Consider the following 72,089-nt stretch of genomic DNA (forward strand, 5'->3'; position numbering starts at 1 on the left):
GTTACATGCACAAGCCTTGGCGTCCCATTCCACCAAGACTACAATCGATTCCGTGAGAATTTGATGTCCCATACCATCAAATTACCACCAAACCAATTGATGTGACATATAAAAAGGCTCTTTCCCCCCTCGAAAGATCACCACAAACTCTCGAGCAGTGGGATGTCGACGCACGACAATAAAAAGAAGAGAAAACCATGCTAGTAAGTTTAAGAACGGTTCTCTTCGTCGATCAACTTCTATAAGGGCATTGAGCATTACATCTCAAGACTATACCCCTTCAGATTTACCTTTGATTTCTACAAATCAATCCTAAATCTGCTATTATTATCTAGGCGTATGCTAATCCCTCAGATTAGTACTCCTAGATAAACCATTCAATTGAGTACTGCTAGCAGCACTGCTAGCCCCTTTATCCCAAGTAATACACACCTTAGGGATTACTTTTACAAGGCAATCTACGTGACTAAATCAAACTAGTCACTACTCTCTAGGCCCAAGTAATGACACTATTTTGTTACTACAAACAAAGGCCAGCTTGCCTCTACGGGCCAAGGCTCTCTTGTTGCTACAAACAGTAAGCAACTTGTTTGGACACAAGGCATAACCACATCAAGACTACGCTTGTATATGGTTCTCATTTGCCAAAGTTTATCACAATCTTCTAGCAACTGTTAAAAGATTGTGAAGGGTTATGAGCACTACGGCTCAATTAGGCTTACCTTGATTTCTCGTGATAAGCGCTTCGTCTAATTTGGGCACAACTGATGCCATTGCCGGTCCTCTTAGCCCAAGTAAAACACACCGCAGTTTTAGATTTACACTATAGCCAAACTACGTGACTTTGATGGTCAATACTAAGTCTATGCTCAGCTTAAATTTAGTCTCTCTGAACCAAATGTGTGATCACCACACGTGCTACCCTCAATTCACTTCGAACTAGGACCAAGTCACTCCGGACTAGACCTGAGTGGTGACACTGAAGGTGTGTCTACAAAAGAACACATTTGTTTGTCACTACAAAACAAACACAAATTTGTCCGAACAAAAACTTTAACTCTAGCAAGACGACGTTCGCAAAAGTGTAAATTGAAATCTGGCGAGGCTACGCTCCCAGAGTCTTCATAACAAAAATAAAAATGATCGAGAGGCTGTGCCTTGCCGGGATTATCCCTTGCGGGGATTATCTTTCCTCCCCTTCCGAGAGAGGATTCGTTTGAAATTTTCTCATTTTTAATTTCATAAAAATGAATAATGAAAATATATTAAAAAAATAAATGGTTTTTTAACCCTTTTCTTTTTTTCTTTTTTTTCTTTCTCTGGCCCCCTGCAGCGCTGGTGGCTGGCCGTCGCCGCCCCTGGCTGGCCGGCGTTGTGGCTGCTTTGGCCGCCGCCGCCACTGGCTGGCCGCCTAGGCCTGGCTGGCCAGGCAATCGACATAGCAGCAGCATTGTCGTTCACCTCCACACGTTTGCCGTAGTCGCCTGGCCTTGCTGGTCATTACATTTGTGTGGCTACGCCACTTTCATTCAAGCAATTTCACGCAGACCCAAACGTTGCATTGCTACAGCCAAGCGTGGGGATGTTGTTCGTGTCTTCGCCTGCTGCCTCCCCCAAACGTTGCAAACGGGCCGGTGCTCTTACGTGAGGTAGGGGGCTGCTGTTCACCCCCCCACACACAGTAGACGGAGCTTTAACGCATTTGTTGGGCTGGCCTTCGCCGTGGGACTAACTCTTCGCCCCCCCACCCCCATACACAGTAGAGAGATAGGCGACCTTTCTCTACGCAGACAAACTTCAATTTCGAAAGGAAAAAAAAAACGAAATAGCTTACCTGCGTTTTTTTTGCTTGCTGTGTGTGACGGGGAGAGAGAGAGAGAGAGAGAGAGAGAGAGAGAGAGAGAGAGAGAGAGAGAGAGAGAGAGAGAGAGAGTTCTTCCCTTCCATTCTGTCTTGGCCGCCTCCCTCCACACACTCCATTGGAGAGAGAGAGAGAGAGAGAGAGAGAGAGAGAGAGTTCTTCCCTTCCATTCTGTCTTGGCCGCCTCCCTCCACACACTCCATTGGAGATAAGGATGAGAAGATGAATGGTTGAAAACCATCGAGTGGGCTCCGGTCCCCCGGTCACGCGCGGGCTCTGACAATCCCATCGAACCACACTCTGATACCAGTGTTAGATACTCGTAACGCGTTACGGGCGTTACCACAAGAGGGGATGGCCTCTGGCTCACCACCCACCAACCATAGAGGAAGAATAAGGATTGCCCCTCATCCCCCAGGCTATATAGTGTGTGGCCTGCCGTCCACACTAGCCTGGCCGCCCATGACTCCGCATGGGCGTCCTCTCCCACTGAACCCCGGACATGGCCATCCGATCTGCCGTCGGTCACAGGCATTACAGCCTACGTGACACAAAAGGTCTCATGAGAGTGAGCAATATGCTCCATGGAGTGTTGTAACTCAAAAGAGTGCTCTTTGGCTCCTAGCCCTTCATTTTTTTGTCTTTTAGGATGCTTTTGTAATTCTTCTTTCCAACCTCCTTAACCTCCTCCTCCTCTTCCTTAACCTACTATTCCTTTATATAATATAGAGATATAGAGATATCTATTACATATTAACAATGGACAACCAAGGCACAAGGAGAGGAGAGAAAAAAGAAATCATGAATTTCTAAAATATAAGAGGAAAAAATCCCTTTCAATTTGACCCTTTGTATTCCGGCTTCCATTCCTGCGTTTTGCTTCTTAATGTATTTTACATATGGCAACAATGCACGGGTTTGAGTACTAGTATAGATAATATAGAGAAGATGTATATTTTCCACAAACTAGAATGCTTGGGTAGCCTTATTTGCCTGTACAAGTGCACGAGTGTGTTCGAACAAACATGAAGTCCTAATTTTTGCAGCATGTCTTCTTCCTTAGGTGGATTTGCACAAATTCAATAGCGCCTCAGTCGCCCATTTAGCCTGCTGATGAGTCTGATAGGGAATCTGTAGCATTAGTTGCACAAATTCAACATTAGCATCATGCGAACGGAAAAACGTTCGTGGCCAGCGTTGTTTTTAGTGTTTAGCGTTGCCTCTATGTTTTTACCTTCGCAGCGTCTTTACCTAGTTATCCAGTTTTGGCGCTTTTTTACCTTGTTTGACTTTGGCGCTTTTTTTGGTTACCGCTTCTACGCTTTTTTGGCCCGACACTTTTTTGGTTGCCACTTGGCCTGCTTCGGTGCCTGCCACATGGCGTACCGGAGTGACTTGCTTTTGTGCAAGCTTCTTAGGCTAAAAGGGAAAAACTTAGAAATTAAGAGAAACTAGGAATTATATTATATTTATATTCAAATTTTCTTTTGGCCGATTAATATTAAGCGAAAATTTACTCTGCCAATGTATCCCTTCTTTAGTGTCAACTTTTCTGGCGTCTGTTTTTGGCAGTGTTTTCAAGTCTGCGATCCTGCAGTGAATTCTCTGCAGAGCAAGAGAGTGTGGATGCCAGGCTTGGATGTAAGGATCGAGGTAGCAGAAGACGGGGGCGAGGGCGAGGGCGAGGGCTGGCAGGAGAAAGAGCAGATAGTCGACAGGAGTATGGATAACAGAAGAGGCCCTCGCTTCGTAATCGACCCTAAGGTCCGCCAGGTAGGCTTCGTCACGCCAGGCTCTGAATCGGCAAACCCTAATCTTAACCCTTCTTCTGCGATCCCTTCAAACCCTAACCTTATTCCTAATTCTGACTCGCCCTCTCCTGTTATCATCCCTCCCCGCCTTCCGGATCCTCCTTCCAAAGCTTCGCCCCTCCCGGTCCCCTCGCCCCCCCCTCGCAAGCACCCCTCTGTGGAAGTACCCCTGCAGGGAAGCTACAACCCTGCAGACTCTGTCCTTGGCAACTCGCCTGTCTCGTCTCCCTTGAGCAATGGCAGATACACTGGCGTGCACTCTTCCGAGGGGCCCGACCTGTCGCCTACTTATGTTAGCAAGGTTAGCTCTGCAGTCGAGGGCCTGAGCTTGAAGGATGACCACATTGAATCACCTTCTACTAGTCGGTTTGCAGCAGCAGGAGAGTTTTCTTCATTCAAGCCGCAGCGGCCACCTCCTCCTCCTCCTAGGTTTTCTGCTTCTTTAGGAAGCTTGGCGCAGCCCCCTTCACAGACATTGCCTCCTGCAGGTATGCTTTAGAGTGTTTACTTCCTCGATCCAGTAGTGTAAAATTATTGAGAACCGGTGATTTCTTACTCATCTGAGAATCTTGCTTGGCCAGACGAGCAAGCTCCCTCTAAACCACTGAAAGAGAGGACTACAAAAGCTGAAAGGCGTGCGAAACAGGAGGCTGATCGTGAGGCGAAGCGGGCTGCACGAGAGAATGGTAATATTTGTTTTAACTTGCCGTTGTTTTTATCATGGACCAAAGATAAGCATCAGCTTCAGTTGTGGTCTGTATTATGGGCATTGGCATCTTGTTATGCTCTAGTGGATCATTGCAGGAGTTTATGACTGGCAAGGCAGGTGACAAGGCTTGTTACATTTGGCAGCCTCTTTCATGCTTTCATCAATATATCCATGTATCCGGGCATGGGGTTCATTATGTGAAAAAGAGCTAGGAGGGCCAAATAGGTACACTTCCTTCCATAAGGTCCTTCTGCCCAAACTAGCAGCAACAGCTTGTGAATCTGGTCCTATTAAGGTTCTTTATCTTGTTGCCCCTTCAGGAAATAGCTTTGAGAATAGCCTGCACGTGTCTTGCACAAGACATCCCCTCTGCTAAACTTGATGACGGGATTCCTAATTTAATCCTTGGATGACTGTCATCATCCCATCGTCCATCCTTGGATTCCCAAACCTATCATCCTTCCCTTCCTGGCAACCTTTTCCCTGAAAACATGGCCCGGTCTCTAAATCCACTCTAACTCTGATGAAGATCTATGCATCTTTTCCATTGTGTCCCCTCTCCCTTCATGCGTTGTCCCTGAACACCTTCTCTGGTCTTCTTTTTCTGAGTATTGAGTTTGGCACTCTCACTCTACTCCTTGGAGCAACTGTTGCTTGAAAGCCTTTCTTGCTGCGCCTCAAGAGGCACCCGACTCACAGGATTGCCATTCCCCTTGGATCTTGTGGAACACCACCAACCAACCTCTTGGGAATTTCTTTCATGTCTTGTGTTCCTTTCCTTGGGCCTCGTATGTGTGCACTTTCCTATACCTTGGATCTGTGCACCTTCATCTGGGACTGAATTAGTGTTTAGCCTTACTGAGCTTGATGCTTTGATACCAATGTCACATGCGGAAGCTTTGGAAGTCTTCTTTCGGCCCTAAACACCATCCTGAAACATGCTTGATGCAAAACACATACAAAAGATAGAGAGGAGAGAGATAGATAGTTGAGTATTCTGTTAACAGTCATCTCCTCTCTGGACAGTGAGGGTCTTTGTTGTGGGTGTGCCCGCCCAGGAGCCTTTTCTATTTTTTTTCCATTTTTCCATATTTCTCTCTATTTTTTTTGGGCGTGGGGGTTGTATTTCTCTAGCCAACTGCACTTGTTCTGTCTGACCAGATTTTTGTCTTGGCCGACTTGATTTTTTGCTGGCTGACGTGTGTTGAATTGATTATGCAAATGAATATCTTATGCTTTTATATGATGAAGGAATGTTGGTCGGCCAGTAGCTACTGTTGTCAGCCAGCTCTTGGACAAGAAACATTGCTAAAAAGCCTATTAAATGCCGTGCTTATTTCCTTGTTGGTCCAAACCTGTTGTTGCCTTCCTAATGCTTGGCCGATTGGCTGCCTAAGTCCCCTGTTGGCAGCTGACTGTTGTTGTGGCTGTCGAGTCCCCTGTTGGTAGCCGATTGCTGTTGTGGATGCTGTCAGAATACGCAGCGGAGATGATGACGAGATCTGGGAACACGAGCAAAAAACGCAGGCAGAAAAACAACACGAGAGAGATAGATGTAGGCGTGTAACTCTGCTCTGATATACACAAGAAGATCCCGAATATGATACAAATGTGGTATGGGGGCTGGGGTCCTATTTATATGCCCCCAGATAGGCAGTCGGCCTGTTGAAAAGACCTCCACGACTGTAGCATCAGTTGGCCAGCACTGAATGAAGCCCACGATTGTATATGCCCAGTCGGCCACCCAGCAGCACAGGGGTCCACGAGTGCTGTTGGGTCAGTTGGCCAGCTACTCAGTGCTCCTGCCAACTCAGAACTGCCTCCCAAGCCACAGAAAAAATAGGAAAAAAATAGGGAAAAAATGCGGGGAGTGAGGAAAAATGATAAAACACCTCATACGGGCGGGCACACCCACAACAAAGGCCATGGTGTATAAATCTAGACAGGAGATGACTTCTAACACCCCCTCTCAACCCCTGGCTGTGTAACCAACCACTGGGAGCTGGGGTGCCGCCTGAGCAAATCTTGAGATAGCGACTTCGTGAAGAGGTCCACCATACTGTCCTCCGTCGAACAGAACTCCAGCAAGATGTCATCAGCAATGATCTGTTCACGAACAAAGTGCCTCTGGATGACCATGGGTTCCGCCAGTGGAAGCCCAAACCTGCCATGCAACCTCTGCATCTTCACCACCTCACAAACAACATCACAAACAGCCCGGTACTCTGCCTCTGTTCTTGACAAGGCAAAAGATGACTGTCTCCAATTGCTCCGTAAAACTGTTCCTGGGCCTGAAGTAGATCCCCTCGTGTCCGGATCTCCTCCCCAAACTGAGTCACTCCAACCGTGGAGTCGGACTCCATCCAACAATCCCCCTCCTGTGTACAAGAGTCCCTGATCCTTCGCACGCCGCAGAAACTACAGGAAACGCAATCCTGCCTCCGAAAGAGTCATCCGCAACCATGAGCTCAGACGCCTCATCAGGAAGCGCACGTCCAATCTGGTGTCCATCAACCAGATCAATGAACCATACAGCTCCTAAGTCACAGAGACATCACACTGCTCACAAGGATCAACACCTGCTACGGTGCACAAACAAGTCCTGGAAACCTGATGAAACCTGTCAACCACCCCTCTGAATCCGAAACCACAAAGCCTGGAGAAACCACCTCCTTCTGCAAGTAAGCACCTACCACCTGCCTGGCTTTTCGAAAGGTCCCCGTGGAAAGAACATCCTCATCTACTGGAGGTTCTATGTCCCGAACACTACGAGACATCAGAGCATAAGTGACCTGTTCAGCTTCCTCTGACTGACGAACACAAGAACTACCAACATCAGTACTGGAAAGTTCCTGCCAACTGCTGCCATCTATTGGCAAGCTATCCACCACCTGGTCTCGGAAAGCTCGCACCTGCAGCGTATCCACACTTAAGTGGCCATTACCAGACTGCCACTCATCACAAACCTGAGGACCTGGGAGAGAGAGTGCTGAAAGCCTGTAAACTCCATTCTCCACTCCGCCTTCCCAAACCACTTGGCCTGTTGCTTTGTCTCGGAGAGCAACAAAATGCTCATCAAACTCCACCCGTACGCCAGTCTTGCAAACCTGATGCACTGACAACAGATGAAAACCAAGTGCCGGAACATACAACACCTGGGAGGAATGCTTCCCCCCTCTGCCATCGGGAACTATCTCCATCCTGCCCTCACTGTGAACTGGGATAGTGGACGTATCCCCAGTAAGAATATGACCAGAAAGCCTGCAGAGATCCTGTAAACCGGAACGGGAAGGAGTCATGTGCCTGGAGAAGCACCATTATCGAGAATCCACTCCCGAGTATCCGTTGCGGAGAGTCCTCCAATCTCCTCCCTGCCTAAAGAAAATGAAGCATTGGTGTCCATCACCTCTAGGTGCACAAAAGCCGGAGTCTTCATGATTGCTGCTGAGGAATCTTCACCCTTCTCGGTCTTCCGCTTGGGACACTGCCTCCAGTAGTGGCCTTTCTCGCCACAATCATTACAGGTCCTCTCTGCCTTTAGTTTCTCGCGGTCAACGTCGGACTTCTTCTCAGAAGACTTCTCCGATGAAGCCTTCCCTTTGCCCGAGTTACGGCCTTTCGACCGTTGGCCAGTTAAGGCCTCCGAACCTCCACCCTGAGGAGGGTTCGTGAATCGTTCCTCCTGGTCCAGGACCATGGGCACAAGCTCCTCGTATGTGATGGTGCTGAGCCTGCCCCCACTGGTAATCAAAGAGGAGTAAAATGCTGAGTACGAAGAGGGCAAATGTGACAGCAACGTGATGGCCATGTCCTCTGACGATATCTCCTTCCCAGCCTGAAGAACTTCCTGCTGAAGGGCCTGCAGCTTGTTAATATGCTCCCGCATCGTCGACGACTTTGCAGGGCTCATAACCCCCATCTGTACCTTCAAGGAAATCCTCTTCATGGGCGATACCCTGTTGTAAAGTGAGGCCGAATGCTGCCATATACCTCTGGCCAGCGTCATGTGCTTTACATGATTGATTACCTGTGGTGTGCAGTTGAGGAAAATAAATGAACGGACCCTGGCATTGACACGATCCCACATCTGTGTCTGGGCCTCTCGGTCCTTTCGGATCGACGGTAACTCCCCTTCCTCTACTTCCGGCCGTGGAACACCAACGACGACGAAATCGGCGAGGTCGTAAGACTCCAGAACAGATTCCATCACCACCTTCCATATGCCGTAGTTGCTCCCGTCCAACTGACGGTCCATCGGGAATGTGGGGAGTGTCGGGATCTTCAAATGTCTCTCGGCCATCTCAAACAGATCTGCCATAACGGGGATGTACTCTGAAAAGGGTGGGTGGGTGGGAACAAAGAAGAACTAAAACCTGCAAGTGGCTGTCCAGCAAATCAGCCCGCCTTCCTCTTGCTTCTCCTCTTCCCAAACAGTCCAAAACAGTCCACCAATCAGCCACAAAACAGTCCCCCTCTTGCTCACACAAATCCCAAGACCTATCTAGAGCCTAGGGCTTTGATACCATGTCAGAATACGCAACAGAGATGATGACCAGATCTGTGAACACAAGAGCAAAAAACGCAAGCAGAAAAACAGCACAAGAGAGAGATAGATGTAGGCGTGTTAACTCTGCTCTGATATACACAAGAAGATCCCGAATATGATACAAATGTGGTATGGGGGCTGGGGGCCTATTTATATCCCCCCAGATAGGCAGTCGGCCTGCTGAAAAGACCTCCACAACTGTAGCATCAGTCGGCCAGCACTGAATGAAGCCGACGACTGTATATGCCCAGTCGGCTAGCAGCACAGGGGTCCACGACTGCTGTTGGGTCAGTCGGCCAGCTACTCAGTGCTCTTGCCAACTCAGAACTGCCTCCCAAGCCACAGAAAAAATAGGAAAAGAATAGGGGAAAAATGCGGGGAGTGAGGAAAGATGATAAAACACCTCATACGGGCGGGCACACCCACAACAAAGGCCCTGGTGTATAAATCTAGACAGGAGATGACTTCTAACACCCCCTCTCAACTCCTGGCTGTGTAACCAACCACTGGGAGCTGGGGTGCCGCCTGAGCAAATCCTGAGATAGCGACTTCGTGAAGAGGTCCACCGTACTGTCCTCCGTCGAACAGAACTCCAGCAAGATGTCATCAGCAACGATTTGTTCACGAACAAAGTGCCTCTGGATGACCATGGGTTCCGCCAGTGGAAGCCCAAACCTGCCATGCAACCTCTGCATCTTCACCACCTCACAAACAGCATCACAAACAGCCCGGTACTTTGCCTTTGTTCTTGACAAGGCAAAAGATGACTGTCTCCAACTGCTCCGTAAAATTGTTCCTGGGCCTGAAGTAGATCCCCTCGTGTCCGGATCTCCTCCCCAAACTGAGTCACTCCAACCGTGGAGTCGGACTCCATCCAACAATCCCCCTCCTGTGTACAAGAGTCCCTGATCCTTCGCACGCCGCAGAAACTACAGGAAACGCAATCCTGCCTCCGAAAGAGTCATCCGCAACCATGAGCTCAGACGCCTCATCAGGAAGCTCACGTCCAATCTGGTGTCCATCAACCAGATCAATGAACCATACAGCTCCTGAGTCACAGAGACATCACATTGCTCACAAGGATCAACACCTGCTACGGTGCACAAACAAGTCCTGGAAACCTGATGAAACCTGTCAACCACCCCCTCTGAATCCGGAACCACAAAGCCTGGAGAAACCACCTCCTTCTGCAAGTAAGCACCTGCCACCTGCCTGGCTTTTCGAAAGGTCCCCGTGGAAAGAACATCCTCATCTACTGGAGGTTCTATGTCCCGAACACTACGAGACATCAGAGCATAAGTGACCTGTTCAGCTTCCTCTGACTGACGAACACAAGAACTACCAACATCAGTACTGGAAAGTTCCTGCCAACTGCTGCCATCTATTGGCAAGCTATCCACCACCTGGTCTCGGAAAGCTCGCACGTGCAGCGTATCCACACTTAAGTGGCCATTACCAGACTGCCACTCATCACAAACCTGAGGACCTGGGAGAGAGAGTGCTGAAAGCCTGTAAACTCCATTCTCCACTCCGCCTTCCCAAACCACTTGGCCTGTTGCTTTGTCCCGGAGAGCAACAAAATGCTCATCAAACTCCACCCGTACGCCAGTCTTGCAAACCTGATGCACTGACAACAGATGAAAACCAAGTGCCGGAACATACAACACCTGGGAGGAATGCTTCCCCCCTCTGCCATCGGGAACTATCTCCATGCTGCCCTCACTGTGAACTGGGATAGTGGACGTATCCCTAGTAAGAATATGACCAGAAAGCCTGCAGAGATCCTGTAAACCGGAACGGGAAGGAGTCATGTGCCTGGAAGCACCACTATCGAGAATCCACTCCCGAGTATCCGTTGCGGAGAGTCCTCCAATCTCCTCCCTGCCTAAAGAAAATGAAGCATTGGTGTCCATCACCTCTAGGTGCACAAAAGCCGGAGTCTTCATGATTGCTGCTGAGGAATCTTCACCCTTCTCGGTCTTCCGCTTGGGACACTGCCTCCAGTAGTGGCCTTTCTCGCCACAATCATTACAGGTCCTCTCTGCCTTTAGTTTCTCGCGGTCAACGTCGGACTTCTTCTCAGAAGACTTCTCCGATGAAGCCTTCCCTTTGCCCGAGTTACGGCCTTTCGACCATTGGCCAGTTAAGGCCTCCGAACCTCCACCCTGAGGAGGGTTCGTGAATCGTTCCTCCTGGTCCAGGACCATGGGCACAAGCTGCTCGTATGTGATGGTGCTGAGCCTGCCACTGGTAATCAAAGAGGAGTAAAATGCTGAGTACGAAGAGGGCAAATGTGACAGCAACGTGATGGCCATGTCCTCTGACGATATCTCCTTCCCAGCCTGAAGAACTTCCTGTTGAAGGGCCTGCAGCTTGTTAATATGCTCCCGCATTGTCGACGACTTTGCAGGGCTCATAACCCGCATCTGTACTTCCAAGGAAATCCTCTTCATGGGCGATACCCTGTTGTAAAGTGAGGCCGAATGCTGCCATATACCTCGGGCCAGCGTCATGTGCTTTACATGATTGATTACCTGTGGTGTGCAGTTGAGGAAAATAAATGAACGGACCCTGGCATTGACACGATCCCACATCTGTGTCTGGGCCTCTCGGTCCTTTCGGATCGACGGTAACTCCCCTTCCTCTACTTCCGGCCGTGGAACACCGACGACGATGAAATCGGCGAGGTCGTAAGACTCCAGAACAGATTCCATCACCACCTTCCATATGCCGTAGTTGCTCCCGTCCAACTGACGGTCCATCGGGAATGTGGGGAGTGTCGGGATCTTCAAATGTCTCTCGGCCATCTCAAACAGATCTGCCATAGCGGGGATGTACTCTGAAAAGGGTGGGTGGGTGGGAACAAAGAAGAACTAAAACCTGCAAGTGGCTGTCCAGCAAATCAGCCCGCCTTCCTCTTGCTTCTCCTCTTCCTGAACAGTCCAAAACAGTCCACCAATCAGCCACAAAACAGTCCCCCTCTTGCTCACACAAATCCCAAGACCTATCTAGAGCCTAGGGCTCTGATACCATGTCAGAATACGCAGCGGAGATGATGACCAGATGTGCGAACACGAGCAAAAAACGCAAGCAGAAAAACAGCACAAGAGAGAGATAGATGTAGGCGTGTTAACTCTGCTCTGATATACACAAGAAGATCCCGAATATGATACAAATGTGGTATGGGGACTGGGGGCCTATTTATATCCCCCCAGATAGGCAATCGGCCTGCTGAAAAGACCTCCACGACTGTAGCATCAGTCGGCCAGCACTGAATGAAGCCCACGACTGTATATGCCTAGTCGGCTAGCAGCACAGGGGTCCACGACTGCTGTTGGGTTAGTCGGCCAGCTACTCAGTGCTCCTGCCAACTCAGAACTGCCTCCCAAGCCACAGAAAAAATAGGAAAAAAATAGGGGAAAAATGCGGGGAGTGAGGAAAAATGATAAAACACCTCATACGGGTGGGCACACCCACAACAAAGGCCTTGGTGTATAAATCTAGACAGGAGATGACTTCTAACACCCCCTCTCAACTCCTGGCTGTGTAACCAACCACTGGGAGCTGGGGTGCCGCTTGAGCAAATCCTGAGATAGCGACTTCGTGAAGAGGTCCACCGTACTGTCCTCCGTCGAACAGAACTCCAGCAAGATGTCATTAGCAACGATCTGTTCACGAACAAAGTGCCTCTGGATGACCATGGGTTCCGCGAGTGGAAGCCCAAACCTGCCATGCAACCTCTGCATCTTCACCACCTCACAAACAGCATCACAAACAGCCCGGTACTCTGCCTCTGTTCTTGACAAGGCAAAAGATGACTGTCTCCAATTGCTCCGTAAAACTGTTCCTGGGCCTGAAGTAGATCCCCTCGTGTCCGGATCTCCTCCCCAAACTGAGTCACTCCAACTGTGGAGTCGGACTCCGTCCAACAATCCCCCTCCTGTGTACAAGAGTCCCTGATCCTTCGCACGCTGCAGAAACTACAGGAAACGCAATCCTGCCTCCGAAAGAGTCATCCGCAACCATGAGCTCAGACGCCTCATCAGGAAGCTCACGTGCAATCTGGTGTCCATCAACCAGATCAATGAACCATACAGCTCCTGAGTCACAGAAACATCACACTGCTCACAAGGATCAACACTTGCTACGGTGCACAAACAAGTCCTGGAAACCTGATGAAACCTGTCAACCACCCCCTCTGAATCCGGAACCACAAAGCCTGGAGAAACCACCTCCTTCTGCAAGTAAGCACCTACCACCGGCTTTTCGAAAGGTCCCCGTGGAAAGAACATCCTCATCTACTGGAGGTTCTATGTCCCGAACACTACGAGACATCAGAGCATAAGTGACCTGTTCAGCTTCCTCTGACTGACGAACACAAGAACTACCAACATCAGTACTGGAAAGTTCCTGCCAACTGCTGCCATCTATTGGCAAGCTATCCACCACCTGGTCTCGGAAAGCTCGCACCTGCAGCGTATCCACACTTAAGTGGCCATTACCAGACTGCCACTCATCACAAACCTGAGGACTTGGGAGAGAGAGTGCTGAAAGCCTGTAAACTCCATTCTCCACTCCGCCTTCCCAAACCACTTGGCCTGTTGCTTTGTCCCGGAGAGCAACAAAATGCTCATCAAACTCCACCCGTACGCCAGTCTTGCAAACCTGATGCACTGACAACAGATGAAAACCAAGTGCCGGAACATACAACACCTGGGAGGAATGCTTCCCCCCTCTGCCATCGGGAACTATCTCCATCCTGCCCTCACTGTGAACTGGGATAGTGGACGTATCCCCAGCAAGAATATGACCAGAAAGCCTGCAGAGATCCTGTAAACCGGAACGGGAAGGAGTCATGTGCCTGGAAGCACCACTATCGAGAATCCACTCCCGAGTATCCGTTGCGGAGAGTCCTCCAACCTCCTCCCTGCCTAAAGAAAATGAAGCATTGGTGTCCATCACCTCTAGGTGCACAAAAGCCGGAGTCTTCATGATTGCTGCTGAGGAATCTTCACCCTTCTTGGTCTTTTGCTTGGGACACTGCCTCCAGTAGTGGCCTTTCTCGCCACAATCATTACAGGTCCTCTCTGTCTTTAGTTTCTCGCGGTCAACGTCGGACTTCTTCTCAGAAGACTTCTCCGATGAAGCCTTCCCTTTGCCCGAGTTACGGCCTTTCGACCGTTGGCCAGTTAAGGCCTCCGAACCTCCACCCTGAGGAGGGTTCGTGCATCGTTCCTCCTGGTCCAGGACCATGGGCACAAGCTCCTCGTATGTGATGGTGCTGAGCCTGCCACTGGTAATCAAAGAGGAGTAAAATGCTGAGTACGAAGAGGGCAAATGTGACAGCAACGTGATGGCCATGTCCTTTGACGATATCTCCTTCCCAGCCTGAAGAACTTCCTGCTGAAGGGCCTGCAGCTTGTTAATATGCTCCCGCATCGTCGACGACTTTGCAGGGCTCATAACCCGCATCTGTACTTCCAAGGAAATCCTCTTCATGGGCGATACCCTGTTGTAAAGTGAGGCCAAATGCTGCCATATACCTCTGGCCAGCGTCATGTGCTTTACATGATTGATTACCTGTGGTGTGCAGTTGAGGAAAATAAATGAACGGACCCTGGCATTGACACGATCCCACATCTGTGTCTGGGCCTCTCGGTCCTTTCGGATCGACGGTAACTCCCCTTCCTCTACTTCCGGCCGTGGAACACCAACGACGACGAAATCGGCGAGGTCGTAAGACTCCAGAACAGATTCCATCACCACCTTCCATATGCCGTAGTTGCTCCCGTCCAACTGACGGTCCATCGGGAATGTGGGGAGTGTCGGGATCTTCAAATGTCTCTCGGCCATCTCAAACAGATCTGCCATAACGGGGATGTACTCTGAAAAGGGTGGGTGGGTGGGAACAAAGAAGAACTAAAACCTGCAAGTGGCTGTCCAGCAAATCAGCCCGCCTTCCTCTTGCTTCTCCTCTTCCTGAACAGTCCAAAACAGTCCACCAATCAGCCACAAAACAGTCCCCCTCTTGCTCACACAAATCCCAAGACCTATCTAGAGCCTAGGGCTCTGATACCATGTCAGAATACGCAGCGGAGATGATGACCAGATCTGCGAACACGAGCAAAAAACGCAGGCAGAAAAACAGCACAAGAGAGAGATAGATGTAGGTGTGTTAACTCTGCTCTGATATACACAAGAAGATCCCGAATATGATACAAATGTGGTATGGGGGCTGGGGGCCTATTTATATCCCCCCAGATAGGCAGTCGGCCTGCTGAAAAGACCTCCACGACTGTAGCATCAGATGGCCAGCACTGAATGAAGCCCACGACTGTATATGCCTAGTCGGCTAGCAGCACAGGGGTCCACGACCGCTGTTGGGTCAGTCGGCCAGCTACTCAGTGCTCTTGCCAACTCAGAACTGCCTCCCAAGCCACAGAAAAAATAGGAAAAGAATAGGGGAAAAATGCGGGGAGTGAGGAAAGATGATAAAACACCTCATACGGGCGGGCACACCCACAACAAAGGCCCTGGTGTATAAATCTAGACAGGAGATGACTTCTAACAGATGCCGACTAGGTACTTATGTTGCTCCATGATGTTGGTGATGGTGCTGGTGCTGGTGTTGATCAAGGATAATGCTGTTTGTGTTGGAGATTAGTCATAGTACGGGTATGCATGTGACATCCCCTCCTGATAAACTTGATGACGGGGAGGACACTCTGTCATCCTTCCTTCCTAGACTATTGACTTTGACCCTCTACTTTAACTTTGACTCTGACTTTGACATTGACTTTGACACTTTATCTGAACACCTTTCACTTTTGATCACCACTTCCAAGTCTTGCTGCACGTGTTCCACTGCTATCCCCATGCTTGCTATCCCTTTCCCTTAACACAAATGCGGGTCACTTGCGGGAATTGATCATGCCTGTTGATAGGGCTTTGGAATTGATCTAAGATGTATTGGTTCTGAGTACATACCCCCAAAGAATGCTTTCCTCTAGCTTCTCCCATAGTGGTTGAGTACTTTATGTACGGTGCGGTACGGTACGTGTGCTGTACGAGTACGTAAAGTACGCATCAACATAAGTACTTGATGCGTACTTTACGTACGTTGAACCTCATATTTGGTACAAAGTGTCAGAATACGCAGCGGAGATGATGACCAAATCTGGGAACACGAGCAAAAAACGCAGGCAGAAAAACAGCACAAGAGAGAGAGAGATGTAGGCGTGTAACTCTGCTCTATATACACAAGAAGATCCCGAGATATGATACAAATGAGGTATGGGGGCTGAGGACCTATATATACCTCCCTGGGAGGGCAGTCGGCCAGCACTAAAGTGCCCACGATTGAAGACAGAGGTCCCACGACTGCATAAATGCAGTTGACCAGCAACCTGGTGCCCACGACTGATGAAAACCAGTCGGCCAGCAGCAAGAGTGCCCAAAATTGATAAACACCCAGTCGGCCAGCACTGTACTGCTCTTGGCACCCTTCCCACTGCCCAGGCCTCAGAAAAAATGGGAAAAATAGGGGAAAAATGCGGAGAGTGGGGAAAAATGGGAAAACACCTCATAAGGGCGGGCACACCCACAACAAAGGCCCTGGTGTATAAAACTAGACAGGAGATGACTTCTAACACCCCCTCTCAGCTCCTGGCTGTGAAACTAACCACAGGGAGCTGGGTTGCCGCTCGAGCAAGTCCTGAGAGAGCGACTTCGTGAAGAGGTCCACCGTACTGTCCTCCGTCGAACAGAACTCTAGCAAGATGTCATCAGCAACGATCTGTTCGCGAACAAAGTGCCTCTGGATGACCATGGGTTCCTCCAGTGGACGCCCAAACCTGCAATGTAACCTCTTGCTGCTCTGTAAAACTGCTCCTGGGCCTGAAGTAGATCTCCTCGTGTCCGGATCTCCTCCCTAAACCGAGTCACTCCAACCGTGGAGTCGGACTCCATCCAACAATCCCCCTCTTGTGTACAAGAGTCCATGATCCTTCGCATGCCGCAGAAACCACAGGAAACGCAATCCTGCCTCCCAAAGAGACATCTGCAACCATGAGCTCAACCGCCTCATCAGGAAGCTCCCGTCCAATCTGGTGTCCATCAACCAGATCAATGAACCATACAGCTTCTGAGTCAAAGAGACATCATACTGCTCACAAGGATCAACACCTGTTACGGTGCACAAACAAGTCCTGGAAACCTGATGAAACCTGTCAACCACCCCCTCTGAATCCGGAACCACAAAGCCTGGAGAAACCACCTCCTTCTGCAAGTAAGCACCTGCCACCTGCCTGGCTTTCCGAAAGGTCCCCGTGGAAAGAACATCTTCAACTACTGGAAGTTCTATGTCCCGAACACGACGAGACATCAGAGCATAAGTGACCTGTTCAGCTTCCTTTGACTCACGAACACACGAACTACCAACCTCAGTACTGGAAAGTTCCTGCCAACTGCTGCCATCTACTGGTATGCTATCCACCATCTGGTCTCGGAAAGCCTGTACCTGCAGCGTATCCACACTTGAGTAGCCATTACCAGACTGCCACTTATCACAATCCTGAGGACCTGGGAGAGAGAGTGCTGAAAGCCTGTAAACTCCATTCTCCACTCCACCTTCCCAAACCACTTGGCCGGTTGCTTTGTCCCGGAGAGCAACAAAATGCTCATCAAACTCCACCCGTACGCCAGTCTTGCAAACCTGATGCACTGACAACAGATGAAAACCAAGTGCCGGAACATACAACACCTAGGAGGAATGCTTCCCCCCTCTGCCATCGGGAACTATCTCCATCCTGCCCTCACTGTGAACTGGGATAGTGGACGTATCCCCAGTAAGAATATGACCAGAAAGCCTGCAGAGATCGTGTAAACCGGAACGGGAAGGAGTCGTGCCTGGAAGCACCACTATCGAGAATCCACTCCCGAGTATCCATTGCGGAGAGTCCTCCAATCTCCTCCCTGCCTGAAGAAAATGAAGCATCGGTGTCCATCACCTCCAGGTGCACAAAAGCCGGAGTCTTCATGATTGCTGCTGAGGAGTCTTCACCCTTCTCGGTCTTCCGCTTGGGACACTGCCTCCAGTAGTGGCCTTTCTCGCCGCAATCATTACAGGTCCTCTCTGCCTTCAGTTTCTCGCGGTCAACGTCGGACTTCTTCTCAGAAGACTTCTCCGTTGAAGCCTTCCCTTTGCCCGAGTTACGGCCTTTCGACCGTTGGCCAGTAAAGGCCTCCGAACCTCCACCCTGAGGAGGGTTCGTGAATCGTTCCTCTTGGTCCAAGACCATGGGCACAAGCTCCTCCCACGTGATGGTGCTGAGCCTGCCAACTGGTAATCAAAGAGGAGTAAAATGCTGAGTACGAAGAGGGCAAATGTGACAGCAACGTGATGGCCATGTCCTCTGACGATATCTCCTTCCCAGCCTGAAGAACTTCCTGTTGAAGAGCCTGCAGCTTGTTAATATGCTCCCGCATCGTCGACGACTTTGCAGGGCTCATAACCCGCATCTGTACTTCCAAGGAAATCCTCTTCATGAGCGATACCCTGTTGTAAAGTGAGGCCAAATGCTGCCAAATACCTCTGGCCAGCGTCATGTGCTTTACATGATTGATTACCTGTGGTGTGCAGTTGAGGAAAATAAACGAACGGACCCTGGCGTTGACACGATCCCACATCTGTGTCTGGGCCTCCCGGTCCTTTCGGGTTGACGGTAACTCCCCTTCCTCTACTTCCGGCCGTGGAACACCAACGAAGACGAAATCAGCGAGATCGTAAGACTCCAGAACAGATTCCATCATCACCTTCCATATGCCGTAGTTGCTCCCGTCCAACTGACGGTCCATCGGGAACGTGGGGAGTGTCGGGATCTTCACATGTCTCTCGGCCATCTCAAACAGATCTGCCATAGCGGGGATGTACTCTGAAAAGGGTGGGTGGGTGGCAACAAAGAAGAAATAAAACCTGCAAGTGGCTGTCCAGCAAATCAGCCCGCCTTCCTCTTGCTTCTCCTCTTCCCGATCAGCCCAAAACAGTCCACCAATCAGTCACAAAACAGTCCCCCTCTTGCTCACACAAATCCCAAGACCTATCTAGAGCCTAGGCTTTGATACCATGTCAGAATACGCAGCGGAGATGATGACCAAATCTGGGAACACAAGAGCAAAAAACGCAGGCAGAAAAACAGCACAAGAGAGAGAGAGATGTAGGCGTGTAACTCTGCTCTATATACACAAGAAGATCCCGAGATATGATACAAATGAGGTATGGGGGCTGAGGACCTATATATACCTCCCTGGGAGGGCAGTCGGCCAGCACTAAAGTGCCCACGACTGAAGACAGAGGTCCCACGACTGCATAAATGCAGTCGACTAGCAACCTGGTGCCCACGACTGATGAAAACCAGTCAGCCAGCAGCAAGAGTGCCCAAAACTGATAAACACCCAGTCGGCCAGCAGTGTACTGCTCTTGTCACCCTCTGGCAGCCCTCCCAAGCCTCAGAAAAAGGGAAAAATGCGGTGAGTGGGGAAAAATGGGAAAACACCTCATAAGGGCGGGCACACCCACAACAAAGGCCCTGGTGTATAAAACTAGACAGGAGATGACTTCTAACACAAAGACCTTATCCGTACGAGGTATGGTACGTATGGAGTGGTACGGAAAGTATTGAAGGTATACATCGGATGAGTACGGGTACGGAATGCAACTATGGCTTCTCCTATTGCAAACCACTCCATTTGCTACCGTGCTGCATTCTTTTGATGGATCTGTGTACCTCCTTGGGACTTGCTTAGTGATTGAGCCTAAATGCTCTGATACCAATGTTGCATGCGCGGAAGCCTTGCTGGACTTATCCATAGCCCTAAGCTTGATGAAGAACAAGGTACTGAATAAACATGATTAAGAGATAGGAGAGAGAAGAAGAGAGAGATGGTGTCAGGTTTCCTTATTTATATGGTACAAAAAGGTGACATGAGAGTCTGTACATAATCTAGGCCCTTGGTCTCCCCCTAGGGGTGACCTGTGGCCCGACTTCCACAATGATGAATGACTTAAACTGCTGAATGTGCTGAGTTAATTATGCAAATGAATGTCTTATGCTTTTATATGATGTAGGGATGCTTGTTGGCCAGCCGTTGCTGCTGCCGGCCAGCTCTTGGACAAGAAATATTGCTAAAAAGCCTATTAAATGCTGCGCTTATTTCCTTGCTGGTCCAAACCTGGTGTCACCTCCCTAATGCTTGGTCGACTAGCTGCCTAAGTCCCTTGCTGGCAGCTCACTGCTGTTGTGGCTGCCGACTGGGTACTTATTACTCCTCCATGATGCTGATGCTGATGATGCTCTAAATGCTGTCCTAATCATGGATTATGCTGTTCATGCTGGAGATTAGCCATGGCATAGGCGTGCACGTGACAATGTGAGACTCTTCTTTGGCCCTGCTGGTTTCAACTCCTTGCCTTCAACAATTTTCCACAGCTTGTAGGCAACAAGTTGACTCCGGATCTTTACTTTCCATGATGGATAGTTGGATCCATTCAACTTGCTTAGCTTTGAGAACCCAATAGGTAGTAGAGATGCCATGCCTCAAACCTAAACCAACACTTATGCCAAAAACCTTAACCAATAGTGCAAGAATCCTTGTATTTGCATCCAAAACCATAGTCATACGGGACGGGAAATGGGCACGGGGAACGGGGACGGAAAAGGTTGAGAATGGCCATTCCCTGTTACTGTAGAGTGACATGGGATGGGAATGGGAACGGGCAGATGCTGCCATCCCCAACATTCCCGAGTCTAAAAATGCCCATTCCCTGTGACTATGTCCAAAACACCACTTGCATAGCAGAAAAAACAGCTTACGCCCTATGCGTTTGAACTGAAAACAGTCCTCTCGGCAACTTGGCTGCACCACTCTTGTGTTTTGCTGAAGATGGGTTGAATAATGTTTCCTCCCTCCACGAGTTGAAGAACCAGCAGCGAATTTGCTTTTTTCACTAGACCCTTTCTTCAAATGACGAGTGGCAGCAGCAGCAGAAGCTCTTGCGTTTTCACCTCTACGTGATGAAGATCAGCATTTTCAGTAGATCGCCACTCAAGGAGATGAAAAACAGCATATGCCTTTGCGTTTTCAGTCCCACATGATGAAAGAATAGTAGCACACAACTTCACCCGGGCTCCCTATGGCTGTGCGCACAGTCAACTCTGCTATGGCAACAAAAACACAATTCCAACAAGATGCCAACAGCAGCAAACCTCGAAAGAACTGGCGTGAATGGTAGTAGGACTGCACACACAGAGGTCCATGCGCGTTTGCAGTAGCACGAGATGAATAGGAGTCAATTCTTCACATTAAAGAGCAGTAACCGTCGGAGTGCACAACGGAAATATGAGACAAATGAAGTAGAGAGCAAACGCAGAAAACAGAGAGAAGTTGTATAAACTCTGCTCTATACACAAGATCTGGTACAATATGATAAAATGGAGTGTGGAGAGGGCAGGGCCCAAAACAGGCCAACAGCACATAAAAAACCCACGACTGAGAAATCACCCAGTTGGCCAGTATATAAGGAGTCGGCCAGCACTGCACCAAGAGGCAAACCTAGTTAGCCAGTAGTACAACAGCCGACAGCACAAAAACAGCCCTCCCACATCCAGCAAAACTGGGGAAACACCATGGAAAGTGGGGAAAAATGGAGATACACCTTATTGGGTGGGCACACCCACAACAAAGGCCCTAGTGTGTAATGTACAGATAGGAGATGAGTGCTAACACCCTCTCTCAGCTCCTGGATGTGGAACCAACCCCAGTGAGCTGGAGTGCTGCCGGAGCATAGCCTGAGGTAGAGACTTCATGAAGAGGTCTGCTGCATTGTCCTCCGTCGAACGAAACTCTAGCAAGATGTCATCAGTAAAAAACTTCTCATGAACAAAGTGACTCTGGATGACCATGTTAGAAGTCATCTCCTGTCTATTTGTATACACCAGGGCCTCTGTTGTGGGTGTGCCCGCCCGTATATCATTTTTCCACACTCCTCGTATTTTTTCCTATTTTTCCCATTTTTTTCTAGTGGCTGGAGGGCTGCCAGTTGATGCCAGGAGCACTCTGAAGCTGGCCGACTGCATCTGTATCAGTCGTGGGCTGTAGGAGTGCTGGCCGACTTGTTCTGTCCAGGCGTGGGGCATCTGTTGCTGGCCGACTACTATTTACAGCAGTCGTGGACATTATCTCAGTCGTGGGCACCATCTGAGGCTAGCCGACTGCTCATGTGGGATTGTATATATTGCCCCTCATCCTCCTCCACTTTCTCATTCAGTATTTCCGGGATCTTGTGTATAGAGAAGAGTTTACACACATCTCTCTGTGTTTCTTGTGCTGATTATTTTCTGCAGTCTACTTGCTCTTGTCTACCCAAGTTTGGATATCATTTCCGCTGCATATTCTGACATGGTATCAGAGCCCTAGGCTCTAGGAGATCTTGGGCGTTTTTCTGAGCAAGAGGGGGAGCAACAGGTTGCTGATCGGTGGACTGTTTCGGGCTGAACGGGAAGTGAAGGTGCAAGAGGAAGGCGGGCAAAGGGGCTGGACAGCCACTTGCATATTTTCTGATTTTCAGATTTTTCCCACCCACCCACCCTTTCAGGTTACTCTCCGAGATGGCGGATTTACTCGAGATGGCAGAGAAGCATGTGAAGATTCCGACTCTCCCCACGTTCCCAGTGGATCGGCAGTTGGACGGGTCCAATTATGGCATCTGGAAGGTCATGATGGAGTCAGTTCTGGAGTCATATGATCTTGCTGATTTTATTATCAAAGGGGTGCCAAGGCCGGAAGCTGAGGAAGGGGAGTTATTATCGACGAGGAAGGACCGAGAGGCACAGGCACAAATGTGGGACCGTGTCAACGCCAGGGTCCGGTCGTTTATATTCCTCAATTGCACATCACAGGTGATCAACCATGTGAAGCACATGACGCTGGCGAGAGGCATATGGGAGCACTTGGCTTCTTTGTACAACAGGGTGTCACCCATGAAGCGGATATCCTTGGAAGTGCAGATGCGGGTTATGAACCCTGCAAAGTCTTCGACGATGCGGGAACACATTAACAAGCTGCAGGCCCTTCAGCAGGAAGTCCTTCAAGCTGGGAAAGAGATATCATCCGAAGATATGGCCATCACGTTACTTTCCCACTTGCCTGGTCAGTATTCCGCTTTCTATTCCTCGTTGATCACGAGTGGCAGGCTCAGCACCATTACTTGGGAGGAGCTTGTGCCAATGGTCCTGGACCAGGAGGAACGTTTCACGAACCCTCCTCACGGTGGAGGTTCGGAGGCCTTAACTGGCCAACAGTCGAAAGGCCGTAATACCAACAAGGGCAAAGGGAAGGCTTCACCAGATAAGTCTTCCGAGAAGAAGCCTGATCCAGAACGAGAGAAGCTGAAGGCCAAAAGATCGTGTAATGATTGTGGCGAGAAAGGCCACTACTGGAGGAAGTGCCCCAAGCGGACAGGGAAGAGTGCTGATTCCTCAGCCTCAGCTGCGAAGACTCCGGCATTTGTGCACTTGGAGATGGTGGACTCCGATGATTCATCGTCTTCGAGCGAGGAGGCAATTGGCTTCACCGCAAAGGATACCTGGGAATGGATTCTCGACAGTGGTGCTTTCAGGCACATGACTCCATCCCGTGACTTCTTCCTGGATCTGAAACGGCAGTCAGGTCGTATTTTTATTGGCGATAACTCCACTATTCCGATACATAGTGAGGGCCGGATGGAGATTATTCCCGACGGCAAGGGGGGCAAGCATGCTTCCCGTGTTCTTTATGTCCCTGCTCTGGGCTTTCATCTTTTGTCAGTGCATGAGGTATGCAAGACTGGCTTTCGGGTGGAATTTGAGGAGCATTCAGTTGCTCTAAGGGACCGTGAGACAGGCAAAGTTGTTTGGGAAGGCGGTGTGGAGAACGGCATCTACAAGCTCTTTGCACTCTCCTCACTGACAGGCTCTCAGGTCGGAGATTTGTGGCACTTTCGTTTTGGCCACTTAAATGTGGATGCTTTGCGGCGCGCCTTCCGGGACCAGATAGTGGTTGGCTTGCCAAATGTTGGTAGTAGGCAAGGACGCTGCAGTTCTTGCATACGTGGTAAGCAGCACAGGGAATCCTTTCCGAAGCAGGCTTCCAGGCGGGCTTCGAAACCTTTGGAGTTGATTCACACTGACTTGTGTGGACCACAACAGATACCATCCTTGGGAGGATCTCTCTACTTCATGCTGCTTGTTGATGATTGTACCAGATTCACGTGGGTCTACTTTCTTTCACAGAAGGACCAGGCTTTTGCTCGGTTCAAGGATTGGCACGTGATGGTGGAGAAAGAGTCTGGATTTCAGGTTAAGACTCTCAGGGCTGACAAAGGAGGTGAATTCTCCTCGACTATATTTTTCCGGTTTTGTGCAGATCATGGCATCAAGAGGGAATTGGCCAATACAGGATCGCCTTCGGAGAATGGAGTTGTTGAATGTAAGAACAGGACTGTGGTGGAGATGGCGAGGACCATGCTGGAGCATCGAGATCTTCCTCGTCCACTTTGGGGTGAGGCTGTGGCAACAGCTGTCCATACCATTAACCGCTCTCCGACGACTTCTGTACCCCATATGACTCCATTTGAAGCATATTTTGGCAGGAAACCCGATGTCTCACACTTCCGTGTCTTTGGGAGTGACGCGTATGTACATATTCCGAAGAAGCAGAGGGGGAAGCTTGACTCCAAGTCCCGCAAGCTGGTATTTGTGGGGTATAACTCTCTTTCCAAGGGATACAGGTTGTATGATCCAGAGAGGAACGAGATTGTTGTCAGCTGGGATGTGGTCTTTGACGAGCATGTTCCAGCATCCACTGTCGAGGAGCCGCCACTTCTTGGAGATCCAGAGTCTGATGATGATTCCCAGTCTACCACTCCAGTTGATCCACCTCAGTCATCACAGGAGGTTGAGCCCGCAGCTGGAGTTGAGCCCCCGCGATCACAGGAGGCTCCACGATCTGTTCGAGTACCTAGGTGGTTGTTAGACACCCTTCGTAAGTCAGGTGTCACGGAGCTACCCTCCGAGTGGACCACAAAGGACGGCCCTCGAAGATCACATCGAGTTCGAGATAAAAGCAACACGGCGGAGCTTCTTCAGGTGAACTATGCTCTTATGTCTCGTATCATGCGGGATAAAGAGCCCACTTCCGTAAAGGAAGCCCTTTCACAGGATACTTGGAGGGAAGCCATGCAGGTGGAACTTGACGCCATCGAGAAGAACAACACTTGGGAGTTGGTACCGAGGCCGTCGAAGCGGTCAGTCATTGGTGTCAAACGGGTCTTTAAGACCAAGTACGCGGCTGATGGGTCGGTGGACAAACACAAAGCCAGGCTCGTGGCTAAGGGTTATGCTCAGCGGCCAGGCATCGACTACGAGGATACCTTTGCACCGACAGCGCGGATGACCACGATTCGGACCGTTCTTGCCCTTGCTTCTTCTCAGAGGTGGCCCGTGTACCAGATGGATGTAAAATCGGCGTTCCTTAATGGTGACCTGCAGGAGGAGGTGTACGTTGAGCAGCCTCCAGGCTTTATTGTTCCAGGATTGGAAGGGATGGTTTACAGGTTACGTAAGGCCTTGTATGGTCTTAAGCAGGCTCCGAGGGCTTGGAATCAGAAGATTGATTCCTTCTTTATTTGGACTGGATTCCAGAGATCGGTTGCAGATCCGAACCTGTATCTCTTTCGGGAACGCGGCATGGTCACACTCATCATCCTTTATGTGGATGATCTCATTCTCACCGGCGGTCATGTGGAGCACATTGGAGTGACGAAGGCTGCCTTGTCAAAGGAGTTTGAGATGACCGACTTAGGCTTACTCCACTTCTTCTTGGGATTGGAGATCTGGCAGACCCAGAGGGGGTTTTTCGTCTCTCAGCAGCGGTATGTTCATGAGTTGCTTGAGGCCTTTGGGATGGAGAACTGCAAGCCTATTACTTCGCCGATGGGCCCGAACACAAAGTTAACTGTTACAGATCCTTGTGAGCCAGTTGATGCCTCGCAGTATCGGAAGTTGGTTGGTTCATTGATCTGGTTGCTTAACACCAGATTGGACTTGAGCTTCTCCGTGGGGCTGTTGAGCTCTTTTATGCAGACGCCATTGAAGACTCATTGGGACGCAGGATTGCGGATCTTGCGGTATCTGCAGAGTACGAAGGATCTGGGACTCTTTTACACAGGAGGGAATGGAGTCAAGCTCCAAGGTTGGAGTGACTCAGATTGGGGAGGAGATCCAGACACGAGGAGATCTACTTCAGGATACACTTTTACCCTCGGCTCAGGAGCGGTTTCTTGGAGCAGCAAGAAGCAGCCAACTATTGCCCTTTCTTCGCCAGAGGCAGAGTATCGGGCTGCTTGTGGTGCTGCTTGTGAGGTTGTATGGCTGCGGAGGCTGCTAGGCGAGATGGGGTTTCCACAGAGGGAGCCCACAGTCATCCAGTGTGATAACCAGAGTTGTATAGCTATTGCTCGGAACCCGGTTTTCCATGCCGGGACCAAGCATATAGAGATACAGTATCACTTTGTTCGTGAGAAGATCTTGGCGGGTGACATCTTGCTACTTTATTGTTCGACGGAGGACAATGCGGCGGACCTCTTCACGAAGTCTCTACCTCAGGCTACGCTCAGGCGGCACTCCAGCTCCCTGGGGTTGGTTACACAGCCAGGAGCTGAGAGGGGGTGTTAGAAGTCATCTCCTGTCTATTTGTATACACCAGGGCCTCTGTTGTGGGTGTGCTCGCCCGTATATCATTTTTCCACACTCCCCGTATTTTTTCCTATTTTTCCCATTTTTTTCTAGTGGCTGGAGGGCTGCCAGTTGAGGAGCACTCTGAAGCTGGCCGACTGCATCTGTATCAGTCGTGGGCTGTAGGAGTGCTGGCCGACTTGTTCTGTCCAGGCGTGGGGCATCTGTTGCTGGCCGACTGCTATTTACAGCAGTCGTGGACATTATCTGAGTCGTGGGCACCATCTGAGGCTGGCCGATTGCTCATGTGGGATTGTATATATTGCCCCTCATCCTCCTCCACTTTCTCATTCAGTATTTCCGGGATCTTGTGTATAGAGAAGAGTTTACACACATCTCTCTGTGTTTCTTGTGCTGATTATTTTCTGCAGTCTACTTGCTCTTGTCTACCCAAGTTTGGATATCATTTCCGTTGCATATTCTGACAGACCATGGGTTCCTCTTGTGGAATCCCAATCTCGCCAAGTAACCTCTACAACACCACCACCTCGCAAGTAGCACCACAAGTAGCCCGGTACTCTGCCTTTGTAGACGACAAGCCAATAGTTGGCTGCCTCTTGCTGCTCCATGATATAGCTCCTGAGCCAAGGGTAAATCTGTAGCCTGATGTAGATCTCCTCGTGTCTAAATCTCCTCGCCAATCTGAGTCACTCCAACCTTGAAGTTTGACTCGTTCCGTCGTTCCCCCTCTAGTGTCATAGAAGAGTCCAAGATCCTTCGTACCTTGCAGATACCGCAAGATCCACAATCCTGCGTCCCAATGAGTCTTCAAAGGCGTTTGCATGAATGAGCTCAACAGCCCCACCGGGAAGGTCAAGTCCAATCTGGTGTTCAGCAACCAAATCAATGAACCAAACCACTTTCGAATCTCGATACAAGGAGGCATCAACCTGCTCACAAGGATCATCAACTGTAACTTTGGTATGCCAAGTCTTGGGAACCTGGTGAAGACCATACAAGGCCTTCCGAAACTTGTAAACCACCCCCTCTGAACCCGGAACCTCAAAGCCTAGAGGTTGCTCAATAGATACCTCCTCCTGCAAGTCACCATCTGCCACTTGCATGGCTTTCCTACAAGTCCCCTGGGAAAGAGCTATTAGCACATTCATCCCCAGTTTGTGCTCATCTCTGGAGTCCCCTTTGGGTCCCTTTTCATGGCCCTTGGTTGTGGGCTGGCCACCCTATTTTTATGTATTTTTCTGGCATTTTTCCCAGGTCAGGTGCTTTATACCCAGTCAGCCAACTACATGGTGTCCAGTCGGCCAGCATTAGGTGTCCAGTCGGAAAGCCCTACTTAGGTGGGCTTGCCTCTTTCATTTCTCATAGTCTAGTCTTTCTTTTGCTTCCCTCACTTATGAGACTATTTATGTCTCTTGCTTGGGACTGTTTTAGTGTAGTATATTCAGCATAGTTGCTTCATATCTCTCTCTCTCTCTCTCTCTCTCTCTCTCTCTCTCTCTCTCTCTCTCTCGCACTCTCTCTCAGCACATTCTAGTGCTTGTATGCTTCCGCTCTGTGCACTCTTTCATGGTATCATCGCTCCCGGTTCAGCGTTCCTCTGCTGCTCCAGCTTCTTCTGAGTTTTCAGCACCTTCAACTTTGCGTTTTTCGTCTCAGATCTGCTGTTAGTGGACTGGCTTCTTCCAGAGCTTCTCCACTGCAGATTCATGTCTTCCTTCATCGGTTTGATCACTGAGAACCCCCTTCACACCTGTCGGCCCCTCATTTTCAGGGAAGCAGCATCTGTTGTGCTGTGTTTTCTCCCCTTACAGGTGTTCTTTGCAGTTGATGGTGTTTTGATTTGAGGATTGGTGGCATCTGGTACCTGTGGTGGACACTCCTTCCAAGATTGTGCATTTTTCGTTTGAGATTGAGGCCAAGCTTTTGTGATGGTTGCCTTGATTACACTTCATATGTTCTCTGAGTCTGCAAAGTTGGATGGCTCCAACTACACTTTGTGGAAGGTGAAGGTGAAATCAGTCTTGCGTGGTGTGGATCTCTAAGATTGGCTTGTGTTACACCTGCCAATGCCAACCCTCCCGTCCCACCCTTGCTTCCGGTGGTGTGACTTAGGCACAGATTGATATTTGGCAGGCAAATGATCGTCGTGTTTTCTCTTTTTTGATGTTGAATTGTCAAGATTCTGTTCTCTAGATACTACACATGAAGTTGGGAAGGCATTTGCAAATCTTTACGAGATTAAGTCTCCGGGACAGATTTTGGCTTTGAAAAAACAGCTTATAAACTTGTTAGTTTCTACCCTTCCATCTTTATCTTCTTTCATCTCGAAGATGAAAGATCTTTGGGATGAGCTTGCTGCTTGTGGCAAGGATATCTCTACAGAGGATATGGCTATTCGGCTTCTCTCCAAGCTTCTAGAGAGGTTTGATGCTTACTTTCAGTCTCGTTTCTTCTCCTCGTCCTGTGTCACCGGCATCCCGCACTTGGATGCCACGTAGACATTTCTGTACAGAAGGTGCAGGACCTGGGACGGTGAACTGGTCCCATGTGAGCCCAGTTCGGGACGAGTCAGCCAGGGATCCATCTCAGTCGTCCGAGGTCAGGTGTGCATTGTCCTGCACATGAGTCCAAGGTCAGGTGTGCAGTGTCCTGCACATGAAACAGTGCCAGTCCGCGCTGTGAGTCTCCCTCTGGAATGATGTCAGATGTTCTGTGTATCTAGTTTGCAACTGGATGCCAGACCTCTGTGGGCATGTAGGTTTGCATGTAGAGATGGGGCCAGCCCATAGGGCTACCCCAGTGCGAAGGTTTGCACTTTTAGTGTGGGCATGGGGGAGATGTAGAACCACCCCCAAGGGGCCAGGAGGGCCCAGGCTGTGCCCACCAGCCATGGCATGGGCTGGAAGGGCTGTCGGCCAGCCCTAGTGCTTCTGGACAGGCAGCCGACAGGGCTAAAAACCCTACCTAGCAGGTCGGCCAGGTGTAGGGGGCAGTCTTACACCCATGCGCAGAGTGCCCAGCAGCCTGGCACTGTCCCAGCAGCCATGCGCAGAGTGGCCAGCAGTTTGCATAAATGTGAAAGCATTTTATTTCTAAAGACCTAGTCGTGAGGCTTTTATAAAGCTGGCCGACTGGATGAAAGGGGGAGTATAAATACTCCAGCCAAGAAACAATGAAGGCATCTCATAATTCACCAAGTGCTCAAGCAAACAAGGGCCAAGACAGCCAAGAAGTTGCTAACGCAAAGGGGTGAAGGACTGAAGGTCAAGGGCAGGATTTTCCAACCAAGAAAAGGGCAAGTTTTCTGTATTTGTTTTCAGATTTACATCATTCTAATACAGCAAATACACCATCCGTGGTGGGGGCCCTACAGAGGGTAATTGGGACCCAATACTGTGTCCTCTCCATCTCCCCTTTCTCTCTCTATTTTCTGCACATCTCCTTTCAGTTTGTGCGTTAATTCCGTCGCGAAAAGAGTGCTGATTTCTGAGTTTTGAAGTACCGATCCTTCTCCGAAGCTTCTGCATATTACATCCTGTTTTAGTTACTTGGGAGGAAGTTCTCCCCTCCATTATGCAGATTGAGTCTCGCTTTGAGGAGCAGAGTGGCACCTCTAGTGGTTCTGATGGAGCTTTGGCTATATGAGATAAAGGGAAGAATCAATAGAAGAAAGGGAAAGGGGGTTCTGACAGGAACTCCAAGGATAACGACAAGGATAAAGACAAAGACAAAAATAGATCTTCTAAAAACAAGGACATTGAGTGTCATTACTGTGGCAAGAAGGGTCATAAATCGCCCCAATGTCACAAGAAGAAGCGGGATGAAGAAGCAGAGAACTCTACCTCTACAGTGGTATCTCAGACCAGGAAGGATGATGGTATTCTTCTATTAGTAGGTACTCATTGTATACTTGCTCTTGTGACTTCCCAGTCGCGGTCGTGGATTGTGGATAGCGACGCTACTGTTCAAGGACTTTATTGCCAGGACATGTGAGATCACTTTGGGTGATTCTTCTTCCGTGCCAGTTCATGGACATGGCACCATCCCCATCTTCCGTTCCTCTGAGGACAAGAGGTATTTCTCTGACGTTCTGTACATTCCAGATTTGGCATTTAACCTTTTGTTAGTGAGTGCTCTTACAGCTCAGGGTGCGGAGGTGATCTTCTCTTATGGGATTACCATTCGTAATAAGGAGACTGGTAACATCTTGGCTGAGGGAGTCCAAGATAGTGGTTTGTACAAGTTGACCGCTTTGCTTTCTTCTGGTTCTTCTTTAGCTCTTTGGCATGCTCGGTTTGGCCATTTGAGCTATCAACTTCTACAGCGAGCTTCGAAGGATGGGTTGGTTGAGGGTTTACCGACCATCAAAGCTCCATCTCCTGTTTGTTCCTCTTGTTTACAAGGGAAGCAACACTGAGCCGCCTTTCCAAAGGAGGCAACACATAGATCTTCAACATCACTTGCTCTTGTTCATGCTGACTAATGTGGTCCTATGAGTACCACGTCTTTGAGTAAGACGTACATGCTCGTGATGGTGGATGACTTCTCCAGATATACTTGGGTCTTTGTTTTGAAGTCCAAGGATGAGGCTTTTTAGCACTTTTGTGATTGGAGGGTTGAGGTGGAAAAAGAGACCGGTTCTTCGGTCAAGGCTCTCAGGACCGACAGAGGGGGTGAGTTTACATCCCAAGAGTTTTAGCAATATTGCGAGAATCATGGCATTCGGAGACAGCTTACTATAGCATATATACTCCATCACAGAATGGAGTTGCAGAGAGGAAGAATAGGACCGTCATGGAGATGGCCCGTACTATTCTTCATTACCTCGACGTTTCTGGGCTGAGGTGGCTTCTACTGCTGTCTACATTCAAAACAGGTCTCCTATTGCTGCTCTTCCAGATAAAACTCCACATGAGGCTTTCCATGGTGAGAAGCCCTCTGTTGTTCATTTTCAAGTATTTGGTTGTTTGGCGTATGTACATATGCCTAAGGACCATCGCTCCAAGTTGGACTCAAAGTCTCAGTGCATGACTTTTCTCAGATACAGTATTGTGTCCAAGGCATATTGTCTATATGATTAGCAGGCCGACAAAGTTGTTGTGAGCCGTGATGTGGTGTTTGCGGACAAGCAGAAGGCACTGGAACAAACTGATCATTAGTGATAGCTAAATTTGCCAAGTTCGAAGTAGGAACAGGCTCCATGATAGTGGAAGATACCTCCTCTGAAACATAAGAAGGAGAAGCAACTGCCAAGAGAGAAGCCACCAAAGTAGGAAGCTCCAGAATATGTGAGGATATCTCAACAAAATCATCCACCTGCTCTGTAGAAGAACCATTATCCTCCTCTGAAAGAGAGGAGAGAAAATTTGCAATAATAGCATCAGCATGAAATAGCACAAGAGAAGGAAGATACTCATCCAAGGGGTTTATAGGAACTGATAAGGTGTCTGTCAAAAACTCCTGTAAATAATCCTCTAGGGCACTGACTTCTGAATTAGAAGTCTCCTGTGTGACCACCAGGATGGACTCATCCTGCTTCTGTGAAGATGAAAGAACAGGGGGATCATGGACAGCAAGAAAAGCCATCTTAGCATGAGACTTCTTACTCTCCTCTGTCGTCGGTGAAGTATCTGAACCATCTGTTGTGGGTGAAGTGTCTGAGCCATTGGAGGAGGACTCTTGTTTTGCTTTAGCTTTGCGGGAAGCAGCCTGTTGGGCAAAACATTTGGCCTCTGAATGACCAAGTTGGCCACAAAACTCACAAGATTCCTTCATCTTGGAACCCTTGATGCTCTTAGAATTGTCAAAATTGTCGTCGTCAGAAGATGACTTTGTGGTGACTTTCCGCTTGTTGTTGTTGGAGTTTCCTTTTCCACCTTTGCCTTTGCCCTTGCCCTTGTTAGAGGCAACAAAAGTAGAATTTGACTTGCCTTTTCCATGAAGCATGCACTTGTCATGGAGATAACTCACGACTTCCTCAAAAGGGGGGAGAGGATCACTGAAATAAATATTACCCCTAAAAGAATCAAAGGAAGTAGGCAACTTACCAAGAAGCTTATGGATGGGATTGTTGATGGTGCTCCCGTACTCCTCAAGTTGCAGCTTGATACGGGAGAACTCTCCAATCTTCTCAATCAAGTTATCTAACTCAGTGATGGTAAGCTTCTCTAGATCTGACTCCAATTTGGCAATCTTGACTCGAAACTCTCCCATACCTCCTTTGGATCTCTGTCCACATTTGATGAGCATTACTCCGGGAGGAGACAAACTGTGCTTGTATGGATGGAGTCATGCAATGGATGATGATAAGACGAGCCCGAGCATCCAATATGCTTTGCAAAGCAGGGTCCACCAAGTGAGGTGTGGAGATAGCCATCCACACACCAGCTCCTTCTAGCAACAACTGAGTGTAGAAAGACCAAGTATGATAGTTGGTTGCTGGAAGCTTCATGGAGTCATTGACTTGGGGAGGGTTGTAGGATGGTATGTGGGCAGGGGTGGGAGCAAGACCTGGATGAGAGAAACTGAGAGAGGAAAGATTGGGAATAGGAACCACCTGTGGAGTAGCGGGAGCAAGGGATCCAGGCTGTGATGGAGCGGGAGAAGAGATAGGAGAAGGAATGGCTGTAGAGAGGGGGTCTCCTGAAGCTATGTCTGCTGAAGAAAACAAAGTACCTCCTCTAAAGCTATGCACAGCAAGAGAAAGAAGAAAGAAAGGGAAGGGAGGGTGGGAATCTGAAAATAGAAGAAGCAGTCTATCTCAGAGTTCCTATCCTCAGCACATATGAAGAGGTTTTCAGCTAATAAGAGAAAATGCGGAAAACACAGAAGCTATGCAGAAAATGCAGCCTACAGTAGCAAGAAATTGCAGCACTTGAGGCAGTCCCGTAGCTCCACTGTAAAATGCAGGTTACTGATGAAGAAACGCAGCAGTAAACAGCTCCTATATGCTGTAAACAGTCAACAGCAGCATGGGAAAAAGAAACGCAGGTCCCTGTAGATGTTTCCCGCTTTGATACCATAAAAGAATGGGTACTATGCTGAGATAGCCACTCAGAAATGCTGCAAGAACTGTACAACACTGTATAGGGACAGCAAGCATAAAGGAGAAAAGAAGATCACTGCTGAATATCACCAGAAAAGGTAGTACATCATGTGGAGCAGCATGAGGGAGGTCCCGTAGATGCTGCCTATCACTACAGAAGCTGAAAAGAGAGATGATATGAGGGAAAAGGGGAGCCAGCCCTTTTATAGTACCTCAGTATGCTGGTCGGCCAGCTGTAGCAAGCCGACAGCATGGTTGTAGCAAAAATGCTATAAAGTGCCTAAAAAATACCCAAAAAATGGTAGAAAAAATGTTGAAAAATCTCTGCTAAGATATGCCAAGGCAGGGCTTTATATGGAGCCAGATACAAGCATGAATATGCATGGGAAAGTCCATCTGGGGATGAAATAATTTCCAACATTGTGGTTCTAGGCAAATAGGATCAGGTGTACCGGTTGAAGAAAGCTTTATATGGTCTGAAGCAGGCTCCGTGGGCTTGGTACCGGCGGATTGATTTTAGAAGCTTGGCCTGCGTTGTTCTCATGCAGATTTGAACCTTTATATCCTTCTTGAGAGGGGGCTGATTGTTATCATTGTGGTCTATGTTGATGACCTCATCTTTATAGGTTCTTATTTTGTGACAATCGTTCAGTCATGGATACTTTGGAGATAGAGTTTGAGATGACGGATCTCAGCCTTTTGCATTATTTTCTTGGTTTTGAGATTCGGCAGACCCCTAAGGGTATTTTCTTCTCTTAGCATAAGTACACACGAGAGATACTTGATAGGTTTCAGATGACTGGATGCAGATCAGTATCTTCTCGTATGGATACTAGTGAGAAGTTTTCTCTTCTTGATTGATGAGGGACAATATCAGGTTCTCGTCGGTTGTTTGGTTTGGTTGACCTACTCCCGATAGGATGCTTGTTTCGCAATCAACTTATCGAGTTCTTTCACATCCAAACCCCGTCAGCAACATTGGCAGTGTGCTCTTCGAGTTCTTCGATATCTGCATGGTACTTTGGACTTTTGCATCTTCTATGGCCAAGGGTGCTTTCTTCTTGGCGTTTGACTACCGGTTGTGTTTGTTCACTTGGGTCTGGAGCCATTTTATGGAGCAATAAAAAGCAGTCTATTGTGGCGCTTTCCTCTACAGAGGCGGAGTATCATGCAGTTTCTTATGCCACATGTGAGGTGATTTGGTTGCGGAGATTATTGGGGGAGCTTGGCTTTCTTCCTACTGGATCTACTCTTCTTTGGTGCGACACTCAGAGTTGCATCGCCATCACCATGAATCCTGTGTTTCATGCTCGTACGAAACACATTGAGATACAATATCACTATGTTCGTGAACGGGTTCCTGTTGGAGATTTGCTTTTGGAGTATTGTCCTTCAGCGGAGAATGCAACAGATTTGTTCACCAAGCCGATTTCTTAGGCTTCCTTGGCTCCTCATCTTCAGCTTCTCGGAGTTTGTTCAGCATCTAGTGCTGAGAGGGGGTGTTAGCACATTCATCCCCAATTTTTGCTCATCTCTGGAGTCCCCTTTTGGTCCTTTTTCATGGCCCATGGTTGTGGGCTGGCTACCCTATTTTTCTAGCATTTTTCCCAGGTCGGGTGCTTCATGCCCAGTCGGCCAGCTACATGGTGTCCAATCGGCCAGCCCTACTTACCTATAAATAGGTGGGCTTGCCTCTTTCATTTCTCATGGTCTAGCCTTCCATTTGCTTCCCTCACTTATGAGACTATTCATGTCGCTTGCTTGGGACTGTTTTAGTGCAGTATATTCAGCATAGTTGCTTCATATCTCACTCTCTCTCGCACTCTCTCAGCACACTCTAGTGCTTGTATGCTTCCACTCTGTGCACTCTTTCAAGAGCTTCCTCAACTACAGGAGGCTCTTTGTCCCGAATGATATGAGACATCAAAGCATAGTTCATTTCTCGCACTCTCTCAGCACACTCTAGTGCTTGTATGCTTCCACTCTGTGCACTCTTTCAAGAGCTTCCTCAACTACAGGAGGCTCTTTGTCCCGAATGATATGAGACATCAAAGCATAGTTCACTTGCAAAGGCTCGTCTGACTGACAAACGCAAGAACTGGAATGTTCCTGCCTGCTGCCATCTGGCCATTTGGTCCCGAAAAGCCTGCCGGAGCGTCTCCACTTTCAAGTGGTCATGATGAAACGGCCACAAATCACCTAACTGAGAACTTGTAAGAGAGAGTGTTGAGAGTTTGTAGATCCCATTCTCCACTCCGCCTTCCGATACAATTTGGCCTATTACTTTGTCTTGTAGAGCAACAAAATGCTCATCAAACTCCACCCGTACGCCTGTCTTGCGAACCTCATGCATTGACGACAGATGAAAACCAAGGGATGGGACATAAAGAACGTGGGAGGAATGCTTCCCCCCTCTGCCATCAGGAACGATCTCTAACCTGCCCTCACTATGAATAGGGATAGTGGACTTGTCACCAATCAGGATGTGACCTGCGTGCCTTCTACCACAATTAAGGAAGATAAAAGAACGCACACGGGCATTGACACGATCCCACAACTGTGCCTTAGCCTCCTGTTCTTTCCGAGTAGAGGGTAAAAGCTCCCAGTCCACCAACTCCGGCCATGGAATACCAACCACAATGAAATCAGCCAAGTCATAAGACTCCAAGACAGACTCCATCATTACTTTCCATATGCCGTAGTTGGTTCCATCCAATTGTCGATCCATCGGGAATGTGGGGAGAGAAGGGATCTTCATGTGCTTCTCAGCCATCTCAAGCAAATCTGCCATCTCAAGGGTTCACTAGGTCTTGTGAAGGAAGAGTGGGTGGATAAAAAAATGAAGAAGAGGCTGCAGATAATAGGCAAGGTGGCTGTCCAACGATGATGGCCTCCTTCTACCCGATCTCCAAGTCTCGAACAGCCCAAGCAATCTCCAATCAGCACCACAAATCAGCAAACCCTCAAGCTCCCACTGTCTCCAAGCTCCAAGCCACTTGGGGCTCTGATGCCATGTCGGAATGCACAGCTCAAATATGAGACAAATGCAGTAGAGAGCAAAACGAGAGAGAGAGAGAGAGAGAGAGAGAGAGAGAGAGAGAGAGAGAGAGAGAGAGAAGCTGTATAAACTTTGCTCTATACACAAGATCCGGTACAATATGATACAATGGAGTGTGGGGAGGGGAGGGCCTATATATATGGCAATAGGCTGCTGGTCGGCCAGCCCAAAACAGGCTGGACAGGCTGGACAGCACATAAAAAACCCACGGCTGAGAAATCACCCAGTTGGCCAGTATATAAGGAGTTGGCCAGCATTGTACCAAGTGTTGGAAATTATTTCATCCCCAGATGGACTTTCCCATGCATAATCATGCTTGTATCTAGCTCCATATGAAGCCTTGCATTGGCATATCTTAGCAGAGATTATTTAGCATTTTTTCTACCATTTTTGGGTATTTTTAAGGCATTTTATAGCATTTTTTGCTACAGCTGGCCGACCAGCATACTGAGGTAGTATAAAAGGGCTGGCTCCCTTTTCCCTTAGATTATCTCTCTTTTCAGCTTCTGCAGTGAAATGGCAGCATCTACGGGACCTCCCTCATGCTGCTCCATGTGATGTACTACCTTTTTTGGTGATATTTAGTAGTGATCTTCTTTTCTCCTTTATGCTTGCTGTCCATATACAGTGTTGTACAGTTCTTGCAGCATTTCTTTGTGGGTATCATAGCATAGTACCCATTCTTTCATGGTATCAGAGTGGGAAACATCTACAGGGACCTGCGTTTTCTATTCCCATGCTGCTGTTGACTGTTTACATCATATAGGAGCCGTTACTGCTGCGTTTTCTTCATCAGTAACTTGCGTTTTCTTGTGGAGTTGCGTTTTCAGTCGGGACTGCCTCAAGTGATGCAATTTCTTTCTACAGAGCTGCTTTACAGCCTTTACCACTTGAGGTCATTCTATTCTCTTCTCTTTCTGGTTCCCTCTCACCCACCCTCTCTTCTAGTCTTTCTAAAGGGGGCTTGGGCTCTTGGAGGTGATGGCTTCTGGAGACCACCATTCTCCCCTCGTGGGGATTCTCTTCTCTTCCCCTCTCATCCCTTTGGATGAGTATCTTCCCTTCCTTGTGTTGTTTCATGTTGATGCTATTATTGCAGAGTTTCTCTCCTCTCTTTTAGAGGAGGATAATGGTTCTTCTACAGAGTAGGTGGATGATTTTGTTGATATATCCTCACATATTCTGGAGCTTCCTACTTTGGCGGCTTCTCTCCTGGCAGTTGCTTCTCCTTCTTATGTTTCAGAGGAGGCATCTTCCACTATCTTGGAGCCTGTCCCTACTTCGAACCTGGCAAATTCAACTATCACTGATGATTAGTTTGTTCCAGTGGTCGTTTCATTTCCTTCTTCTTCAGAGGAGGATTCTACTTCGGTCCTGATACTTGTTGCAGATGAAGAGGAGGTACCACATTTTTCGGAGCCATCTATGGTTTCGTCTCTTGAGGGCTTCTCTCTCCAGATTGATCCTGGTGTTTCGTCTTCGATATCTTCTCGATCTTCTCGTGGCTTCTTCCGGAGACCTTCTCGGTATTCAGATGTACCATATCTTCGCGAGCTTTGTGCCTTTTATGAGGAGGTTGTTCCTTCAGACTCTTTGGAGGATTTTTTGCACCGCACTATGAAGAAACATGACTTTTCTAGCCCTAAAAAGGGATTTTTTGGATTATTTTATATTTTATTTTTTTTGAGGTTTTTTTGTCTTGGCTGCTGGCCTACACCTTTATGATGACCGACCAGCACCCCTCTCTGCTATAAATAGCATTGCCTCATACCTCATCAAGTGAGTACCACTTCATCGCCATATCAGGTACCATCTGGCCGCCTTCACCAGGCAGGGGTTCACTCTGCGTTTTCCTCTGCTGGTCCAGGCCGCCATCAGGAGGGCTCACATCAGCCAACATCAGGCTGTATTCTGGCGCTTGCATCAAGCATACATCAGCTCACATCTGTGTTTCACCTCAGCATATGCCAGCGCCTACTTCAGGGCACATATCAGCGTTTATACATCAGCTTACACCAGCGTTTTGCTTCAGCAGACACCTGCGTTTTGCTGCAGCCCTATTAGCGCTTTACATCAGCTTGTCCTCAGGCTTACATCTGCGTTTACATCAGGTGTACATCAGCGCTGATCATCTGAGCCTTTCATCGTTTACATTAGCCTGTCCTCAGGCTTACATCTGCGTTTACTTCAGGCTTACCTCAGCCTTTCTTCAGCCTGTCTTCAGCGCTTACATCTGGGCTGACATCAGCGTTTATCTTCAGCCTCACATCAGCCCTACATCGGGACCGCAGTCCTCTGTGCTACTTCGGGACGCAGCCCTCTCTGCTACTTTAGGACGGAGCCCTCTCTCCTTCAGGTATGCAGCACCCGTGGCACCAGAGCTTGCACCACTCGGGACACCAGCCCTCTTTGCTTCAGGTACGCAGCACCCGTGTCATTAGAGACTGCACCACCATCCTCGTCATCGACGTTACCTTTTTTCCGCTGCTTGGAGTGCTTTGCCTCACATCGACGCAAGCATTCGTCATCGACCGTGCTTCAGCTCCGACGTCCTTCTTTGCTTCTTCATTGGTCTTCTTTTTGCTCAGAGTCACCTCTCATATGAGGGCTCTTGTACATATTTGCACTCACCTTTTTATATATATTCACTTGTTAGAAGTCATCTCCTATCTATTTTTATACACCAGGGCCTTTGTTGTGGGTGTGCTTGCCCTTATGAGGTGTTTTCTCATTTTTCCCCACTCTCCGTATTTTTTCCCATTTTTTTCCTATTTTTCTGTGGCATGGGAGGCAGTCTAGTAGTGGCAAGAGGACCTTGAACCTGGCCGACTGCATCTGTGGAGATTCTGGAAGTGGCCGACTGCACTGCATGAGTCGTGGGACTTCTCTAATGCTGGCCGACCCACTCTGTTGCTAACTGACTATGATTTTTCAGTCGTGGAGGTTTTTTGTGTCCAATCGACTGCCCTACAGCAGGCCGACTGCTGATGGGGGGCCATATAAAAAGGCCCCCAGCCCCTTGTCATTTTTTGTATCATTCCTCGGGATCTTCTTGTGTATATAGAGTAGAGTTACACGCCTCTATCTCTCTCTCTCTCGTGCTGTGATTTTCTGCATTGTGTTTTGCTCTTGTGTTCCCAGATCTGGTCTTCATCTCCGTTGCGTATTCTGACATGGTATCAGAGCCTAGGCTCTAGATAGTTCTTGGGATTTGTGTGAGCAAGAGGAGGACTGTTGTGTTGCTGATTGGTGGACCGTACGGGACTGTTCGGGAAGAGGAGAAGCAAGAGGACGGCGGGCTGATTTGCTGGACAGCCACTTGCAGGTGTTAGTTCTTCTTTGTTCCAACCCACCCACCCTTTTCAGTGTACATCTCGGCAATGGAAGATCTGTTTAAGATGGCCGAGAGGCATGTGAAGATCCCGACACTCCCCACGTTCTCGGTGGACCGTTAGTTGGACGGGAGTAACTACAGCATACGGAAGGTTATGATGGAATCTATTCTGGAGTCTTACGACCTTGCTGATTTCGTCGTTGTTGGGGTTCCACGGCCGGAAGTAGAGGAAGGGGAGTTACCGTCAATCCGAAAGGACCGAGAGGCTCAGACACAAATGTGGGATCGTGTCAACGCCAGGGTCCGTTCGTTTATCTTTCTCAATTGCACACCGCAGGTAATCAATCATGTAAAGCATATGACGCTGGCCAGAGGTATATGGCAGCATTTGGCCTCTCTTTACAATAGGGTATCGCCCATGAAGAGGATTTCCTTGGAAGTACAAATGCGGGTTATGAGCCTTGCAAAGTCGTCGACGATGCGGGAGCATATTAACAAGTTGCAGGCTCTTCAGCAGGAAGTTCTTCAGGCGAGGAAGGAGATATCGTCAGAGAACATGGCCATAACGTTGCTGTCGCACTTGCCCTCTCAGTACTCAGCATTTTACTCGTCTTTGATTACCAGTGGCAGGCTTAGCATCATCACGTGGGAGGAGCTTGTGTCCATGGTCTTGGACCAGGAGGAACGATTCACGAACTCTCCTCAGGGTGGAGGTTCGGAGGCCTTAACTGGCCAATGGTTGAAAGGCTGTAACACGGGCAAAGGGAAGGCTTCGTCGGAGAAGTCTTCTGAGAAGAAGTCCGTTACTGACCGCGAGAAACTAAAGGCAGAGAGGACCTGTAATGATTGTGGCGAGGAAGGCCACTATTGGAGGCAGTGTCTCAAGCGGAAGACCGAGAAGGGTGAAGATTCCTCAGCAGCAATCATGAAGACTCCAGCTTTTGTGCACCTGGAGGTGGTGGACACTGATGTTTCATTTTTCTCAGGCAGGGAGGAGATTGGAGGATTCTCCGCAATGGATACTCGGGAGTGGATTCTAGACAGTGGTGCTTCCAGGCACATGACTCCTTCCCGCTCTAGTTTACAGGATCTCTTTAGGCTTTCTGGTCACATTCTTACTGGGGATAAGTTCACAGTGAGGGCAGGATGGAGATAGTTCCCGATGGCAGAGGGGGGAAGCATTCCTCCCAGGTGTTGTATGTTCCGTTCCTTGGTTTTCATCTGTTGTTAGTACATCAGGTTTGCAAGACTGGCGTATGGGTGGAGTTTGATGAGCATTTTGTTGCTCTCGGGACAAAGCAATAGGCCAAGTGGTTTGGGAAGGCAGAGTGGAGAATGGAGTTTACAAGCTTTCAGCACTCTCTCTCCCAGGTCTTCAGGTTTGTGATGAGTGGCAGTTTGGTAATGGCCACTTAAGTGTGGATACGTTACAGGTGTAGGCTTTCTGGGACCAGATGGTGGATAGCTTGCCAGTAAATGGCAGCAGTTGGCAGGAACTCTCCAATACTGATGTTGGTAGTTCTTGTGTTCGTCAGTCAGAGGAAACTGAACAGGTAACTTATGCTCTGATGTCTAGTAGTATTTGGGACAAAGAAACTCTTGTAGATGAGGATATTCTTTCCACGGGGACCTTTCGGAAAGCCAAGCAAGTGGCAGTTGATTACTTGCAGAAGGAGGTGGTTTCTCCAGGCTTTGTGGTTCCGGATTCAGAGGGGGTGGTTGACAGGTTTCAGAAGGCCTTGCGTGGTCTTCATCAGGTTTCCAGGACTTGTTTTTGCACTGTAACAGGTGTTGATCCTTGTGAGCAGTGTGATGCCTCTTTGACTCAGAAGCAGAATGGTTCATTGATCTGGTTGATGGACACTAGATTGGACGGGAGCTTCCTGATGAGGCGGTTGAGCTCATGTTTGCGAATGACTCTTTGGGAGACAGGATTGCGTTTCCTGTGGTTTCTGCGGCATGTGAAGGATCATGGACTCTTGTACACAGGAGGGGGATTGTTGGATGGAGTTCGACTCCACGGTTGGAGTGACTCAGTTTAGGGAGGAGATCCGGACACGAGGAGATCTACTTCCGACCCAGGAGCAGTTTTACGGAGCAGTAAGAGGCAGTCATCTTTTGCCTTGTCGATGACAGAGGCAGAGTACCGGGCTGCTTGTGATGCTACTTGTGAGGTGGTGAGGATGCAGAGGCTGCATTGCAGGTTTGGGCTTCCACTGGAGGAACCCATGGTCATCCTGATTATCTTCAGCCTCACATCAGCCCTACATCGGGACAGCAGCCCTCTCTGCTACATCGGGACACAGCCCTCTCTGCTACTTCGGGACGCAACCCTCTCTCCTTCAGGTACGCAGCATCCGTGTCACTAGAGCTTGCACCACTCGGGACGGCAGCCCTCTCTGCTTCAGGTACGTAGCACCCGTGTCATTAGTAGAGACTGCACCACCATCCTCCTCATCGATGTTACCTTTTTTCCGCTGCCACTATCACCTCGGAGTGCTTTGTCTCACATCGACGCGAGCCTTCGTCATCGACTGTGCTTCAGCTCCGACATCCTTCTCTGCTTCTGCACTGGTCTTCTTTTTGCTCAGAGTCACCTCTCATATGAGGGCTCTTGAGACTTGTACATATCTACACTCACCTTTTTATATATATTCACTCACATATTTCATGCTATGTGGTTTGTTAGAAGTCATCTCCTGTCTTTATCAAGCACCAGGGCCTTTGTTGTGGGTGTGCCCGCCGTGTATAGGTGTTTTATCATTTTTCCTCACTCCCCGTATTTTTTCCATGGTGTGGGTGGCTACCACAGGCTGGCATGAGCTTCTGATGCTAGCCGACTGCACTCTTGGACACATGGGCTGGCCGACCTGATCAGAAGTAGTTGTGGAGTTTTTTTCTGCTGGCCGACTGGATGTGCCCAGTCGTGAGGGCTTGCGGCGCATGCTAGCGCTAGCCGACTGCATGATGGGGCCATATAAATAGGCCCCATTGCCCCACATTGTATTCATTCAGTTTTCCTTGGGATCTTGTGTATAGAGAAGAGTTATACGCCTATCTCTCTCCTTCTCTTGTGCTGTCTATTTTCTGCATTCTACTTGCTCTTGTGGTCTTAGATTTGGTTATCATTTCTGCTGCATATTTTGACATGGTATCAGAGCCCTAGGCTCCTGAAAGATCTTGGGAGTTTTTTGAGCAAGAGGGGGATAGTTACGTTGCTGATTGGTGGATTGTTTGGACTGTTCGGGAAGAGAGTTGCAAGAGGAAGGCGGGCTAAGGTGCTGGACAGCCACTTGCAGGAGTTTTTTTTCCTACCCACCCACCCTTTTTCAGTTACATCCCCGCGATGGCAGATTTGTTAGAGATGGTTGAGAAGCATGTGAAGATCCCGACTCTCCCCACGTTCCCAGTGGACCGTCAGTTAGACAGGAACAATTACGGCATTTGGAAGGTTATGATGGAGTCTGTGCTGGAGTCGTATGACCTTGCTGATTTCATCGTTATCGGGCTTCCACGGCCGGAAGCAGAGGAAGGGGAGTTACTGTCAATGAAGAAGGACCGCGAGGCATAGGCACCGATGTGGGATCGTGTCAACGCCAGGGTCCGGTCATTTATTTTCCTCAATTGCACACCACAAGTAATCAATCACGTAAAGCATATGATGCTGGCCAGAGGCATATGGCAGCACTTGGCTTCTCTTTATAAAAGGGTATCACCCATGAAGAGGATCTCCTTGGAAGTGCAGATGCGGGTTATGAACCCTGCAAAGTCATCGACGATGCGGGAGCACATTAACAAGCTGCAGGCCCTTCAGCAGGAAGTCCTTCAGGCTGGGAAGGAGATATCATCTGAAGACATGGCCATTACTTTGCTGTCCCACTTGCCTGCTCAGTATTCCGCTTTCTGCTCCTCTTTGATTATGAGTGGCAGGCTCAGCACCATTACCTGGGAGGAGCTTGTGCCCATGGTCTTGGACCAGGAGGAATGTTTCATGAACCCTCCTCACAGCGGAGGTTCGGAGGCCTTAACTGGCCAACGGTCGAAAGGCTGGAATAACAACAAGGGTAAAAGGAAGGCGTCACTGGAGAAGTCTTCTGAGAAGAAGACCGACACAGAACGAGAGAAGCGGAAGGCCGAACGATCCTCAATGATTGTGACAAGAAATGCCACTATTGGAGGAAGTGTCCTAAGCGGACTGGGAAGAGTGCTGATTCTTCAGCCTTAGCTGCAAAGACTCCTGCATTTGTGCACTTAGAGATGATGGACTCCGATGCTTCATCGTCTTCGAGCGAGGAGGCGATTGGCTTCACCGCGAAGGATACCCGAGAATGGATTCTTGACAGTGGTGCTTCCAGGCACATGACTCTGTCCCGTGACTTCTTTTTGGATCTGAAACGGCAGTCAGGTCGCATTTTTATTGGCGACAACTCCACCATTACGATACACAGTGAGGGCCGGATGGAGATTATTCTCGACGGCAAGGGGGGCAAGCATGCTTCCCGTGTTCTTTACGTCCCTGCTCTGGGTTTTCATCTTCTGTCAGTGCATGAAGTATGCAAGACTGGCTTTCGGGTGGAATTTGAGGAGCATTCAGTTGCTCTACGGGACCGTGAGACTGGCCAGGTTGTTTGGGAAGGCGGTGTGGAGAATGGTATCTACAAGCTCTCTGCACTCTCCTCGTTGACAGGTTCTCCGGTCAGAGATCTGTGGCACTTTCGTTTTGGCCACTTAAATGTGGATGCACTGCGGCGAGCTTTCTGAGACCATCTGGTGGTTGGCTTGCCAGATGTTCCAGTTCTTGCATATGTGGTAAGCAGCACAGGGAATCCTTTCCGAAGCAGGCTTCCAGGCGGGCTTCAAAACCGTTGGAGTTGATTCACACTGACTTGTGTGGACCTCAGTAGACACCATCATTAGGAGGATCTCTCTATTTTATGCTGCTTGTTGATGACTGTACCAGATTCACGTGGGTCTACTTTCTTTCACAGAAGGACCAAGCTTTTGCACGGTTCAAGGATTGGCACGTGATGGTGGAAAAAGAGTCTGGATTGTAGGTAAAGACTCTCAGGGCTGACAAAGGGGGTGAATTCTCCTCGACTGTATTTCTCAGATTTTGTGCAGATCATGGCATCAAGAGGGAACTGGCCAATACAGGATCGCCTTCAGAGAATGGAGTTGTAGAACGCAAAAACAGGACTGTGGTGGAGATGGCGAGGACCATGCTGGAGCATCGTGATCTTCCTCGTCCACTTTGGGGAGAGGCTGTGGCAACGACTGTCCATACCCTCAACCGGTCTCCAATGACTTCAGTACCTAATATGACTCCGTTTGAGGCATACTTTGGCAGGAAACCTGATGTCTTGCACTTCCGTGTTTTTGGGAAGTGATGCGTACGTACATATTCCGAAGAAGCAGAGGGGGAAGCTTGACTCCAAGTCCCACAAGCTTATATTTGTGGGGTATAATTCTCTTTCGAAGGGATACAGATTGTATGATTTAGACAGGAACGAGGTTGTTGTCAGCCGGGATGTGGTCTTTGATGAGCATGTTCCAGTATGCATTGTCGAGGAGCCGCCACTTCTTGGAGATCCAGAGGAGTCTGATTATCCCCGACCATTACTCCAGTTGATCAACCTCAGTCGGTTCAGGAGGTTGAGCCCGCAGTTGGAGTGGAGTCCCCGCAACGGCCAGAGGCTCCTCGATCTCTTCGAGTACCCAGGTGGTTGCTGGACACTCTTCGGGAGTCGGTAGTCACGGAGTTACCCTCTGAGTGGACCACAAAGGACGGCCCTCGAAGATCACACAGAGTCCGAGACAAAAGCAATACAGTGGAGCTTCTTTAGGTAAACTATACTTTGATGTCTCGCATTATGCGGGACAAGGAGCCCACTTACGTAAAGGAAGCCCTCTCACAGGATACTTGGAGGAAAGCCATGTAGGTGGAACTTGATGCCATCGAGAAGAACAACACATGGGAGTTGGTACCGAGGCCGTCGAAACGGTCAGTCATTGGTGTCAAATGGGTCTTTAAGACCAAATATGCGTCAGATGGGTCGGTGGACAAACACAAAGCCAGACTTGTGGCTAAAGGTTATGCTCAGCGACCAGGCATCGACTACAAGGATACCTTTGCACCGACAGCACGGATGACCACGATTTGGACCGTTCTTGCCCTTGCTTCTTCTCAGAGGTGGCCCGTGTATCAAATGGATGTAAAATCTGCGTTCCTTAATGGTGACTTGCAGGAGGAGGTGTATGTTGAGCAACCTCCAGGCTTTGTTGTTCCAGGATCAGAAGGGATGGTTTACAGGTTACGTAAGGCCTTGTATGGTCTTAAGCAGGCTCCCAGGGCTTGGAATCAGAAGATTGATTCCTTCTTTGTTCGGACTGGATTTCAGAGATCGGTTGTAGATCCTAACCTGTATCTCATTCGGGAACGCGGCATGGTTACGATTATCATCCTTTATGTGGATGATCTCATTCTCACCGGCGGCCATGTAGAGCACATTGGCGTGACGAAGGCTGCCTTGTCAAAGGAATTTGAGATGACCGACTTAGGCTTACTCCACTTTTTTTTGGGATTGGAGATCTGGGAGACCCAGAGGGGTTTTCTTGTCTCTCAGTAGCGGTATGTTCATGAGTTGCTTGAGGCCTTTGGGATGGAGAACTGCAAGCCTATTACTTCGTCGATGGACCCAAACACAAAGTTAACCGTTAATGATCCTTGTGAGCCAGTTGATGCCTCGCAGCATCGGAAGTTGGTTGGTTCATTGATTTGGTTGCTGAACACCAGATTGGACTTGAGCTTCTCCGTGGGGCTATTGAGCTCTTTTATGCAGACGCCATTGAAGTCTCATTGGGACGCAAGATTGAGGATCTTGCGGTATCTGTAGAGTACGAAGGATCTAGGACTCTTTTACACAGGAGGGGATGGAGTCAGACTCCAAGGTTGGAGTGACTCAGATTGGGGAGGAAATCCAGACGTTAGGAGATCTACTTGAGGTCACAGTTTTACCCTCGGCTCAAGAGCAGTTTCTTGGAGCAGTAAGAGGCAGCCAACTATTGCCCTATCTTCGATAGAGGCAGAGTACCGGAACATCTAGTGCGATAACCAGAGTTGTATAGCTATTGCTCGAAACCCGGTCTTCCATGCCCGGACCAAGCACATAGAGATACAGTATCACTTTGTACGTGAGAAGATCTTGGCTCGTGACATCTTGCTACTTTATTGTTTGACGGAGGACAATGCGGCGTACCTCTTCACGAAGTCTCCACCTCAGGCTACGCTTAAGCGGCACTCCAGTTCCCTTGGGTTGATTTCACAGCCAGGAGCTGAGAGGGGGTGTTAGAAGTCATCTCCTATCTTTATCAGACAGAGCCTCTGTTGTGGGTGTGTCCGCCCTGTATAGGTGTTTTATCATTTTTCCTCACTCCCCGTATTTTTTCCCCATTTTTTCCCATTTTTTCCATGGTGTGGGTGGCTGCCACAGGCTGGCAAGAGCTTCTGATGCTGGCCGACTGCACTCTTGGACACGTGGGCTGGCCGACCTGATCAGAAGTAGTCGTGGAGTTTTTTTCTGCTGGCCGACTGGATGTGCCCAGTCGTGAGGGCTGGCGGCACATGCTAGTGCTGGCCGACTGCATGATGGGGCCATATAAATAGGCCCCATTGCCCCACATTGTATTCATTCGTTTTCCTCGGGATCTTGTGTATAGAGAAGAGTTATACGCCTCTCTCTCTCTCTCCTTCTCTTGTGCTGTCTACTTTTTGCACTCTACTTGCTCTTGTGGTCTCAGATTTGGTTATCATTTCTGCTGCATATTTTGACAGTTTTACTCTGATCTCTCGTATATCTGGTCCTTCTGTCCTTTTGCCCTCACACGCACCGGACTTGGTCTACCCATCTCGATGAAAAGTTGGGAGCAGGTTCTCTGACTCCTTCAGATATCAAGCTTTATCTTCTTGTCTATACTGGGCTTTCAATTCTCTAGTGTTCCTCTCGGATCGCCCGTTCTTGCAAGTAACATTTTACTATGGAGTCTCCTAGCTCCTATGAAGCTACGTGCGTGCATGACTTCTAGAAAAGATACCAATGTAACATGCTAAGTGGAAGGGTGCTGATTATGCACCTCTAATTAACATTGATTAAGATGCACGAACTGAATCACATAGTCAATTGTATAATTACGACTCGTGAATAATGTGTGCTAACTACTGATGCATGTGACGTGACTGTACCTGCTGCCCCAAGCTGTCCTCCCAACTTATGTTCACGTGTCACCAACTTAATTGGTGCACGTGTGTGTGTACATGCATGCCTGAGAGAGAGAGAGAGAGAGAGAGAGAGAGAGAGAGAGAGAGAGGTACTACATGAGTGTATCTATAATGCCAATGAAAAAATGTTAAAAAAATAAAACCACTAGCTGACTACTGATAATAGAAGCTGAAAATGCTTCAGATCTTATCTAGTGTTTTAAAAAATTTCTGATTACAGCTGGAGGCGAGTTTGTTGAAGGTGAGGGTGGGACCTCTGCTGGTGTTGGCAAGTCATCCAAAGCTCAAAAGAAAGAGGCAACTTCAGAGACAACTTCAGAGAAAAGGCCTCCTGTGGTTGTAGAGAAGGCACCAGAGAAAGAGAAGAGAAAGGAGATCCCTGCTCCTCGGATGCAATTTGATGATGAGCATAGAGTTGCGAAAGCGAAAAAACGAGCTTTGTTTGAGCAGACTGAGACCAAAAACAGGGTAGAACTGTTTCGGCACTTACCTCAGTTTGTTCATGGGACTCAGCTTCCTTCCTTGGAAGCAAAGTTTTTTAATGATGATGCAATGCATCCACACCCTGCTGTTTATCAGGTTGTTATCTCTAGACTTCTTTCAAAGAGCTTAATCAAGTGCGTTTTGTTTGTTAGACAGACCATCTGCCAGGGTTTCTAATAACATTGAGTGCTTTGTGCAGGTCGGTCTGCAATACTTAACTGGGGATATTGTGGGCGGGAATGCCCGCTGTGTGGCCATGCTGTTGGCCTTCCGTGAAATCATTAAGGATTATTCCACTCCAAAGGAGAAGACTTTGATACGTGACTTGACAGCCAGGATTAACAGCAACGTATCTTTTCTCATCACATGCAGGCCTCTGTCCATAAGCATGGGAAATGCTATCAAGTTTTTGAAGACACGAATCGCCAAGCTACCGGGCAGTCTATTTGAAGTGGAGTCGAAGTCTCGACTCGTCTCAGACATTGATCGCTTCATACAAGAGAAAATCACATTTGCAGATACGGAGATAACCAAGCATGCAGTGACAAAGATAAGAGACGGGGATGTGATACTTACCTATGCTTCATCATGTGTGGTGGAGATGATCATACTCCATGCATTTGAGCTTGGCCGGAAGTTCAGGGTGATTATAGTGGATTCGAGGCCAAAACAAGAAGGTAAAGGGTTGCTTAGAAGGCTAATTGGCAGAGGTATCAGTTGTACTTACACTCATATCAATGCTGTTTCTTACATCATGCAAGAGGTGACTAAAGTATTTCTTGGAGCATCCTCGATACTGTCTAACGGGACAGTGTATTCGAGAGTTGGCTCTGCTTGTGTGGCCATGGTGGCTCATGCATTCCATGTTCCTGTCATGGTCTGCTGTGAAACGTATAAGTTCCATGAGAGGGTGCAGCTGGATTCTATATGTTCGAATGAATTGGGTACGTGAAAAGCTGTTCACCTTATGCGTCTTTTACCTATCGTGGTAGTTGATCCACCTGTACATACTTGCAGAGGGGATGTTTGTTACTTCTAAGAGTTACAAGGAGAAGTTTTCAAGGGATTGGGGACGTTGCAGGTGATCCGGATGCGCTCATCAAGGTTCCAGGGAGGAAAGATTTGAGTGAGCTGGATGGCTGGGCACAAAGTGCACACCTTCAGCTTTTAAACCTGACGTATGTCTTCTAAGGCCTAGTACTACTAACGTAAAGGTAAGATTTCAATACACCATGATTTAATTCAAAGTTTTGGTTGCTCAGGTACGATGCAACACCTGCAGATTATATATCAATGATCATCACTGAGTTGGGCATGGTAAGAACTATCGTGTACATGATTAGAAGCTTTCATTAACCAGTATCACTCTTTTTTCTGACTTCCATATTTTCTGATTTTTATAGGTCCCTCCTACCAGTGTTCCTGTGATATTAAGAGAATACAGGAAAGAGCCTATAATGTAAATCCCTATAATGTTAATCCCTGCTGCTTGTGCGGGTTTCCCTTGATGTGGAGGCACCCATATCATAGAGGTGGTGGCTTTATCTTACTGCGAAAGGGCATGAAGCTCTGAAGCAGGTGTTTGTGTGGATTTTGAGTTATAGATTCTGCTTTGTGTTTGCCCATGAGATGCCGAGTGGCATGTTGCTTGTCTGCTATTCAGCATATGCTAAGTAGACTGAAACCAAGTCAATACTGCAGGAGTGTACTCTGAATTATTTTGGCGGATGCATATTATATGCTTTTGTTGGTTACCTGCTAGACTAGTGATTGATATCTGGAATATATCTCCATACAGAGATTTATTTGTTTTGATTTTTGAATTTATGAATGAAAACGAACCTGGAATCAACATCTGTTGAAATTTGTGAGAAACTTTGGGCATTAAATCGAGAACAAAGGGCGTGAAAGGTACACCAATGAACCCATTTTGTAGTCGTATAAGGATCACCCACCACAAGTGGGGAAGACAGTCCCAACACATGATGTCAATTAGCTCCCACCACAAGTGGGGAATGCACTCCCAATACATGGTGCCAATTGGTTTTAGAAAGGTGACAGTACAGTTCCAGCTTGAGTTCCTCACAAGAACAGAATTCAAAGGTCAGAATGCAATGCCATGTGCTTTTTGTGGTAGTCACAGAGAAAACCCCTTGAAGCAGAAGAATTGTACCTTGTCCACAAAATTCATTCCCAAAACCTTTTTTTAAATTAGTGACCGTGACAGAAGAATTTATTTTAAAGAAACTTTCCTTTGGGGGAATGAGAGAGTGAGAGAGCAGTTGCTATGGTCTACCTCCAATGTTGCCAAGCCAAAAAAAAAAAGTGTAGTGTCTTCAATGATTGGGGTTATACCTTTGAATTTCGATGACTAATTACATATTGTAGGTGGTTTATGCTAATTTATGCTTGGTAACTATAGGGGAAGCCTTGGAGTATATATAGAAGGCCTAAGTGGAGCTTTATACTCTACGTTTCGGGCTCAATGCTTTTTTCGAAGAGGTTTTTGTTTCTTATAACTGAAAAATAGAAAATTTTGCGTAGTGGTTGGACCCCATGAGACCAAATTTCGGTAGAAGAGTTTAAGACGTAGAGCAAAATAAGAGAATCCAACCAAGCAAACCATTTAAACATGTTAGGCTTGCATGGTAGACTCATTTGTTTGTGCTATGTCACGCTTCCAAGGAAGGGAGATGAAAAAAGGCAAAGAAACAAAAAAAGATGCATCATCGATGATGTGATGCATCTATTAGGGGGCTACACAACACAGAAGATGACGATGAGCCACCCTTAATTCCTCCCAAAGGGAATCAAGGTAGAAGTCAGCTCGGCCCATCCAAAATGGGAGAAAGCAAAGAAAAACTTGAACAAAAGTGTGAAGAAAATGCTTGCTTATGTGCCCATATTTTAGCAACCAAAATTTGACCTCATGTTTCTCTAATAATTTGTCTAAGGCACCCCCTCCCTCTTGTTTAGACTCTTTGTACTCTTCTCTTCCAATGAAGGGAAACCTAGGGCTATTGGGATGTCATGGGTCATTAATGAGTGGTTGGACGATGAGTTAGGGTGGTGGTCTTTAAAGGTGTACTCTTCCAATGGAGGTTAACCTGTCTCCTCCTTTGGTTTGGTGTTCCTTGAATTTCTATAAATCACGTGAGGAGCATTTAGCCATAGTACTCTTGCTAGTGTATGCACCAGCATGCATCCTCCACACATACACGCCCACACATGCCATCCCACACGCATTCAGTCATCTTGACTAGTGATTGGGCTTCCAATGTTTGGCATGCCTTTGTTTGTAGTAGCTTTGTGTGCGCTTCAAAGCATGTCTTTGTTTGTAGTTGTGGTTGGGTGAGGGTTTGTTGAGGGAGGAGAGGGTGTGTGTGTTGTTGGGAGATGCACGAGAGATCAATAGGAGGGCTTTGGTGTTTATATGGAATTAAGAATAATATGCATAGAAATTGGGGGTTTTTTGTTTGAAAATCTACATTAAAGTACTCTCATTAGCCTCAAATATACATGGACAATTCAATATATTGAAATCCATGAAAATGGATTTTCAAAGTACTCAATGCATGTGCTATGTGAGGTTTCTATATAATGGACGTAGCCAAATCAACCAACCAACCACACACACCCCAACCCCCCCCCACCCACCCAAAGGTCGTATGCCTTGCCCTTGCCTCCCTCCTTTCTTTGGGCCATATCCTTGGCAAAAATGATGGCGATTCCATTTAGTTTCAACCTCATGGTGTTCTTTGTTTCATTTCCATATCCTAGGACAAAAAGTCATTGATTCCATTTGTTCCAACTTCAAACAATGCTTCTTTAAATAAAGATAAAAATATAGCATACAAGTCTAATAAAGTATGGATATACTCACATTTAATACAAAAAACATGAATACCTTGAAGATCAAATGATATTAAAGCCAGTATAATAAGCAAAATCTCACTAGAGTTGTAGTATGATGAAGTGCAATGTTTGCAATACTATAAGAAATTGATAAGTAGTATGATGAAGTGCAATGTTTGCAATGCTATAAGAAATTGATACATATGGAACTATAAGGGAAAACACTCAGTCCCAAGTGTAAGGACTCTTAACAACCCATCACTTTTAATGATATATTTTTACTTGTTACATGTCACTTGCTCATCATGCTTACATAGCATGTTCAATTCTCAGTCAACTTCTAATATCCTCTAATTTATGATCTTGGAAATCTTGCCATAACTTTAACTACTTGATAGATTAGGAAATACCAATAGCCAAAATTTTCTCCATAAGTTTCTTGTTAAATTTGTGGAAGATATCATCTAAATGTAGTTGTGAGATTGCCCAAAAATAGTTACCTCTCAGAGGTAGAGATTATCATGCCTATTTTTATCTTGTAAGAGAAGTAAACATATCTTGAGATCTAGAATCGATCTTCTTATCCCAATAGCAACATTGTAGAACACATTACAATATACATTTATTAACCACTTTGTAGGTTAACATGGTTTCACCTACTCGACCTATTATAAGGTGCTTTGCCATCTTACCTGCTTGAACGAACCATTATCCTTTGTAAGATGATTGGAATATATAAAGTAGCTTTACCTTGAGCTTAAGACAAAATAAGAAAAGTCTGACTTTGTGTACATACTTGCTTAAGACTAGTAATAAAGACTGGTGCATTTTTTACTTTTGGTCGATGTAGTGTGAAACTAGTATTGTATATAAGTCCTTGTTGACACTAAGCAATACACAATCATTTCCTTGCAATAGAGTACCTCTTGCTTGCTTGTATACTTTTGGATTCATGCATGTTGGATGGATTCTTGGTTGAATATATTTTCTTGTATGGATTCTTGACACTAAGCAATACACAATCATTTCCTTGCAATAGAGTACCTCTTGCTTGCTTGTATACTTTTGGATTCATGCATGTTGGATGGATTCTTGGTTGAATATATTTTCTTGTAGGTTTTCCTCTTGCATTAGCTTCTTTTTCTTAAATTGCCTTTTGTGAGGGAGAACCACTGCAAAGGATAATCTCTATTTGCCTCCATCTACATGAAGAGAGTACTCCCTTCACCCTATTGGCAAGGAGCATTCTACTGTGACAATGGAGTGAATATGTGACGGACGAGCTAGCACGCCCATGTCAAGAAGTTGCAATTGTGGCTTTAAAGAGTAAGGCGGACTGACACATGCTTTGTCAAGGCTAATGTAAGCTCTTGACTTCAACATATTTGGCGTCGCGTCAGGGACTGAGATGTGTTAGTTTTATTTTGTTTTGAAGCTTGTAGCATTAAGGCATTCTAGTTTTATATCTTGGAAAGGTAAAACCGTGGTTTCTTGATGATGTGCATTCTAGTTTCATATCTTGGAAGGGTAAAACCTTGGTTTCTTGGAAATTTGCATGATTTTGGAGCCCACAAGTCTTAGATTTGAAATAGGGTCGGAATTCCCTAAGGAGTTACACTCGGCTTGATAAATCCTTGCTTCAACATTTGTGAGAATTATTTCTTTGAATTCTATGCACTCAAGCACTGGCATTTTATATAATCGTTGTGCTCTTTAAATAACCCCCATCTCATCGTTAATTTCCCTATGTGGATGGCATTTGAGTAAGCTCTTCTAGGAAGAGATTCTCCAGCTCTTGTTGTTGTCAGTCTAGGTCCCTGTTTTTAGTATAATCATTGTCTTTGATGCGTTTAACTACAAACACCCTTTGATTTTCCTAAGACTCTTTACGATTGGCTTGTTTTTTTTTTATGCTTGGCTGGTAATGGTCCAAGAAGTATTTTGCCTAGGCCTTTCCTTCGACAATTAGTCTGATTATTACCAAATGGTCGAAGGTCCTTCAAACTATACCAATGTGGTCAACCAATGCTAGTACAAGGCCGTACTCGTCAATTTAAACTATGAATTTAAGAGTCCTTACTCCCACAAACAAAAACTTTGATACCATTTGTAACATACCCACCCATCCCGTCACTAAAGGGTAGGGAGGCACCTCACTCGATAAGATAAATTCCAACCTATTGTGAGAGCTATCTCATCGGTGCCTCTTCCAGACGATCTGATTTATAAACGATCTCCACAAGGTTGGGGGACCTACGTAATATGTTAAAAGATCTCATTTTGGTCTCTAGTCTCTTGTAAGGGAACACCTGACTCATCAGGTCCCCCAAACCACCTGCTCTAGCGTCGTTCATCTATGAGGTTTTTCCTAAGTTACTAAGCACCTTGTTTTCATCATCACTGATGCAAGTTACAACATGATTCATTCATTTATTTTTGTGTACAGGTTCCTTTATCCCTTACACTTAAGTCATTCCACATACAAAGAAATTCATCATAAGAACAACCATAATTTGAAACCCTCGGTGTTTCAAGTTACATCCATCTCCAATCCCTTGACTCACCAAGTCACAAAACAGTCTAGAGATTACAACCATTGCAGTGGTGAAAAAGCACTCGCATAGTAGAATGAGAAGTTTCCACTTCACCCTGTTCTTGCTATGGAAGACCTTTCCACCTTAGGATTGTAAAATACTAGAAAAAATCCTCGCCTTGCCCCCATGGTGGATTGCCCATAAATATAACACATACGTATGCACTCCGATGTCCCTTCAAGAAGGCTCACAAGTGGAGATGGACTGTAAACCCTACATACAACACTCCCTCTCAGCTCCACGACCAATGATGTCATAGAAGTGAAAAAACTTTTCCCTCTACTTTGGAGTTCATGCCTAATTGCTGTAACATACCCATCTTCACTAATAAGTCACTAATAAAGAAATGTCCATGTAATAGATAAATTTATGAGTTTTTATGGTATAAAAATCAATGATTTTATTAAATGAGTCATTTATACTTAGAATCTTCAAATTTTGAGCCCAAATTTAGAATTTGTGCGCGATTTTACCCTAATATAGGATTTTACAACATCCAAAAAACGGACACCGGATCAAGCTTATACGCAAATTTCAGTCATTTTCAGTTAAAAGCGACGACCTTTAAACCTTAATAAATGCATGACCGAGTGTTCGATTGATGAACTGTCTGCACCCCAATGACCAGAAGAACATCCCGGACAAAAAAAGAAAATCGTCCCCCCCCCTCCCGGGCGGTCTGGCATGCAAATCGAGGTCGGCATCCCAAATTTGGAGACCCCGCCCCAAAATTTAGACCGTACACACTTACCAGGGTGCCCGTACGATGGCCGCACAGGAACCAAAGGACGGCTACCCACTGTGTGGTCCACACGTACCGCTATGTGGACACCCATGCTGCCCCTGGCGAGATAAGGTACATGCATACCACTCCTTTCCCTATTAACCGACACCGTACCTTTCCCCCTGAGCCATGCAGGCCACTGATCCACAGCCTTTGCTGGTACACCGTCCTTTCGTCCTTGCTTTGCACAGCCCCCATACCCGTATCCCACAGTTATATAAACCCCCGGCTCCATGGGCAACACGCATTTCTGCGTAGCTTATGCTCTGATGTGCCGTTGTCCGTACCGCCGTCTGTCCCTGTGTAGTGTACTTGCTGTAGTACAGCCGTCCCTTCCAGCCACCCCTCATTTGTCACTTTTCAGCCACCCCTCTCCACACCCCCTCATTTGTCACTTTTCAGATAAGGCAATTTTCCTCTATCTCCCTCTTGCTAGGAGGCAGTGTCCTTAACTCCTCTCTCTCTCTCTCTCTCCCCCCCCAATGTGAAGAGACTTACAGCAGTCCTTCTCCCCTTCATCAAAACATTTTTGTGTTAAAGACATCTCACAATCCCCCCCATTTGCGTGGACTTTAGTAAGAGGTTTTAGCCTTAAGAGAGGGTTCATGCGCTATGGTCTTTTGCTCATACGGTGAGCAAATGATCTCAGAACTGAGATCTGATTGGAGCATTTCAACCATGATAGCGAGCCCTACAAGACGACGTCCAAGATGGCCCCTTCGCGAGCGAAAACGTTAGAATATTGCCTTGGGAGGAGCGCGTAACAACGAGATTAGAGAAGATGCTCCCGATGTGGCTCCAACCTTCCCTTTACAAGCTCCTCAAGGAAATGGTAGCCAGGTTAGCTTGGTTATCTTTTAAAGAAGAGTTTTTTTTAATATTAGTGTTAATAAATGTGTATCTTTTTCTTTTAAAATAATGACATAAAATTGTATAAAGTTACGAATTGAGTGATGCTGTATTCAATGAATTGCATTGAAATTGTTATCTTTAAAGAGTGCAAGTTTTTCCTGGCTTCGACGCTAACTCCGTTCCGTGCTTGTGTAGCTGGGCGACGTCGTTAGCAAAGCCCGGGAATGGCCCAAGGTATCCCTCTCATACCATTGGGAGAATAAGGTTCGCCGATTGAGGCGAGACATTATGATGCTGTCTAGTTTTGAGGACCCAGGCTAGTGCAGTGAATAAGCCCACCCTAGTGTACAGACATCCCTCTGAGGGGCAAGAGGATCGAGCGATGGAGCCTGAGAGGGCGACAGGCCGGCTTGAGTCCTTGCCAGCCAGCCGCCGACGATGAGGTGTATGGTCCCGTAGGGTTTTGCCTTGCATGTAGAGGCTGAAAGGCCGAATTCTAGATCATCGGCAGTATAAAGGAAAAGAATAAGAGAGCCGGTTGGCTTGTATGGAATTGATTCATGTATAAACTTTTTTTAAAAAAATCTTATCTTTGGCATTATTGTATATTGTGGAAAAGACTATTTTAACAAACCTTGTGAAAAGGGCCTTAATTAAGGAACATGTTTATTTATGTCAAACAGTGTGGTAGGATTAATTAGAAAACAAATTGACGCGTGAGTAGGGTGGAAAGTGGGAGGATGGAATGCCCTGACAGCACCATCCTACGGACGGGTGGACCCGATTAGTCGGGTAGCTTTCCAACAGATTAAGTGAAAGCCCTATGCTAGATAAATAGGTTCTTGGGTAACTTTATTCTAGAAGACTAGGCCAGCGGCTGTGCCTTGCATGGATGAGGAAAAAAGCGTTGCCTCTAGAAATCAAGTCTAGTAGTTGCCCAATTTATGATCAATTACCCTATGGGTGATTTGATTTTTAGAAGATCACACTCCCCCTGCGGGATAGGACTAGGTCTTACCTATGAATTGCATCCTTGAATCTCTACATGGTCAAGGTGTCGATAAATAGAAGATTTTCTTCAAGTTAAGACTTAGTGGACTATCTTAACTGTTTTCGCTATTTTAGAAGGGGGGAACCTTACATTTGGTATCAGAGCCGATCTTAGCTCCTAGGAATTACCATTTAAGGACTATTTTGCAATGAATGTTTTACCTAACATAATGCTAATTAATAAAAACATCCTACTAAAAAAATAATTTGAATTGATGTTTGAATGATTGTAGGAAGAGGAAGATGCCTACTCGAAGTTTCTAGTTTTCCAATGCATCTTCGAGACTACTAGTCACTCCTCAAATTTCGAGTTCCGTGACACCATGGTGCAGATACTAGAGAAGATATCCCTCCCTCATTTCTCTCATATTGAAAGAGGATGGGGTAGAGATTTCTGGAGTCATGGGCCGAGATATTTCTTCATTCGAGCAGATTGAATTGGGAACCTTACCACCGACCTAAAGCGGATAATATCCATATTTTGGAATATGTCAAAAATTTCTCTTTTAACATTTAAATGATTGAATCCCAAATGTCATGGAAATTCCTCTTTTAACATTGTAAGATTCCTCCTCAGCTTGAATACTGAAAAAGTTTTTACCTCAATCCCCTGTAATCATTGCCTATTTCAGAATGCAAGAAAATATTATTTTTCCTTGTTTTTGCCTAGAGAGAAGAAAAATTCTAGAGAGAGGTAATTCAATATTGAGATATTTTTAGATATAAAAATTTTCCTAATATCTAAAATATATTTTCTTAAAACAGAAGTTCAAAATAAATTCTCCAATATGCATTAGGAATCAATTAAAAATGATATAAGGGACCTTACCCTAAAGGTCTAGATTTTCAGAAATTTTTGGATTATGGTCCAATTAAGTTCCTATGGACCAATAGGATTAATCCAAGTGTTGGGATGAGATAAATCTAAAGAATAAAAGAAAATATCCAAAAATGAGTAAATGCTCACAAAAGATGAAGAGTTGACTGAGTACAAGGTTTATTAGTTAAAAAATAAGAGATATTACTAAAAAAATTGAGATATTTTAGAAAAATGATGAATTTTTGACACCTTGGTAAGGAGAGGGGGACCTTTGAGGTAGGCGGATCTTTCACATGTGTGGAAGTGTTTTTAATTCAAAAAAATTATGATATTTTTATCTTTCCTAGATCAAACTAGATCAAAAGGAGATTTAAATTGGTCCAAATCTTGTCCAAATTGAGTCAAACTGAAGCTGAAAAATTCCAGAACCCAGTTGTACTCAATTAGTGGCCTCCATCACCTATAAATAGACCCTCATTCTTTTGTATTCTCATCTATGAGCTATACCATGCCAGTATTACATTAAAATAATCATATTTTCTATTATCCCTTAATTTTTCCTCTACTTTTGGGAAGCTTGGAGCTTCTCTCTCTCTCTCTTCAACAACTCTTGGAGATCTCTTCTCCACTTGCTAAACCAATTGATTGGTCGGGGGCTTCACTTCTAGAAAAAGAAGCAAGATAATCCTTAAGGTATGAATGAATTTTATGATTTTTTGTTAATTTTCTCAAATGACTTCTCTTCTCAACCCCTCTCAAGCTTGAGAAGTTTTCTAATTAGTTTTTTTAAATTCAAATCAAGTTTTCCATGCTAAGAATCTTAATGTGTAATCAAGAAAAAGTTAATCTTTATGCTTATTTAGAATGCTTTCTTATGTATATCTCTCTCTCAAAAAGAATAGTCATTTCTATGACTAATTCTTTAGCAAAAGAATGCTTCTCTTTGATAATTTCTTATTCCAAAACCAAGCTCTAGGCTTGTTAAGCTAGAGAATAAGAAAATTATATTTTTATGATTTTATGTTAACAAAATAATGGTTAATTCTTTTAGATTATTTATAAGTAGTTAAAAACTACTTTGATTAATTCTAAATGAAAAATAGATTATCCTATCAATTTTGGGAAAAGAGAAATAATGGAATTAGCTTAATCTAGTGGGATAATCATACATTAAATTTATGATTATGGTTAAAATTATGATTTAAATTCATAGTTTAGATTTAAGCTTAAAAATAGATATTCTATCATATTTTCATTACAACATTTTATTCTTTTAAGAAAAAAATAAAATTATCAGTAATAGCACCGAAGCTATGGTAAAATTTTTAAAAAATAATACATATCTTATTTTTATGCATAAAGCTAAAAGAGGACTTCCTACCATATTCTAGGATTGGACATCCTATGCAAAAAAAAAAAAGAATGATTTTCATGATATTCATGGGAAATAAATTTTTAGTATTTATGCATAAATATTTAATCAAAAGAAAGGAGAAATTTTTGGTAAATTTATTTTTATGTGAAAAGAGAAATTTCCATGATAATTGAGATCCAAGTAATTAAATGGTAAAAGTAGAATTTTTGGTATATTCAAAATAATGGATATTTTTATTTAATTTAAAAAAAGAGAAATTTTAGATAAATTTATTTTATGTATAAGAATTTTTAAATGATAAAAAAGAAATTTCCATGACATTTGAAATTCAATCATTTAAATACAAAAAGAGAAATTTTAAGCATATTCAAAAATGGATATTTGTATTTAATTAAAAGAAGAATTTTTATGGTATTTTAAGTAGAGAAAGGTTTAAATTAAATTTTGGTGACAAAAGAAGAATTTTCACCATAATTCCACCTAAAAATTAGGGTTGATAATTAAATTGGTAGAAAGAATATTCTTACATATTTTAGGTGGATTAATCACAAATTGATTTTTATCCAAAATTAGATTAATGGAAGAAGAGTATTTTTATAAAAACTCGATATTCTCATATAGAACCATTTCTTAATCTATTATGGTTAGGAAGGAATAAAATTCATAAAGTTAGAATTTTCCTTACGGTTAGAAGTTCAGTAGATTTTTATCTGAAGAAAATCCATAGGAATCAAAGTTAGAAGCAAACCGAATAATTTTGGTTAGACCACGACTGCAAGAGGGGTGACCAGTAAACTACTTGCCCATCTCTCGAATCTGAATCAAGCAAAAACCTCATGTGACCAATTCCAATTCTTGACACAAAGAATAGACTACCATTGAATTAGCATAGTTTTCCCTTAACCAAAATCACCAAGAATCTAGTTGGAAATTTAGTCAAATGATGGGTAGATTACCGTGATGAGAGATTAATGATTCTCATTAAGAAAATCTGGATTAAGAGGAAAGGGTTTTGTAGAACCAATCTCGAACCAGGAATTCTACTTGCATAGAATCTCTGTTTTCTTTTAAAGGACTATTTTAAGCCATATTGCTGTAGAAAGCATTTGGTATGTGTTTAACTAAGGAGAGACTTGTTTTGCAACAGCTGGCGGGGAGTCGTCTTAAGGGACGTCGCTCTTCACGGCAAAACCTGCCGAAGGTCTTTATTACCAACCTTAGTATGGTTAAAATGGTGTGCTTCCGGTACAATGGGCGAGGACCGACAAAGCGGTCCCTGAGTGAAGTGCTAGGACACCTAAGTAGGATCCTAGAGGATTCTTACCAGGTGATGCACGGGCTCGCGGTTGTTAGGACACCCATGTGTACATCGAGAAAGATACGAATGAACTGAAAAGAATGACTTTTGTGAATTGAATTTTGATATTGGATCTCGTTGGTTGACCAGCTGGTCTTCAACGAAGAGTCTGGATGATATATTTTGTAAAACAATGGACTCAATATTTGGAGGATTATGATCAGTAATACTATGATTTCATTGAAAGATTGTTTTAAAGACAGTCGAATCTGTTAAAATGGCAATTTCATATCGGGTGTGTAAGTGGTATGACTACCTTGAATTTTGCTTGAGACGTCGACTAGGGGGCCCGGGAACTCTTTTCCTCGGTACCTGGGTAAAACAGAACCAAATTTTTATAAAGGAATCCCACCAATACAGTGGTTGGAAGGTTGGCTAACCCATGGACCGCTGGATCAGGGGATTTCTACGACACAAATAGTTACGATTATGTTATGTTAGTTAGAATAAGTCCTAGGAAGGCCCTTGTTCTGTGGGAGGGAATCAACGGCTGTGCCTCATTAAAGAAGGAAAAAAGCGGTGATTCTATGGACCAAGTGCAAGTCTCTTTCTTAATCTGACCATGTGACTTTTGGGTTCGGTCGGATCAGTTTGGTTAGTTAAGACTTTGACTCGATAGATCAATTCTCTCGTTAGATGTTTTTCTTGGTGGAATCGCCCGTGCCTTTCGAGCTCGGAAAATTTTTTCGGGCTCGGTTTTGGAGGAATCGCCAGGCTAGTCTCTTGTCTAGATATCCGTGGGTGAGGCCCCGAGTGTGGATCCCTACCTTGCATGGCGAGAGGCTGACGTTGCTTCTACCGCATGTGGGGGCGAGGGTCTCACAGCTAGTATCAGAGTCTTGTTGTTGAAAGCTAATAATAAGGAAAAATGAATTCTTATCAAAAATTTATAATAAAAACTCAGAAAGATCATTTACGTATTGTATTTTCATTCCTTAAGCTTCATTAATGAAGATTTTTAATCAAAGAATTCAGTTTTATAGATGGAAATTCCACACTTATGCGGTATTCTCGATCTTACCTAGTCAGAGGATATGACTACCTTCACCTTCGAGCATATCGTCTCTTGCACTAAAACGACTCGAACGAGCCGAGCCAGACTCGCAAGCCATTTCGAGAATTTATATTTCCTAGATCCAGCCGAGAGACGGCAGCACAAGTGGCACGCAGGGCAATATGTCCATGCCTGTACATGATATTGAGGGAGAATATCTCGTTGGCCATGGTCCTGTTAAGGATAAAAGTGATTCATGGTGTTATTATGTATCACCCCACGCCTCAAGATTTCAGACTTTCCTGCCATATCTATAGACTTCTTAGATGTTTTATCCCAAGTAGTAAGATAGTAGCTCCTTTGGCAGTGAGGGAACATTTGTATCAGGGGGCATGTCTGTAGCCCAGTATCGCCGTCTTATGCATTTCCTGAGGAGGTTTTGACTTTTTGGAGACGAGATGCTCTATGTACATATTGCGCCCAGTATCGCCGCTCTTTCAAGAATGCAGAGGGAAGAGCTTCGAAGTGAGAACAGGTGATTTGGATGTCAGGGGATTGGTCACCAGCTCAAGGATTTTCCATCTCCTTTTGTGGGCCAAGGGAGCCAAGGTCCCAGAATTCAGAGACAGACTCCTTTGTATCAATCACAAATCAGGGTCCCCTGCCAAAATCAGGGCAACCCAAGTTGTGTGGAGACATTATCTTTTGGGACAAAGGTTCACCTTGATGATGACAGATCATCAACGTCTGAAGTGGATCTTCACCCAAAGGGATCTCAACATGCATCAAAGGAGATGGATGCAGACCCTGCAGGAATTCGATTTTGAAATCAAGTATCGGCCACACAGGGAAAGAAAATGTGGTGGCAGATGCGCTCAGCAGAAAAGCCTCCTTGCTTGCAATTTCAGTGGTGTCAAATCCATTAATCATTGAAGCAAGGGAGAGAATCATGCAGGACAAATTCTTTGCCTCTATTGCTACCCTTCTGATGCAGTAAAGCAAGACTCCTCAAGAAATGAGTCGAGTTTCTGGGTACAAGTTGGATGAAGGATGCATGTTTTATAATAATTGGCTATGTATTCCCAATGAAGAGGGAATAAAGGGAAGGATTTTGAGAGAAGCCCATGATAGCCTGAGCTGGACATCCAGGGTTTATAAAAACCTATATGTCTGTGAAGAAAAGCTTCTTCTGGCTAGGACTCAAAAAGGATGTACTTGATCATGTGCGGCAATGCTTAATGTGTCAGAGAGTCAAGATGCCAGGAAAACTGCAACCTATAGACATTCCACAGATGAAGTGGGAATGTATCAATATGGACTTTGTCACTGGATTACCTTCAGTACAATCAGGTTACAACTCCATTTTTGTAGTAGTTGACAGAATAACCAAAGTTGCCCATCTGATTCCAATGAAAGATACATACACTGCAGTGGTGGATGTTGCCAGAGTTTTCCTTAAAGAGATCTTTAGATTGCATGGCTTACCCAGGAGGATAGTAAGTGACAGAGATCCCAAGTTCACGTCGAAATTCTGGATTGCATTCTTCGAAGTAGTAGGAACTTTCTCTGATCTCAGTACAGCCTACCACCCCGAAACAGATGGCCAGATTGAAAGAGTGAATCAAGTAATAGAAGATATCCTTCGGTCATGCTGTGGTGGTAGGGAACCTAAGAATTGGTTAAGCCACTTGCACCTGGTTGAATTTGCTTACAATGCTTCTTATCATTCGAAGCATTGGGATAAGCCCTTTCAAAGATCTGTATGGACAAGATTGCCTTACACCATTGACTTGGTCTGACCCATTGATCAGAGTTGAGATGTTCAAACAAATGCTTGATGACATGGACCAGCAAATGCAATCAATCCGTAAAGATATTAAGGTAGCCCAAGATAGGTAAAAGCAGTATGCAGATAAAAAGAGATCAGAGAGAGAGTTTGAAGTATCAGATATGGTCTTCATTCGAGTACAATAAAAAAGAAGTTCCTTATCTTTAGGGAAGTACCAAAAGCTCTCTCCTAGATATTGTGGACCGTATGTTGTTATAAAGAAAGTGGGCGATCTACCCTACAAACTTCTTCTGCCTCCCCATCTCAAGGTATATAATGTATTCCATGTCAGTTTGCTTAAGAAATATGTACCCAACCCGAGTCACGTGCTTGATGATAAACAATTGATTTTTCAGACCCAAGGCCAGATGGTACTCCAGCCTAAAGAAATCCTTCAGTTCGGGAGAAGGTTCCATGAGCAAAGTCCTCAGACAGTTTTTAGTCAAGTGGAAGTTCTTTCCTCTAGAAGACGCCACCTGGGAGAAAGAAGAAGAGATGGTAAAAGATTACCCCCACTTTGTGAGATGAGGACATCTCACATTTTTCAAGTAGGAGAGGATGTAAGATTCCTCCTCAGCCTCAATAATGAAAAAGCTTTTACCTCAATCCCTTGTAATCATTCCCTATTTCAGAATGCAAGAAAATATGAATTTTCCTTGTTTTTGCCTACTAGAGAGAAGAAAATTCTAGAGAGAGATAATTCAATATTGAGATATTTTTAGATATAAAAAATTCTCCTAATATCTAAAATATATTTTCCTGAAACAAAAATTCAAAATGAATTCTCCAATGTGCATTAGGAATCAATTTTAAAAATGATATAAGGGACCTTAGTCGTCTAAGGGTCTAGATTTTAGAAATTTCTGGATTATGGTCCAATTAAGGTTTTTATGGACCAATAGGATTAATCCAAGTGTTAGGATGAGATAAATCCAAAGAATAAAAGAAAATATCTAAAAATTAGTAAATGCTCACATAAGATGAAGAATTGAATGAGTACAAGGTTTATTAGTTAAAAATTAAGAGATATTACTAAAAAATGAGATATTTTAGAAAAATGAGATGAAGAATTGACTGAGTACAAGGTTTATTAGTTAAAAATTAAGAGATATTACTAAAAAATGAGATATTTTTTGACACCTTGGTAAGGAGAGGAGGACCTTTGAGGTAGGCGCCTCCTTCACATGTGTGGAAGGGTTTTTAATTCAAAAAAACTATGATATTTTTATCTCTCCTGGATCAAACTAGATCAAAAGGGGACCCAAACTGGTCCAAATCTTGTCCAAAATTGAGTCCAAATTGAGTCAAACTGAAACTGAAAAATTCTAGAACCCAATTGGACTCAATTAGTGGCCTCCTTCACCTATAAATAGACCTTTCTCTCTCTCTTCAACAACTCTTGGAGCTCTCTTCTCCACTTGCTAAACTAATTGATTGGTTGGGGGCTTCACTTCTAGAAAAAGAAGCAAGCTAATCCTTGAGGTAAGAAATAATTTTATGGTTTTTTGTTAATTTTATCAAATGACCTCTTCTCAACCCCTCTCAAGCTTGAGAAGTTTTCTAATTAGTTGTTTTAAATTTAAATCAACCTTTCCCTAAGAATCTTAATGTGTAATCAAGAAAAAGTTAATCTTTATGCTTATTTAGAATGCTTTCTTATGTATATCTCTCTCTCAAAAAGAATAGTCATTCTTTACCAAAGGAATGCTTCTCTTTGATAATTTCTTATTCCAAAGCCAAACTCTAGGCTTGTTAAGCTAGAGAATAAGAAAAATGGTATTTTTATGATTTTGTGTTAACAAAATAATGGTTAATTCTTTTAGATTATTTATAAGTAGTTAAAAACTACTTTAATTGATTCTAAATGAGAAATAGATTATCCTATCAATTTTGGGAAAAGAGAAATAATGGAATTAGCTTAATCTAGTGAGATAATTATAATTAAATTTATGATTATGATTAAAATTATGAATTAAATTCATAGTTTCGATTTATGCTTAAAAATGGATCTTCTATAATATTTTAATTACAATGTTTTATTCTTTTAAGAAAAAAAAATTATCAGTAATAGCACCGAAGTTATGGTAAAATTTTTAGAAAATAATACATATCTTATTTTTATGCATAAAGTTAAAAGAGGACTTCCTACCATATTCTAGGATTGAACATTCTATGCAAAAAGAATGATTTTCATCATTTTCATGGAAATTTTTTTAGTATTTATGCATAAATATTTAATTTTAAAAAAAAGAGAAATTTTTGGTAAATTTATTTTTATGCGAAAAGAGAAATTACCATCATAATTAGATCCAAGTAATTGAATGGTAAAAGTGAAATTTTTGGCATATTCAAAATAATGGATATTTTTATTTAATTTAAAAAAAGATAAATTTATTTTATGTACAATAATTTTTAAATGATAAAAGAGAAATTCCCATGACATTCAAAATTCAATCATTTAAATACAAAAAGAGGAATTTTAAGCATATTAAAAAAATGGATATTTGTATTTAATTAAAAGAAGAATTTTTATGGTATTTTAAGTAGAGAAAGGTTTAAATTAAATTTTGGTGACAAAAGAAGAATTTTCACCATAATTTCACCTAGAAAATTATTGTTGATAATTAAATTGGTAGAAAGAATATTCTTAGATATTTTAGGTGGATAAATCACCAAATTGATATTTACCCAAAGTTAGATTAATGGAAGAAGAGTATTTTTATAAAAACCCGATATTCTCATATAGAACCATTTCTTAATTTATTATGGTTAGAAAGGAATAAAATTCATAAAGTTAGAATTTTCCTTACGGTTAGAAGTTCATTAGATTTTTATCTGAAGAAAATCCATAGGAATCAAAGTTAGAAGTAAACCAAATAATTTTGGTTAGACCACGACTGCGAGAGGGGTGGCCAGTAAACTACTTTTGCCCATCTCTTGAATCTGAATCAAGTAAAAACCTCGTCACCAATTCCAATTCTTGACACAAAGAATAGACTACCATTGAATTAGCATAGTTTTCCCTTAACCGAAATCACCAAGAATCTAGTTGAAAAATCAGTCAAATGATGGGTAGATTACCCTGATGAGAGATCAATGATTCTCATTAAGAAAATCTGGATTAATGGAAAAGGGTTTTGTAGAACCAATCTCGAACCGGGAATTCTACTTACATAGAACCTTTGTTTTCTTTTAAAGGATTGTTTTACGCCAGAATGCTGGAGAAAGCGTTTAGTATGTGTTTAACTAAGGAGAGACTCGTTGCAACAGCTGGCCGGGAGTTGTCGAGGGATGTTACTCGCGACAAAACCTGCCAAGGTCTTGACGAGCCTCGGTATGATTAAAATGGTGCGCTTCCGGTACGATGGGCAAGGACCGACGAAGCGATCCCTGAGTGAAGTGCTAGGACACCTAAGTAGGATCCTAGAGGGTTCTGACCAGGTGATGCACGGGCTCGCAGCGGGTTGCTAGGACACCCATGCGTACATCAAGGAAGATACAGATGAACCAAAAAGAATGACTTTTGTGAATTGAATTTTGATATTGGATCTCGTTGGTTGACTAGCTGGTCTTCTCCAACGGAGAGTCTGGATGATATATTTTGTAAAACAATGGACTCAATATTTCGGAGGATTATGATCAGTAATACTATGATTTCATTGAAAGATTGTTTTAAAGACAGCTGAATCTGTTAAAATGGCAATTTCATATTGGGTGTGTAAGTGGTATGACTACCTTGAATTTTGCTTGAAACACCAGCTAGGGGACCTGAGAACTCTTTTCCTCGGTACTCGAGCAAAACAGAACCAAATTTTTATAAAGGAATCCCACCAATACAGTGGTTGGGCGCTAACCCATGGGCCGGTTGGGGTTAGGCTAGATCAGGGGATTTCTACAATACAAATAGTTACGATTAAGTTACGTTAGTTAGAATAAGTCCTAGGAAGGCCCTTGTTCTATGGGAGGGAATCAGCGCGGCTGTGCCTCGTTAAAGGAGGAAAAACATGGTGATTCTATGAACCAAGTGCAAGTCTCTTCCTTGATCTGACCATGTGACTTTTGGGTTTGGTCGGATCAGTTTGGTTAGTTAAGACTTTGACTCAATAGATCAATTCTCATGTTAGATGTTTTTCTTGGTGGAATCGCCCCGGTGCCTTCCGGGCGAGGGAAGCTTTTCCGGGCTTGGTTTCGAAGGAGGAACCGCTGGGCTAGTCTCTTGTCTAGATATCCGTGGGCGAGGCCCCGAGTGTGGATCCCTGCCCCGCGCGAGAGGCTGATGCTGCTTCCGCCGCCGTGATGATACTAAAAAGAGGGACCTAGACTGACAACAAGATTTTGAGAATCTCTTCCTAGAAGAGCTCTTCCTAGAAGAGCTTACTGAGATGCCATCCACATAGGGAAATTGACATTGAGATGGGGCTTATTCAAAGAGAACTCTGGGATTGATGAACTTCTAGGATTTCACAAAGCTAAATTCTTCTCAAAGATTGACCTGAAGTTAGGTAATTAGCAAATCAGAGTCAAGTAGAGTGGTATTCCAAAGACAACATTCAATTCCAAGTAGACACAATTGGATTGCCAAATGTCCTAGCCACTTTCACCAGACTCATGTAGGATATACTTAGGGAACAACTTAACAATCATGTCTTAGTGTTTTCAATGATATCCTAAATATGAGAGAAAGCATGAAGCCCAAGTTATATAATATCTAGAAATCCTAAGGGAAGCACCAAAAAGAATAAGTATACCTTCTTTACATATAAAATTGATTGTAATGCCTTCAAGAACATCAGTGATAAAATGTGTTCTCCGCTCTTGGTCCATGTATATGAAACCATCCATGTGCTCTATCCAAAGATGCATGGTAAGCTTCCAAGTTAACTTTAGCCCCATGCATGATCTATATGATACGGTCTTTGTATAATATACTATAGATTTCTTATGAATGATCAAATGCTATTGAGTTACTTTCTTAATTACTTCATTTAGAAAATGTCCACCCTGATCATCATTCACCATTCACTAATTCAATTGGACACCCAATCTGGTCATGATCATTTCATAAAGAAATTTTGCTATTGAACTGACTTTATTATCTCTTAATGCTTTAGCTTCCACCCATTTGATACAATAATTTGTAGCCACCATATATGTTTATTGCATGTTTGTTGAGCTGGAGTTTTAAATGGTCTGAAAAAATACAAACTCCACTTCTAAAAAGGTTTCATTGGTAGCACTGGATTATGTGGCATCCGATCCACTGCACTCAACTGGCCAAGTGACTGACAAACATCACACTACTACTGAGCAAATTTCCATGCATTCTTTATCACTGTAGGCCACCATAATCTAGATTGAAATATTTTCATGCCTGTTACTTCTCCAAAAAAATGGTTGCCACTTACATCTTAATGAGCTTCCAGTAAAATAACTTGTTGCTCATGTGACTGTACACATCAACAAATTATTTGATCAATGCCCATATTATGCAGCTAGCCCACAATTACCAGAAAAGTTTCACTATGGAGAGCTAAATGCTTCCGATGATCTCTAGACATGTCTTCTAGAAAATTTCGTTTTGTCAAGAACATGAGCATTTCATCATGCCAATCTGGAGTCTACAATCTAGAACAAATATGCATCCAGTAATTGATCTCATACACCTTCCAGGCCTTCGTCAGTGTCAATACAAGATAAAAAATTAGCCACTACATGTTGATTGTTGCTGGGGGGTATGACAAACAATGAATTCAAATTCTTGAAATATCAGCATCCACCTAACTAATTTGCCTGATAAATTAGATTTATTGACCAAAAACACCAAAGATTGATGATCTACATGAAAAGTAAACTTATTACCAAAAAGATAATGCCGAAACATCTTCACTAAATAAATCATTCCAAGTGCTGCCCGCTCTGTAGTAGAATAATTCTTCTCTGCTTTGGACAACATCTGGTTGGCATAATAAACTAGTCGGAACCATCCATCATCATATTCTTACATAAGCACACTTTTAAATGGCCACATCTGATGCAACAAACAAAAACATGGAATGGTCTAGACCAATCCAATGGGGGTTGAACAATTGGAAATATTAAATAGCTTTCTAGCAGGCATTCGACCATTCTTAATATGGAACATCCCTCTTTGTGAGAAGATACGTCGGATAAGGCACATTTGCCAAATATCATAAAAATCTATTATGCCATTTAATCTGACCTAGAAATCTTCCTAATTCCTTGATATTTGTGAGGTGCCATTAAAGCTTTGATTACTTCTACCTTCTTGGAATCCACCGCAATTTCGTTGACACTACGTGACCTAACAAGATTTCGCTAGTTACTAAAAAGGTGCATTTAGCCGGATTGAGAATTAAATGCACAGTACGGCACCTCTCCAGACAAAAATCGGATAAGCCACATTTTCCAGATATCACAAAAATATATTATGCCATTTAATCTGACCCAGAAATCTTCCTAATTCCTTGATATTGCAAGGCACCATTAAAGCTTTGATTACTTCTACCTTCTTGGAATGCACTGCAATTCCGTTGACACTACCTGCCCTAACAGGATTTCACTAGTTACTGCAAAGGTGCATTTAGCCGGATTGAGAATTAAATGCGCAGTATGGCACCTCTCCAGACAAAGTGCCAAAAATAGAAGATGCTCCACCATTTTACTGAAGAAGCTAAAGTCATCTAAGAATATCCTCATGAATGTGATTAAGTAATCATAGAAAATCTCATGAACCATTCGTTGAAATATTGCTGGAGAATTCTTAAGGCCAATGTCATCACATTGGAAGCAAATGCTCCCCATTCTATAACAAAAGATATCTTCTCTCGATCACTTGGAGCCATCAGGACTTGATTATATCCACTGAAGCCATCCAAGAAAGAATACATTCCATGCCCTGCTATAGCATCTAACACTGAATCTATGAACAGAAGCGAAAATGGATCTGTCTGAGTTGCGGCATTGAGCTTCCATAATTCACACAAATGTAGAGCTTTCTATTCTTTTTCAGTACAATCACTATCAATGACAGCCAAGTCACTTTATCGACTGGATAAATCAACCCTACTTTCAAAAGTTTATCAATTTCCTACTTAACCTGCTTTGCATAATTAGGGTGTACCAGTGTTGCTTGATTGGAATGACATCCTCCTTAATATTGATATGATGTTGATAAAAGTGAGGATCAACTCCCTTCATATCTTTATAACTCCAAGCAAATACATCCACACATGATTTTAATAATTTTTGGAGATTCTGTTTAAACTCTACATTAAGCTTACTCTCTTGACTCCTCGGACCACTTTGGATCCTCTGCATCTCCCAGATTCATGTCTTCCAGCTCATCTATTGTGACCCGACGGATGTGCTTCATGTCTCTCTCATGATTTTCTTCTGCTCGGATGAGAGCTTGAACTTCTTCTGATACACCCGCATCATCCAAGACATTGCTCTGGGACTCTCAACCATGGTCTGCTGCCCAACAACATGGGGTAAGATCTGACAACTTCTTCCATTATCAACACAATGAAAGCTACTAGGAAATCACATCCCGCTATCTGGATTTCAGAGTTTTGAATTAACCCAAGTGGCTTCCCTCTTCATTTATCTACCATTCAGATAAGAAAGGAAGCCAATTCCAATTCTTGCT

At 45.3% G+C, this 72,089-nt stretch overlaps 2 protein-coding genes across 5 annotated transcripts; one reads left to right on the forward strand and one right to left on the reverse strand.

Moving 5' to 3' along the window:
- The first annotated feature begins 3,392 nt into the window (after positions 1 to 3,392).
- LOC147631995 (uncharacterized) lies at positions 3,393 to 50,759 on the forward strand. 4 transcript variants are annotated; one of them, XR_015267404.1, is made up of 7 exons: positions 3,393 to 4,160; positions 4,254 to 4,358; positions 48,649 to 49,007; positions 49,111 to 49,855; positions 49,929 to 50,089; positions 50,174 to 50,228; positions 50,315 to 50,759. XR_015267404.1 is itself a non-coding variant. In XM_086808543.1 (7 exons), exons 1-7 carry the CDS (start codon positions 3,488 to 3,490, stop codon positions 50,372 to 50,374), a joined length of 2,094 nt encoding a protein of 697 aa, XP_086664669.1. In that variant the 5' UTR covers positions 3,393 to 3,487; the 3' UTR covers positions 50,375 to 50,759. The 4 variants fall into 4 exon arrangements, 2 of the variants coding, with proteins under 2 accessions (XP_086664669.1, XP_086664670.1); XM_086808543.1 differs by having other exon boundaries at positions 49,993 to 50,089; XR_015267405.1 differs by lacking the exon at positions 50,174 to 50,228 and having other exon boundaries at positions 49,929 to 50,125.
- On the reverse strand, positions 6,846 to 10,791 carry LOC147631996 (uncharacterized). Its single transcript, XM_086808545.1, has 2 exons — positions 10,658 to 10,791; positions 6,846 to 7,591 (listed from the first exon to the last, which is right to left on the reverse strand). Exon 2 carries the CDS (start codon positions 7,579 to 7,581, stop codon positions 6,964 to 6,966), a length of 618 nt encoding a protein of 205 aa, XP_086664671.1. The 5' UTR covers positions 7,582 to 7,591; positions 10,658 to 10,791; the 3' UTR covers positions 6,846 to 6,963.
- Positions 50,760 to 72,089: the final 21,330 nt, after the last annotated feature.

This window comes from Cibotium barometz, chromosome 14, assembly GCF_041138505.1.
Source record: "Cibotium barometz isolate CiBa-2024 chromosome 14, ASM4113850v1, whole genome shotgun sequence".
Taxonomy (NCBI): domain Eukaryota; kingdom Viridiplantae; phylum Streptophyta; class Polypodiopsida; order Cyatheales; family Cibotiaceae; genus Cibotium; species Cibotium barometz.

Coding starts and splice junctions, on each gene's coding strand:
- LOC147631995 (XM_086808543.1), top strand. CDS start 3,488: ATGCCAGGCTTGGATGTAAGGATCGAGGTAGCAGAAGACGGGGGCGAG. Junction 4,161..4,253: donor ACAGACATTGCCTCCTGCAG/GTATGCTTTAGA, acceptor TTGCTTGGCCAG/ACGAGCAAGCTCCCTCTAAA. Junction 49,008..49,110: donor CACACCCTGCTGTTTATCAG/GTTGTTATCTCT, acceptor TGCTTTGTGCAG/GTCGGTCTGCAATACTTAAC.
- LOC147631996 (XM_086808545.1), bottom strand. CDS start 7,581: ATGGAGATAGTTCCCGATGGCAGAGGGGGGAAGCATTCCTCCCAGGTG.